This window comes from Tubulanus polymorphus, chromosome 12 (assembly GCF_964204645.1).
Source record: "Tubulanus polymorphus chromosome 12, tnTubPoly1.2, whole genome shotgun sequence".
NCBI lineage: Eukaryota > Metazoa > Nemertea > Palaeonemertea > Tubulaniformes > Tubulanidae > Tubulanus > Tubulanus polymorphus.
Window position 1 is genome coordinate 5,162,038 of NC_134036.1, and position 72,089 is coordinate 5,234,126.

Here is a 72,089-nt window from a genome sequence, read left to right on the forward strand (position 1 = left end):
CCACTGAATCAACTTCTTCTCCACATTCTATACCGGGCTTGAATGAGATATGACGATCTGTCGAGTTCGAGGTGTTGCACGTCAGATGTTGTAGTCGCAGTTTCACAGCTGTGTCCTGCCTGTATGCCGGTTGTATAGCCGAGGATAGATATGTACGTCGCGTGTGCATTCGTTATTCACATTACGTCTTAAAGTTCGCATAAGGAGGAGAGTGAATGAGCACGGAGGGGCCGGGCAGGGAACACCTGAGAAAAAAGCTAATTGGAATTGTTTCACGGATTGAATAAGACCTGATACTGATGTTGATGGTGACCTAATCATTCCCAATGGCTTCAATGATTTAGAAATAGTATTGATAAGATACTAATGACGACCACCTCATTCTCGATAGCGATTCATTAAATTATGATTAGTTACTAATGACGACCTTCTCATTCTCGATAACTTCAACGATTCGGTAAAATTATGATTAGTTACTAATGACGACCTTCTCATTATCGATAACTTCAACGATTCAGTAAAATTATGATTAGTTACTAATGGCGACCTTCTCATTCTCGATAACTTCAACGATTCGGTAAAATTATGATTAGTTACTAATGACGACCTTCTCATTATCGATAACTTCAACGATTCTGTAAAATTATGGTTAGTTACTAATGACGAACTTCTCATTCTCGATAACTTCAAAGATTCAGTAAAATCACGATTAGTTACCAATGACGTCCTTTTCGTTCTCAAAAACCTTCGACGATTCATTATGAAAGTTTAGTACTTACTAATAACGATGTTCTCATTTCGAATTCCTCGACATATTTAATTTTCAGCGCGCATTTAGCTTCGTTTAGTTTGGTGGCTTGACATTTTGTCTGCACCATGGAGGTAAGCCTTTTGAAATTTGGTATTTCGAACTGGTCGTTTCTTTATAAACGAACAGTGAGTGTGTGATGCGTGCGGACTGAAATAATGGCTTCAGACAGTGTATCGGGTGGCGTTCAGTTTCTCGACCTCAACGGATCGACTCCCTTTTCTAGTGTCGGTGATTAGATAGCGTTTATGAGCTACAGACACATAGATAGTTGTTTGTTAGCCTCTGAAAGCTAATAGAATTGTAACAATGAAAAAGAGTTGTATCTGCATCACTCTTGCGGTGATCATTTCAGTTCCTAGTGAGTCTAGTAAGAGTTTCGGTAAATATATTCTAATCTATTTCAATCTATTCTATTTTCGTTAAATATATACTAATCGTTCAATCAATCCGTACACTAGACGCAAGAGATGGCCTCGGAAGTTTTCCCTATTTGCTAGAAGCATTAATTTGAATTTCCATGTTTTTGTCCGCGCTCCTATATTTACTATACTCCCGACATTAATAGTGGTTCTAATAACTATCCGATTGATTTTCACGTTGAGACGCGCAGGAGCAGCGAGAAAAACCGTGTCTTCAAATCGTTTCGTTTTCATTATATTTCCATCTTCGGTCCTCTCGTAAATTTACCGGGCCACATTATTCTCAACAAATGACGTTCAATTCACGCCAGTTTAATCTAATTGAGAGAAATCGCAAAATAAATATGAGAAAAAAAACGAGAAACTTGAATAAGAGTAAATACATTTGCGCTAAAGCCTATATCAGCCATCAACAGGCACTGTTCTGAGAACAGGAGAATATAACAAGATATCTATACAAGAACAAAACAATAGAACAGAGTGAGTGATTTGAAAGTTGAAAGGGAATATTTTAAAGTAATGAAATAATGGTTGGAAAACAATAGTAAAGTAAGCAATAGCAATCAAGGGGCATAAACAGATTAAAGTAATTCATAAAAAAGACACATACTTGAACGATTCAAAAGTGAGGACAAACTTTAAACGAGATACTTGACTGTTGCGGACGTGTTTTAGTTGACGGTAATTACCTACACCAAGCTTAAAATGATTTAAAACAATTCTAAAGCGAGTCGTCAATTTATGACAGACGGAAAGGCGCACACAATATTCCGACGCTCGATCCAGACACAAATATCTAGATTTCGACCGACAGCTTTTAAACGACTGGTCGAGCGAGTTCGAATTATTTCCAATTCCGCGGTTAGTGATCCGATTTAGAGACGTTTGAAATCCCCCCCCCCCATCAGCCCGCCAGGTGCCACGCCAGGGCATTATTAGCGGTTTGGTGTTTCTTTTTCCCAATAGGGTAGAGACCAGGACCCAGTTCCACATTTTTGTCAGATCGAGTTTACTCTGAGTTAAAGTTAGTTCATTTTCAATGAGATTTAAAACTACGAGTCAAATCTTAACTCTGAACTGTGGAACTGGACCCAGAGAAGCAGCTTCGACCAGAAACTCGCCATCAGGGTTCAAACGTTTGGGTTGACCGGCGGCCCAGGGACCGCCCAGGGACCGGCGGCTTTAACCACCCAGCCACTGCGCCTCTCCATTTTCGATTCAACCCACAAGAAACCGCTCGATTTCGTGTGCGTCATTTTAGTGGCATCGTCGACCGAGTTGTTGATATCGCCTATACTAAATATTCTTTAGTAAATATATCTCACAGTAGCTTTATATATTGTTCTGCACTAGGCTACGTATTTGAGATTTTTTTTCAACTTTTCTCATTCAGATCTAGTTTCCAACTCGCCTATTATATAATGGTCGGGTATAGATAGAAATTTGCTGCAGCGAAATTACAGGTTTAAAACGGAACGATAGTTTCGCCGATGGTCGTCGACTCGATAATTGCGGTTATTCGATTTCTAGTCTCTCGGCGTCAGCGAGCGTTTGACTCCGGTGCGGTTTAGTGCATCATTTCGTATCGTAGTCAAACCGTGCGAGGAAGCCGCGATAAGTACGATATAACTCCGAAGAGTTATAAATTTGGAAGTTCAAACCGATTGTTTCGCTATCATCAACGACCAGTGTCTGCGCGCAGTGTGCAGGCTATATTGATGGCTTCAGAAAATGTATCGGTCGGCGCTCATCAGTTTATGATCGACGTCAACGGATCGGACCCGACAACAACCAGCACTGAGAAGGAGGAGGGGTTTAAACCGCGTTCGTGGTGTAAAGACATCGCGCATCACAACGATTACAAACCGTTTCACGCGAATCTGTATCTACAAATCACGACTTACCTTATCTTTAGCATTTCCATCTTCGGCTTGGGCACAAATCTACTGTCGTTTATCATCATCAGTAAAGACAGTTCAAACAACACCAGTATATTCTATTTGAGGTGTTTGGCTGTTGCGGACATGTTCATGTGTTTGTCTTGTATCGTATTCGACTTTCAGTATGGGCTTTACAAGCATACGCTGTTGCTGGACATGACTGTTGAAATAAACCACGCTATGAAGCGCATCGGTTCGTACACTAGAAAGATTCGAATCATTTTTTCAGATATCAGCGATATGATAACATTGTTGATAGCTATAGACAGATATATCGTTGTTTGTTGGCCTCTGAAAGCTGTTCGAATTATAAGTATGAAGAGATGTTATATCTACGTGACTGTCGTTGTGTTCATTTCAGTAAGCGATCAGTTCAAAATTTTTCTCAAGTATAATAATCGTCGTTACATTAATCTGTGCACTGGACACGATTTATGGGCACCGACATTGACTCCGTTTGGTCGAAGCAAGTATCTAAGATACTATGAGGTTTTAGTACGCGCTCCTATTATTACCATAATCCCGACAGTGATAGTGATTCTAATAACTATCCGATTGATTTTCACGTTGAGACGCGCAGGAGCAGCGAGAAAAGCCATGTCTACAAATAATCAAACTTCTAACAACAGCAGCAGCAGCAGCAGCAGCAGCAGCAGTACTGACCGTAGTTTAACTCTGACGTTAGTTCTCATTTCGTGTTTCTATTTACTGAAAAAAGCGTTTAGTCTCAGATCAGTAATAACTAACCTCATTCAAACTCTAAACGAACAACTTGGTTTAGTACGCACCGTGTATTCAGTCACCCAAATTCAAAATATAGTCAGAATGATCGTAGCGTCCAACAATTTCGTCATTTATTGCGCTTCGAGGCGTCGCTTTCGAAATCAACTGAAGGTGTTGTTTTCGATCAGGCCTAGTCGAAATCATGGCTCAAGAAACTAAAGAAACGATACAACGAGCTTCTAGATTCTAGAAGTTCATAACGCACTTCAAACTCGGATGTATAAATTTGCTCTAAATATGGAAAAAAATATAGTTAAAACTACAGATTTTTCGCCTCCACTGTAACAATCAATCCGAAGAGATCGTTTCCATGAACAGAGATGAAATCTATTTATCTGTCGCTGTGACTTGAAAAAAAAATATTTCGTTTGGTATCCGTACATGTTTTCACTCATCCTCGGTGAATATAGGAACGTTAAACGTACATTTTTTGAACATTAATGAATATCTATTTTCAAGTGAAACATTAAGTGTGAATTTAGAATAAAAATAGTAAAGATGTGCCATTTCAATTTTCTCATTCATGTAGATGTCAGATTGTTTGGTATTCTCTGTTGTAACTCTGATCTCACGTCAGGCTGGGTCGTGACCACATGCCGGGTGTATACACAAAATCCAAATTCAAATTCAAAACCTATTCAGCGCATAAACGTTAGGAAACATATCGTTCGCGAAACGATATGTTTAAATTGTAATTCGATCCACAAACCTATAACGGATAATGGTCAACATGAAATGGGAATACAGCCCTAAAACCATAAAACCGGATTCGATTAAGATTAAACATATCATATCTGACGTCTGGTCCGTTTCGTTCACGCACATTGAGAGCGACGAAAACGTTCAGATGTGTAGAAAATATTTCTCAATTTCTAAATAAAACTTCATATTTTACTATATTTCTCACTGTGGATAGATAGATACCATCTTTTTTTCCTTTCGATTCAGATCGTGTTTCCCAGTCTCTGAATGCGATGGTTAGATAGACGAAACTTTAGCGAAATTGCAGGTTTAAATGGTAAAGACAGTTTCACTGTTGGGCGTCAACAGAACTGCGGTATTTTTATTTCCATTCGCTCAGCGTCAGCGCGCGTTTGACTTTGTGCAGACAGTTTGATGGTGTCGGAAAATGTATCGGTTGTCGCTCAGCTTCTCGACCGCAACGGATCGGACCCGACAACGACCACCACTGAGAAGGCCGGGTTTAAACCTCATCCGGGTTGTAAATACGTCCATCATTCCGATTTGAGATCGTTTCACGTGAATCTGTATCTACAGATCACGATTCACGTTATTTTCAGCATAGCCATCTGGGGTTTCGGCACAAATATTCTGTCTTTTGTTATTCTCAGTAGAGAACGTTCAAACAACACCAGCATATTCTATTTGAGATGTTTGGCAGTTGCGGACATGTTTATTTGTGTGTCTTATATTGTATTCGACTTTCAGTCCTGGCTCTACAGTCACACATTGTTACTGGACATGACTGCTGAAATGAACCACCATATGAAACGCGCGTCTGCATACTCTAGAAACATTAAATCTATCTTCTCGGATATCAGCGACCATGTAACATTGTTGATAGCTATAGACAGATATATCGTCGTTTGTTGGCCTCTGAAAGCTGTTAGAATCATAAGCCTGAAGAGAAGTTATGTTTGCATCCCTTTCGTTGTGATATTTTCAGTTTGTGATCAGGCTATGAATTTTTTCGTATATCATACAATTCGTTTTATCAATCCGTGTACCGGACAAGACAGAATGACTGTGAGATTTACATCATTTGCCAACAATAAATATTTCAGATACTACGGTTTGTTTGTACGTGGCCCAGTAATTACAATAATCCCGACAGTGATAGTGGTTCTGATAACTATCCGATTGATTTTCACGTTGAGACGCGCAGGAGCAGCGAGAAAAACCATGTCTACAAATAATCAAACTTCTAACAGCAGCAGCAGCAGCAGCAGTGACCGTAGTTTAACACTGACGTTAGTTATCATTTCATGTTTCTATTTACTGATTAAAGCTTTTAGTCTTAACGGAATAATTAATAATCTCATATATGCATTGAACGCTGATATCAGCAAAGACACCTTATTGGCAAGGATAGTGATTCAAGTTCAAGACATAGTCAGAATGATCGTAGCGTCCAGTAATTTTGTCATTTATTGCGTTTCGAGGCGTCGCTTTCGAAACCAACTGAAAGCGACTTTTAGGACCCGTAATCGGCTGAAATAAATCATGACCATTTCGATTTATGTTTTTTTTTTTTTAAATTCCAATTTATTTCGTGAGAAAGCAAGTTACGAGAATATTTACAAACAGATCAAAAAATAAATTCAGAAGGCTTTCTCACGAGGGCCATGCAAAGGCCAAAAGGCCGTCCACGCAGTACCCTTGAAAAGAAAAAAGCGAATCGAAAAATGAGAGAAGATTAGAAAAGACCACGATAAAAAATGGGGTTAATATAAGCGAAGAGAGTGATTTAGGAACTATTATAACAGTTGGGCTTATCGCAGTGATGGGAGTTTGAGTAGCTGGAGGTGAGAATATATTCGCCCGTTGAAAATGGGCTTGGAAGGGGCCTGGAAGTTGTAGATTTTGCCAGATTTTCAAGACAATCTAATACATTGAACGCTAATATGGTATCGATTGTATCCTATTGCAAATATTACTGCTGAATAAACTCCTCTGAATACGGTCTGAATTCATTAAACACGCGTTAAACGGCGCTTCTTAAAGACTTCTTTACTACATTTATTTCAAGTCACAATACCCATCAACCCGAGCTTGGCCTTGTGTTCTACCCGAGAAAAGGGTACTAGCCCCTTAAAAATGAGGTGTTCAGGCAGTTTTCAATATACGTTATTCTGATACAACTCATGCACGGCTAGTATACTCTTTAGCCGTAATTCGCTTTCTGTACATACATGTGTATATGGCACGAAGCGTAATGTAGAAGAAAAATGAAATTGAATATACGAATATATCGATTCGCAACTATAACTCTCGTTAATGGCACAGGTTCGCGGCTTAATTAGTAAATCTAGCTTTCCATGAAATTTGATACTGTTTGCACGCGTGTTGTAGAGCGTCGGAATTCGAGAAACGTGGTTATTTCAGGTTTAAATCAGCGCGCATTTGACTTTGTGCAGTTTGGTGATCCGATGCCTGATGAGGTGATAGTCGTACCAGTTCTCGACGAAGACAGCATTGAACTAAATCTACTTTTAGCAGATTAACAGATTTGGGAGTTAAAACAAATCGTTTTAAAATTTGCAAACAGCGAATGTTTGCTGAAATAAGGATGGCTTCGGACAATGAATCGGTCGGCGCTCAGTTTCTCAACCTGAACGGATCGGACCTGACAACAACCACCACTGAGAAGGCAGAAGGGTTTAAACCTCATCCGCGGTGTAAATACATCCATCACGCTGATTACAAACCGTTTCACGTGAATCTGGTGTCGCAGATCGCGACTTACGTCATTTTCAGCATAGCCATCTTCGGTTTCGGAACGAATTTACTGTCATTCGTGGTTCTTAGCATGGAGCGTTCGAACAACACCAGTATATTCTATTTGAAATGTTTGGCCTTTGCGGACATGTTTATTTGTTTTTTCTACATCATTTTCGACTTTCAGTTTCAACTGTACAGTCACACATTGTTACTGGACATGACTGCTGAAATAAACCACGTCATGAAGCGTATGCGCCCGTACACAAGAAACACCCGACTTCTGTTTTCGGGTATCGGCGATTTGGTAACGTTACTAATAGCTATAGACAGATATATCGTTGTTTGCTGGCCTTTGAAAGCTGTCGGAATTATAAGCAAGAAGAAAAGTTACATTTACATCGCCGTTGTTTCGATTATTTCACTTGGGGACGTAGCGAAAAACGTGTTTAAATACACGACGAAATACGCACGGAATCCGTGCACCGGACACGTGAGATGGAATCAAAAGTTGACTCCATTCGCTAGAAACCGGTATTTCAGATACTACGAGGTGTTTATCCGCGCTCCTTTATTTACTGTAATCCCGACGGTGATCGTAGTTCTGATAACTATCCGATTAATTTTCACGTTGAGACGCGCAGGAGCAGCGAGAAAAACCATGTCTGCAAATAATCAAACAGCTAACAGCAGCAGCAGTGACCGTGGTTTAACTTTGGCGTTAATTCTAATTTCATGTTTCTATCTAGTGAAGAAGGCCTTCTTTTTCAATGGCGCCGTCACGAACTTGGTTCAAACTCTAGGCGGAACAATCGGCCCGGCGGTTTCGTCTTTTTACCTGAACATGGTTCAGGACATTATCAGAATGATCGTGGCGTCCACTAATTTCGTCATCTATTGCGTTTCGAGGCGTCGCTTTCGAAATCAACTGAAAGCGATGTTTTCGATTTCGTGAATAGAAATCGAGATTTTATTGAAATGTTTTATCGTTAAGAAGAGTTCATATTTAGTCCCAACACCAAAAACGATACCGTCAATCGCAATGAATGATAATTAAAAAAGGAATTTTCGATAAGCTTGAGCCAAATTCTAAGTGGATCCAGGCCCCGATTGGAAATGAATTTTGTCCGTACATCATCTTGTTTCTTATCAATTAAGCAATTTCTAGTACCCTGCTCACTCAATATGTATTTTCAGACTATTGTCACTATTCCTTTGAATTATCTTCATTTATCGCTGACTGATTACTTGTTTATTACACGGTCGAGCGATAGTATACACTGTAGCCACGATCACACGGAAACGATTGGCCCGGACCAAATTTTTGCACGGATCAGGCTCGAGCCAAATTTGAGTCGTGCCTAATTAGAGAGCGCGCTCACACGTTCACCACTCACTCGATACTAAACAATCATGTTTGTGTCCCGCGCTAAGATTTGGCTCGGGGGCCTGGTTCGACGTTTTCGATCGTGCAAAATTTTGCCCGGGCCAAACAGATTCAGATTCAAATATTATTGTCCACAATTTTCACAATTCGCATTGAACAAAAAATTTACATTAATACAAAATGACGGTATAACATATCTCTATTTTATACATGTGTACAATTTAATTTGAGCATATTCGAATAAATTTAGAAAGATTCATCAGAATTCCTTGGTTTTTTTTGTACAGAGAAGGAGTTAGTATTTTCAAGATTTGGAGTTGACCAAAATCTTCTCGGGATAAGCTCCGGGCCAAAGATGCTCGTCTTGATCGCAGCTTGAAGTACTACCGAAAGCTCGTACTACCAGATAATCTAACACGCTGTCTTAATGATAACATCAGTAATAGTGAAAATAATAATCTATTGCTATAAGTAGTATACTAATGACTAACTTCCATATGAAATATGATATTTGGCTTACAGAATAAGATGCATGAATCAGAACAAGAAAATTAATTTTAGAAAATTATTTGACGCCTGGGGAAAAAATGTAGAATTTCTGGGCTTAGTTAATGTGGAATTGCAAATTTGAAATCGAAGTTTTAAGAAATTTGGGGAATGATGAGATTTAGCGATTGGGTTAGATGATACAGGTCTTCGACTCTAGTAGTGGTTTAAATTTTTTTATTGAAAATTCTCAATAATAGATCGCGAACTTGCGACCGACTTCATTTACTTATGCCTCTAAGCTGGTTTGCAACTTCATTGCCTCCATGGATGAAGAAAGAGCTCTTCTGATGTCTGCTTCATCATGACTTCGAGCATATCGTGTGGCCTAGCCAGCCGGCCCGGGCCACGGGTTTGGCTGTCACTCGATATCCTAGAGTCTTGAGTAGTCTGGGTGGGTTGAAGTAGACATTGTCATTTAAAATAACATGCTTATGTTGTTCTGTATGAATTACCCATGTGTCATGTATGTTGTATTAATTTATTATAAAATTTGTATTTATTGAATTTGGGAATTTTATCCCGGAATTTCAATGTAATAAGGATCGATAAAGAATTGAATTGAATTGTCACCTAATACACATGCCATCGGAGGACACGGAGCCGTATATGACAGCTATGCTATTATAAAATGCTTATCTCACGAAACTTGCATACTCCTAATATCAAACATATTTTCTAAAACGTTTGAATATTGAAATTATATGTTTACACATTTTCATATTGACCGCTTGTAGCCGCTGATGAAATTCACGCTTGCCCTACACACATCGTAGATAGCTTTGTCATTCCACCGGCATGCCCACGTCAGGGTCTGACTTTTATATCAGACTTCCGCATCGTGTATACATCCGCCATTTAACCGAATAATCCGATTTACTTATCATTTCTATTTATGCCTGCCGCTTCTGATATAATCATACATCCTTTACTATTACAATACGTCTTCTAATGATATTCAATGCAATATAACATTTCGACGTTCAAATATAGGTCATTATATAATCACAGGAAGCCATTCTACATCTATGTCAATAATATTTTGCCAGATAGCTTGTTTGTGTACACATAAACCTGTGACGTTTTGCACATCGATTTACGGCTGTCGTTTGTAAAATGACGCTGAATGGTAAGCATTGTTTAGGTTTCATAATGGTAACGTTTTATAAGGCGTCAAAAAATGATAGAACGACAGTAATAGACATTAGATAGCACTTACGTAATTATGTAATCTCTTAGTTAACTTTCGAAGTACGATTTGCGCCGAAGTTTACTATAACAGCTCAACGCGGCAATAGCACAACTCATATCATCTTATCGTTCGTTAAAAAACACCGAAAGCACGAATTTCTCGATTTTCAATTCGATCACACTCGAATTCGAATTCCGGTTCGAATCTAATAAGAATATTACAAGTAAAACGTTGATAGAGATCATCGGCAGGGTGAGATCGAAAAGTCGTGTATTTTACATTTTAGATTTTTTTTTTTAGATAAATAAATTCTCGATTTCAAAATGCTTTTAATTTGTGCATAGTGGGTTTTTATCTAATTATCCGTTCACCACGTTTGAGTGTGGTTATTGCGCTAAAACGTTGGTCGATTCTGTGTCTGACTTTGTCATTTCTTATCGTGATTCTTTTTTTTTGATTAATCAATAATTTTCTGTTCGGATACAATTTGTTTTCTAATGCTGCTTTAGTAAGCGGCCGTCAATGATCGGAAATTTGAAAACGCTACCTCGCTTCATAGACAGTTCATTTTCGATGTGTGCTATCTCGTGTGAAACGTTATTTTTATGTGCAACATTTTGTGATAGCCCTTGTGGGTGTGTCTCGCTTATCAATACCGTATCTTGTATCGGGTTGTATTACTTTCTAAAACCCCTTGGTCTTGTGTCATTGATATCAGGGCAATCGTTACAATCAATGATAAAATGAAAGTGCGTAAGGCGCCCGGAAAACAATAGATGGGTCAAAACGGTATAATTGATAGAAAATCTTTCTCATTTCTAACGAGAGCTTCATATTTTACTATATGTATATATATATATAAATATATATATATATATATATATATATATATATATATATATATATATATATATATATATATATATATATATATATATATATATATATATATATATATTTATCTCACAGGAGCGATAGATGTTATTCAGTATCTCGAAATGTGAATCTGTTTTTTTTTTCGTTTCGATTCAGATCTTGCTCCCAAGTCTTTGAACATAATGGTCGGGTAGATGGAGCTTCGCCAAAATTGCAGGTGTTGAAATAGAAAGACAGTTCCTCTGTTGGGCGTCAACTCTAGAAGTGCGGTATCTTGATTTCCATTCGCTCGGCGTCGGCGCGCATTTGACTTAGTGCAGACAGTTTGATGGTGTCGGAAAATGTATCGTTCGGCGCTCAATTTCTCGACCGCAACGGATCGGACATGACAACGACGACCACAACGGAGAAGGCCGGGTTTAAGCCTCATCCGGGTTGTAAATACGTCCATCATTCCGATTTGAGATCGTTTCGAGTGAATCTGTTATTACAAGTCACGACTTACGTCGTTTTCGGCTTTGCCAACTTTGGTTTCGGCACAAATTTACTGTTTTTCATTGCTCTCAGTAAACAACGTTCGAACAACACCAGTATATTCTATCTGAGGTGTTAGGCCGTTGCGGACATGTTCATTTGCGTGTGTTACATCGTATTTGACTTTCAGGCCTGGCTCTACAGTCACACGCTGTTACTGGACATGACTGCTGAAATAAACCACGTTATGAAGCGCATGTATTCATACACGCAAAACATTAGACTTTTATAAGTAGTATATATAATGACTAAATTCCATATGAAATATGATATTTGGCTTACAGAATAAGATGCATGAATCAGAAAAATGATAGAACGACAGTAATAGACATTAGATAGTACTTACGTAATTATGTAATCTCTTAATTAACTTTCGAAGTACGATTTGCGCCGAAGTTTACTATAAAAGCTCAACGCGGCAATAGCACAACTCGTATCATCTTATCATCGTTAAAAAACACAGAAAACACGAATTTCTTGATTTTCAATTCGATCACACTCGAATTCGAATTCCGATTCGAATCTAATAGGAATATTACAAGTAAAACGTTGATAGAGATCATCGGCAGGGTGAGATCGAAAAGTCGTGTATTTTACATTTTAGATTTTTTTTTTTTAGATAAATAAATTCTCGATTTCAAAATGCTTTTAATTTGTGCATAGTGGGTTTTTATCTAATTATCCGTTCACCACGTTTGAGTGTGGTTATTGCGCTAAAACGTTGGTCGATTCTGTGTCTGACTTTGTCATTTCTTATCGTGATTCTTTTTTTTTGATTAATCAATAATTTTCTGTTCGGATACAATTTGTTTTCTAATGCTGCTTTAGTAAGCGGCCGTCAATGATCGGAAATTTGAAAACGCTGCCTCGCTTCATAGACAGTTCATTTTCGATGTGTGCTATCTCGTGTGAAACGTTATTTTTATGTGCAACATTTTGTGATAGCCCTTGTGGGTGTGTCTCGCTTATCAATACCGTATCTTGTATCGGGTTGTATTACTTTCTAAAACCCCTTGGTCTTGTGTCATTGATATCAGGGCAATCGTTACAATCAATGATAAAATGAAAGTGCGTAAGGCGCCCGGAAAACAATAGATGGGTCAAAACGGTATAATTGATAGAAAATCTTTCTCATTTCTAACGAGAGCTTCATATTTTACTATATGTATATATATATATATATATATATATCTCACAGGAGCGATAGATGTTATTCAGTATCTCGAAATGTGAATCTGTTTTTTTTTTCGTTTCGATTCAGATCTTGCTCCCAAATTTTGAACGTAATGGTCGGGTAGATGGAGCTTTGCCAAAATTGCAGGTTTTGAAATAGAAAGACAGTTCCTCTGTTGGGCGTCAACTCTAGAAGTGCGGTATCTTGATTTCCATTCGCTCAGCGTCGGCGCGCATTTGACTTTGTGCAGACAGTTTGATGGTGTCGGAAAATGTATCGTTCGGCGCTCAATTTCTCGACCGCAACGGATCGGACATGACAACGACGACCACAACGGAGAAGGCCGGGTTTAAGCCTCATCCGCGGTGTAAATACGTCCATCATTCCGATTTGAGATCGTTTCAAGTGAATCTGTTATTACAAGTCACGACTTACGTCGTTTTCGGCTTCGCCAACTTTGGTTTCGGCACAAATTTACTGTTTTTCATTGCTCTCAGCAAACAACGTTCGAACAACACCAGTATATTCTATCTGAGGTGTATGGCCGTTGCGGACATGTTCATTTGCGTGTGTTACATCGTATTTGACTTTCAGGACTGGCTCTACAGTCACACGCTGTTACTGGACACGACTGCCGAAATAATCCACGTTATGATGCGCATATTTTCATATACCGAAAACGTTTCACCGATTTTCTCGGAAATCAGTGACCATATCACGTTGTTAATAGCTATAGACAGATACATCGTCGTTTGTTGGCCTCTGAAAGCTATCAGAATTATAGGCCTTAATAAAAGTTATGTTAACATCCCTTTCGTTGTGTTGTTTTCACTTTGTGATCAGTCCCCGAATTTTTTCATGCTTTATACTATTCGGATTATCAATCCGTGTACTGGACATCACAGAATGACTAGGAGATTAGCTCCACTTGCCTACAATATAGATTTCAGAATGTACGGTGTGTTTGTCCGCGCTCCTATATTTACGATACTCCCGACAGTGATCGTGATTCTAATAACTATCCGATTGATTTTCACGTTGAGACGCGCAGGAGCAGCGAGAAAAACCATGTCTACAAATAATCAAACTTCTAACAGCAGCAGCAGCAGCAGTGACCGTAGTTTAACTCTGACGTTAATTCTCATTTCGTGTTTCTTTTTAGCGAAAAAAACGTTCAGCCTAAATGCGATAATTAATAATCTCTTATACACATTGAACGCTGATACAATCGAAGATACCTTAATGGCAACGATCATCAGCAATGTTCAAAGTATAGTCAGAATGATCGTTGCGTCTTGTAATTTCGTCATTTACTGCGCTTCGAGGCGTCGCTTTCGAAATCAACTGAAAGAGATGTTATTTAAGATTCTTTCTTGTAGCCAGATTCATTCGAGAAAGCGCTAGCTTTTTAGCTACAAAAGCTAGGACTACGTATAAAATTAGTCTGCACCTTGGTACAGTTGCAGTTTTTTTTGTAATTATTGATTCGAATCTTGTTTCTACGTCTTCGAATGCGGGGTTTTCACTTCACCAAAATCAGAAAGTTTTAAATACCGTCAAATCTTCCGTATTTGATTCTTAACGACAGTGATAGTGGTTCTGATAACTATCCGATTGATTTTCACGTTGAGACGCGCAGGAGCAGCGAAAAAAACCATGTCTACAAATAATCAAAGTTCTAACAGCAGCAGCAGCAGCAGCAGCAGCAGCAGTGACCGTAGTTTAACTCTGACGTTAATTCTCATTTCATGTTTCTATTTTCTGAAAAAAGCGTTCAGTCTTAACGCTATAATCAATAATCTCATATTAACATTGAACGCTGATATGGGCAAAGATTCCACGGTGGCAAAGTTTGTGAATCAAGCTCAACATATAGTCAAAAAGATCGTAGCGTCTTGTAATTTTGTCATTTATTGCGCTACAAAGCGCCGCTTTCGAATTCAGCCGAAATCCATATTATTTCGGATCCGTAATCGCCTAGGGTAAACGATATTCACAATGTCACTATCTAAATCGACCGACTTGGTCAGAGCTGCGATGGCAAAGAACTTGCGACCGGTCGAGAAGCTGTTAAACGATGCAACGATTTCAATCGGGCCGAACAGAAATCCCGACTTATGAAGCAACAGAAACCAGTAGATTGTTTACCGCTCTATTTTTAACACGGAGAGTCCTCATTACGCTTCGTTTATCTACATTTTCTAACGCTGATTTGTCAGTCGCACTTGAACACCCATTCGGTGGTGGATTATAAAGATAAATTTCTTCACGTCGTGGGGAATCTTTTGGCGATTTTTCGGGAAAAAAAATTCCCAAAAAGTCCCGCCGCCTATCAGTGTTTGGCCATTTCAACGACTGTAAGACAGGTCTAAAGCATGCGAGATGTGCAGTTGGAGCAGCCACCTTCGACAGGTTTTCTCTCAACCTGTGTACAAAGCCTGTCATGCTTTCTGTGAAATAAATTTGAACTTGAACTTGAACTAGTTCGCCCTCTAGCGGACAATTACGTCAGTAGGTCAGCCACGTCTCAGTTGGCCACAACCATATTCATCGTCAAGTGCCACGCCACATGATGGGCAGCTTTTCCTCGAAAAATGAAATCATTTATTTGACGTCAACAACTCGAGAATTAAGAGCGGTATATTCTTATTTATCTCCTCACCGCGTCAGTGCGCTTAACTCTTTGCTGCGACGTGGTCTTCTAACATTCGTTGATACGCTAATACTTGCAAAGCGAAGAATTACCATTTTGGAAGCTTGAAACATTGGCTGTTGCTGTATGCAAACTGGAATTGTGTATTTCGTTAGGGCGTCCCTTACATCTCGTACCACACCTGCCGGCAACGAAACAGGAGGTCTCCATGACCTAACGACGACAGAGACTAAATTACCAAAACGACGATGATCCACATATTTATATTTTCAAGACGTTTATTAGCATCGAACTAGGTTAGCGTAACGCAATAATTAACATCAAACTGAAACATTGTAAAAAACAATTTCACGAATCGAATAATAAGCTATCGTAACGACTATCGTTAATGGCATTCGTTATAGCATTTGTCGAGGGCCTCGCGGCAGGTCTGGCTGCAGGCGACGGCGTTCTGTCCGCCGTGGTGGCCGTTGACGCAGGCGGCTCCGCACTCGTAGCCGGTGTCCCAACACTTCTTCATGCACGTGATGAGCGACGCGTCCGTGGAGGCTCCCAACATCAACATAGCGATAAGTACGACGCAAATGACCTGCGAAATAGCACGAATAAAGTCGAAATGTTTCGATTGAATTACAATTAGTTACTGTAATGATGTCTACATTGCCAGTGAATTCAACGAATCCTTGAAATTATGATTAGTTACTAATGAGGACCTTCTCATTCTCATCAGTTCAGTGATTCAGTAAAATCATAATTCGCCTAATGACAAATTTTCATTTTCTCATTCTCGATGACTTCAGCAATTCAGCTAAATTGATTTGTTTTAAGGAATCAGTAGAATTATGATTAGTTACTAATGACGACCTTCTCATTCTCGATAACTTCAACGATTCAGTAAAATTATGATTAGTTACTAATAACGACCTTCTCATTCTCGATAACTTCAACGATTGAGAAAAAATTGTGATTAGTTACTAATAACGATCTCGTTTTAAATGAATCCAATAATTCAGTAAAATTGTGGTTAATTTCAACGATTCATTAGAATTATGATTAATTACTAATGACGACCTTCTCATTCTCAATAACTTCAACGAAACGTTGATTAATATATTACAAATCAACGAGTTCGAAAATCCAAGCATCGATGCAATAAACTCAATGTTGCGCCGGCAATGTCTGTGCGACAGGTTGCACTGCATCAAATGTACCGACCTCTTTGAAATACTAATACGCGTCCAATGTCCGCTTTGACCCTTGTCTGACTTTATAAACTTAGTATTCGTATAATTTCTGATTAGCATCCGAACGAGTTGCCAACCAAATAGGGTAAACTTCGATAATCGGAGTTAGTCGACTATAGTCGAACTAAGTGAAACAGAATGTCAGTTAGTCGGAACTATAGTCCGGCGATAGTTCGGAAATCAAGTTTATTCGGTTATTAGTTCGGACCACTAGTCGACTAGATACGAAAACCGAATTTGGCATAGGCTGATTGCTGGTCCCAGTCCAAAACTATAGTGACCAGACACATTGAGCGCCGTACAAACAAACAAACAAACAAAAAACGGAGCAATTACCTTCATTTTTGGGTGATTATGAGTGCGAATCTTCGACAGAAGTGGATAAGCTAAATACTCAGAAAAAAAAGAAATGTCATTATTATGAACACATAATCCAAGATAATTGCTAATGCGTAGTCAATCTAACGAACTAAAAAGCCCAACTATTTATACAGCTGGTCTCAAAACGTTACAGAAGTGATGGATCTATAGCCGATCTTACGATTTAGAGCTATCTGGTCATAGCTGCGCAACCTCGGCCTTGACAGTCGGAGTATCTTAACAAACCTGCATCGCGTCGCGCACTTACATGTGATTTGTGTGAATTCGGCTCTGTGTCCTGACTTTACGAGGTCCAGTCGGGTGTTTTTATAGCGCTATCCGGGCCGATAGCGACCCACTTATCGGCGTCCGCTAATAGGCTACGGTAATTAGCGATAACCGTAAAGTGACCGATTGATTGTAGCGAACGGGCTGCATTTGTTTCGTCAATAACAGTTTGCGCGTTTCCCATCACCCCGGGCGAACAGGGTACTTTGGCTTCGGTGGTTGTTGGAGAGACCACGCAGAAACCAGGGGCATTTTGCACAGTCGTGTATCAGGCGGGCTTCGATCGTAAGACCGGTCTTAAGTTCTTAGATTACCGTAGAACTGAGGTGGAATTCGACCGGTCTTAAATGTTAGCCATGACTTCGCAAGTGTGGGTAAAAACTAGTTTAGAGTTGCCACCGTTTCTGTCTGGGTGCACGGGAGGCTTTAAGCCTATATGTACGGCGACTTCCTATTTCCCCGGATTTGAATCTCGGCCCAAGTATAAGGTTCCATCAGTAGGCCGACTGTGATTTTTTCCGGGGTACTCGTGAAACTTTGATGAATGTTGTCTTGTCGAAAAGTTTTGGGTAATATAAGTACTAAACAAATAAGACTCCTAGGTGAAAAAAGACAACGAGGTCTCCGCTGTGATCTGGGATTCCACGTCAGGCAAGTGAGGATCCGCTTGGCGCGCTAGTGTGCAGTGGGACATTAGATTTTAAATTTTGTTGTGGAATCATTTTCCTATTTTGTTTTGTCTGTATGTATATATGTACATAATTCTGTTCACGTTTTGTAAATCTTTACATTTCGTATTCTGCTTTCAATCTTGCCTCCACTTACCATTCTTATGGTTGGAGTGAAATGAATATCTTATCTTATCTAATCTTACACCGACGCCGGACTTCTTCTCTCGGATTCGATCGAAATCTACCATCCATATGATATCTCAAATTCAAAGAATCAGGAATGGAAAGCGTGTCCTTCCGTATGCAGATTTGACTATGGTAACGTTATAATATGTATAGTTTTTAGATTTCATTTTAAAAGATGCATCAGTTGGTAGACGATGAAACGTTGGTTTCCAAATAAAACTAACTGCCACATTCGGATTGTAAAGAATATGTATGCCTATAAATACGTAGAGTACATAACGAATTACCTATAACAACAATTCAACATATTTATTATCTATAATATCCATGAACAATTTCGAGGCACTCCTCGTATTCAATAAATCGTCGTATCAATACAGTACTACTGTTTTGTGCGCCATCTGGTGACAAAGCCGGCGCGCGAGCGCCTGGCTTCTGTAATACGATATAATTTATGGGGGTGATCGAAAAATTAATCGTTACTAATCGAATCGTTTGTTCGAAAACCGTCATCAAACAGCGTCAAACCTAATACGCGACGTAATCGATACTTATACAGAGCGGTTATACGTAATTATGTTCATTTCGACGGTTTAAATTCTAGAAATATCGAGATTCTATTTCCTATATGCGACAATGTAGAGTTCTATTGATAATAATAGTCATAATAATAATCTAGAATTACGCCGTGTCGCGGTGACTATTAAACAGAAGTATATTTATATATGAGGACAACAGCTGCCGCAGCGCTACTGCATTAATACTGCTGAAAATACAGTTGAGTCGTTGAGCTTATAGACGGCTATAGAGACTGAACGAACGACAGGCTATATATGCATGCGCGTTGTGAATATTGAAATTTATGCCGCCATATTAACCGAACGCGACGCTCTCGTCACAACTCATAAAGCTAGCTGCTTCTGTCGTAGCTGCTGCGTCGGTTGAACGAATTCTGCATACACGCGACTTATACGCGGTTTTTCGATTTTGAACATTTGAAAATTATATATAGCCCGCGTTTAACTATTCTATATAATCGCCCGCTGATGAGTCGACCGGGTCCTACGGATTACTGATATAACCAGTTGTACCAGTTGGCGCGCGACGGTCGGAAGGATACGAGGTACATATTTGCATTTTGTTTGATAATCACTAGCTAGCGGTAAGTCGGCGACTGAAAACGCGCGCTATATATATACAGGTATAATAAAACATCTGATTTTGATAACGTTGGGTAATCGATTCCGTTTAATTATCGAATGCATTATCTCGTCGTGGTAAATTGTCTGTTCATTGTTCTGATAGGTAATCATGGTTTCAATTCAATTCTATGAGCCATTTTCAAAAACAGTTTTTGAAAATGGCTCATAGAATTGAGTTGAAACGTTAAGCTACCAGATAGTTTTTCTTTTTATTGTGGGTTTTTATCTACTATTGATATTGGACAACCACTTGTCTATGGAAACCAATCATAGAGATGATTATGCTAAAAACGTACTAACATGTATTGGCTTTTCGACTGAATTCTATGAGCAAATTTTAAAACTTACAGAATTGCGCCGAAGCGTCACTACTCACTTAGTTTTTTTTAGAATCGTTATTAGAACTCCTCTCTTAGTTTTTGAAAAAGGGTTTATACGTTTGGGTCGAAACGTGGCTAGACTGTTTTTTAAGTTTTCTCCATGATTGCGGGTTGTTTCTTTTAATCAATTTACAGACAGTCTATGAAATATGTCTTATATGTTTATGAAAAGCGACATTTTTTGTTCTCATTGCATATTGGGTTTTGACGCATCAATCACGTCTTGTCAATCATGATATGTATTGTAGACGGGATTGGTCTAATAATCGAACTTGATTTTATCAGTTTTATGGTAATCGCATGTTAAATTATTTAGTTTACTTTTTGACTGTTTACTGTTTATTACAATGGGAGTAACTGACTGGAAGATGTTTTGTGTTGCAGTCATTACGATAAGTTACTAATCATTCAGAATTTCTCATCCCCAATAACATCATCGATTTTAGTAATATTATGATTAGTTACCAATGAAGACCTTTTCGTTCTCAACATCTTCAACGATTCAGTAAAATTACGGTTAGTTACTAATGACGACCTTCTCATTCTCAATAACTTCAACAATTCAGTAAAATTGTGATAAGTTACTAATGACGACCTTCTCATTCTCAATAACTTCAACAATTCAGTAAAATTATGATTAGTTACTAATAACGATCTTCTCATTCTCAATAACTTCAACGATTCAGTCAAATTATGATTAGTTACTAATAACGACCTTCTCATTCTCAATAACTTCAACGATTCAGTCAAATTATGATTAGTTACTAATAACGACCTTTTCATTCTCAATATCTTCATCTATTCAGAAAAATCATGATTGGTTACTAATAACGACCTTCTCATGTTCAATAACTTCAACGATTGAGTGAAATTATACATAGTTACTTATGACGACCTTCTCATTCTAAAATGAATTGATCGATTCAGCAAAATTACGATTCGTTGCTAACAATTCAGAAAAATGTGATTAGCCACTAATTACAAAACCTTTCTCATATGGGGTGATTAATTAGACGATCGATTCTGAATTATGCCGATTATAAAGCTTTCGAAAAAAACTGGGCCTTGTCGCGCGCATTGAGAAGTATTGTCGGGCCGCTTGAAAGCGCGAGTTCACTACATGCAGCAATTGAATCGTCACGTGGCGCACCTGCGCGTATTATATAGGCATATGCCACTGCTACAGTCGTCAAAACACTGCGCGACCACTGCTGTTTCATTTCGAACAAAAACACTCTCGTCGACAACGAAACGTGAGAAGTACCGATCAACTGAAATAGAAAATAAAATAACGCGATCGTATTTCATGATTTCGATCGCCTAAGATAACAGTATATTTATGTATACGTCATATCGTAGTTGAAATTGAGATTATTTGATTTTTATTTTTGTTTAGAAATCTATCGGAGCGATACGAATTCGCAAAAAGGCTCGCTCATAACGATCTGGATAAAAACGATCTCAGATTGTTCACACCAAGCAAAAAACCGCCGATGTAGTGCATATATAGATTTCGTGAGTAGATCCTTAGAATAGTATAGGATATTGAATATGTTTCAGTTGTCGACTAAAATACTGGGGTCGGTTGCATAGTCATGGCTTTGACTTAAGACCAGTCTAAGATCAACTTGTTCTATAGCCACTCTAACAATTTTAGACCAGTTTTAAGATTTAAGACCGCTTTTGGACTTAAGTCACGACTCTGCAACTGGCCCCAGTTGCCTAGAGCACAAAAACAAAATCACTTAGATTTAAGAATATCATTCAGATGCTAGGAAAGAATATCCAATTTCTTGAACGGACAGGCTCCGCTCAGCGGCTACCAGTCTATGTTTTTGGGCGAATCAGATGCGTTACATACATAGAGCAAATTTGCCGGCGAAGGACACAGCATTTCCGAGGGCGTAATATGTAGACGGGTGGCCACCGAGCGGCAACCTGTCCACCCAGAAGTCTTGAGCTATGTAATATAGACCAATGAAGGATCCGCGGTTAGGGTTTGTGTTGGCGTGAGCTTAGGCGGTAGGCAATCAAGCCCTGGCAAGCGAAGGTGAACTAGACTGGTCCCAAATCTAAGCAGCAGCTAACCCCTGGGGCTGGTTGCATAGTCATGGCTTATACTTAAGACCAGTCTAGGACCAACTTAGTTCTATAGCCAATCTAACAACTTAAGACCAGTCTAAAGATTTAAGACCACTTTTGGACTCAAGTCACGACTGTGCAACTGGCCTGAACGCTAAATGAAATCATATGAATCGGATGAATATGCGTGAAATCCCGTAGTGACGACGGAATGAAGGGTCGGAATTTTGAAAGGGGATTGACCCCTATATTGGAATAATGCTGAAACGAACGTTTCAATCTCGAATTGTATCAAATTATGTATTTAGTTGAGGGATAACACATTCATTCGAATTGAAAGATAGGTTATGCCGTTAATTAAGCGGCTAATCGTATCACATTTGAAATTTGAATCAGGTTATGAGTAATTAACAAACCTGCGAACAACTAATTAGATCGTGAATAATTGGACGTTTTAGCTCGACACATGCTGAAATCAATTATTCATTAATCAAATAGTAATACTAGAGGGGCGCGCAATTAGAATTTCAAATTATTTCATTCGATTTTTGTATTTTGAATCGAAAATCAAGTAACCGGTATAATCAATATGATCATGGTAGCTAGGCCTAGTCCCTGCGTTTGATATTTCGGATGAACTTACGCAGAACTTGCTAGTCCTAATGCCTATGGTTGTTTTTCAAAAACTTCCACATTTCGATTATAATGGTAGAATAATTCTAGGTAGTGTGAATAATTCTTTCCATTGAGATGTATATCAAATTGCCAGGGACTGTTTGTGGATACAGTTAAGTTAAGCGAAGGTTTGGGAATTCATTTCGTGGCTTCGATCGAGAAAGAGCGCGTTTTCGTCTGATATAAAATTACGCCGAAAAAAAAACAGGGAAATCGACCTCGACCTATTCTTGTCACAGAGGCTTCTAAAACTGTAACTAATTTTTCCAAACCAACAAGGAAGGTACAGGCACGCTTTCAGAAACGCGTGACTGCCGATTCATTTGGAATAGTGTAAAGTTGATTTCGATAATTTACTATCATTAGTCGATGGCGACAACACTGTCGAAATGGGTCCAGCTTGCGTCCGAAACCGAGCGCATCGAAGCGCAATGAGCGCGATTAACGACTGTGAAACCATATAAAACCGCCACATGCATGGTCATCCTATAATCTAACATCCTCGTCAGCAAACCCCGTGATAGTTCGGTTCGATTTTAATTGAAATATTGAAAGCACGATATACTGTTTTATTGATTTGACGATTGATTAACGTTGTTAGGTCCCATTTTAGAATAGAAGGAATTGAAGCGGTGCCAATTTCCGGGTAACTACTAGCGCGCCTGGTGGGTCCTCGCTTGCCACAAGCGGAATCCTCGCTTCCAACAGGGGCGTTGTCAGGTCCTCGCATCATAAACAAATTTCGTACTCATTTTTCCGCCTTAGCGGATTTTACTAGTTTGCGAGTTCACGAGTAAGCCCAACGCACGCGACGCGTGGAAACATGAAAACATGTTTCCTTGCGTTTCCTTGTGCGCTTACGAGGAACGAGAAACATGGCTTCGGAAACAATGTTTCTGGGATCCTGAGTTTCTATGTTTCCGTGTTTCCTGCATTGTGTGCTTTGGGCTTAATAAGACGTTATTAGGGCCATACACATGTTCAGCCGTTAGCGGCACGAATTTTCGTTTATAATTAAATCGGGTTTTTAACGATCATTTATGGCGGACTCGGCGCGATCGTATATATTATTATACCCCGATGAGCGATCCGGGCAGAATCTAATTAGGAAAAACTACGAACAGCGCGATTAAAATGTGGCCGGTATTCATTTTAAGCGCCGGCGTTTATGCGACGGATAATGATACGATAATATACTGGCAGATAGGCCGAGCGCCGCCGCTTCGCTGTGATAATGAACTATATGTAGGGATAATTAACTATTGCGAATCAAGCGCTCGAATTCTATTCGAATCTTATTGCAATTCTTTTGGAAAAACCTTCTATTATCGTGATAATGAACACGATGAAATATTCACAGTAGTCTCGACGATACCGACCTACGCTAGCGAGTTCCCTGATTCTCTACTCGGTGAAATATAAACAACAGTCCCGACGCTACCGAGTTCCCTGATTCTCAACTCGGTTGAATATCTGCAGCAGTCCCAACGCTACCGAGTTTCTCTATTGTCAACTAATTGCAATATCTACAGCAGTCCCGGGACTACGAAATTCCCCGATTCCTAACTCTGTGGAATATTTCCTGCACTCCCGACGCTACCGAGTACCAGTCCCGAAGCAGCCGAGTTCCCTGATTTTCAACTCGGTGAAATATTAACAACAGTCCCGACGCTAAAAATATTAGCCACACTAAACTATTACAAGTAGAAAACGACCAAAAAAATATAAAAATGGACAAAATGATCTTGTAATATAGCTATTTCCAGAATCTCATTGTATTAAATTAGGCAGCCAGAAAAATTCATCCCAATCAGTCGCTTGCCGGTTCAGACTGAATGGAAGATTGTTTGGATGAACCGGAACCGAATTTCCAATTATGTACTTCGATTTTAAAATATTCTGTTTACTCGACCGCCGATCACACATCTATATCTGTACTTCGATTTCCGATTTCAAAATCAAACCCCCTGTTTCGCTCCCGGCAGGTGTGGTGGGTCTGTAAGGGACACTCAATCGAAAAATCAAACAAAATTTACCAGCCAAATAAATAAATAATGGGGACAATCCCTATTTTAAGATCGAAAAATAGTAGCCGCACTTTACCGCGCATCCATTTAAACACTTAACATCTATCTATATTTGCCCGTTGGTGGAAACCACTACGAGCGCAGAATACGACTCGAAAAATAAACAACGTTCGCAACTGATCAAACCAAACATTTCAAAAACGAATATATAGGCCTGTATACGCGTGCAATGTGAAGGAGAAACATCTCCAGTACATTGATGACTACTAGGAAAAAATCAATGACCTCTTCATATTTTTCCGATGCCGACAGCTGCTGCGTCGTTTTTATTTTTGTACAGTCACGGGAATTGAAGTAAAATGTACAAGTAGTATCGAATATAGTATCGATTTAAGTCGACAGATGGCGTTTTGCCACCCCACGCCGTTTCGTCCGCGGACTGTTATGGCGATAGGTTTGACTCGGGATAGTGCGATTGTGTGGCAGTTCGGGGATACGTCTAGAGGCAGGCGATGGTCTAGCGGAGTCGACAGTCCACATATTTCATCTCTTGCTAAATATTAACGAGGCTAGCGGAGACTCCTGGGAGATCCACGCGTCGCGTCTCCAGTTCGTTTTTGACCTCACAACGCTACTCCGGCGATTCAACTTGTGGCAAGTGAGGATCCACCAGGTGTCGCTAGTGTGCAGTAGCGAGTCACGATTATCATTTCATATAATCATCTTTATTTTTACTTTACAATTTCAGTTACATATAACGATTTAACAGTATTTTCTTTAAAAATTATACCTCGATTTTGACCAGGGCCGAAAAAATTGCATTTGATTGATGGGGCAGTTAACTGAAGTCGAAAACCAATTTCACGATTCTACCTTAAAAAAGAAAACTCAGTTTATCCCTCGTATAGAAATACTTGTCAGTCTCAAGTGAAGGATTCTACATAAGATTGCTATTGCATATGACAAATGATTTTTGTTTTTCAAAAAGGGCGCTTTACCAAAATTCGAATCATATACGAACGGTCGTTACCAGGTATTTCCTTTTGTCTTACAGGCGAAAACAACCGCGCGCATATAGTCCTGGAAATATCGTTTCGCAAACGTCGACCAGTATCAAAAAAGAAGAATACAAGCGTTAGACGAAGTAAGGGCTGAAAAAAAGAACACCTAAAAGAAAAGAAAGACACGGTGAAATTCATCAAAATATCCATCACGTCCTTCGATCCTAACCATGGGCAACAGCGAGTCGACGTTGAGCTGTTTTCGGCGCGAAAAGTTGATTCACGAATTCAAAATATTTTACGGTAAGTTTCTGATTATACCGAGTGAAAAAAAAAAACACTGAGGTCAATTTCGGAAATGGGTGGATTGCATGAATTCAACTCCAGGACTGGTAAAAGTAGATCTCCAGGCTGACTACACAGCACGTATTCTTCCGCGAGTAGGGAGAATCGTTGATGAGCGAGGTAGAATGTAAAATAGGTCGGCAATTCCCAAATCGTCGGAATTGTCGACAAGTAGTATAGGTCGACAGTTTGAAACCGGAAGACTCACTTCATTTAAAAGAAAACCCTCCACGATGGAACTATGTTGACCCATTATGGCCACCACACGTAGACGTAGTAATGATGATAATGATGTTATTATAAATATTGTGGTAAATACAATCAGGCCTATACGCGCGGTCGGCCGATATATCTTACTCATTACGATATAAATAGTATGCATACATATTATGTAGGCCTAAACGAAACTGAATCGTCCATTTTACAGACACTCAGCGCGGCTATAGGCATTGCATCTCGCCTGCAAGATCGGGCTCATTTTCAGGCCCGCGTGCACGGTATTGTCTCGTTTAAATACACGCGTTTGGGACAGCGTACGACGCTTTCAAAACTCAACACCTTCGATTGACGCTTAGTCCAGTCGTATTCGACCCTTCGATGTTTGTTCGTTCGCGAACTATAAGGATAAGGATACAAATACCCGGCGATTGTTAAGTCGGACTACAGTTCGTGTATTTGGTAACTGTTATATTTCAAAATCAGAAAATCCGTTCATTAACGGTAGCCCTACGTATTTGTATCTTAGTGTATGCTCGCGCGTCGCGATTTGCGTACGAACGAAGCGAAATTTAAAAATTCGAAAATTAACGGTTATCTTAACGGGTGTGAGCTCGACGAATCGATCTCATACGAATCAATCGGGAAAAAAAACGAATACCAACATTTGAAGAAATAAAGAAAAAAAAACAGGATAAATAAGGCGACATTAATTATAGTTTCTGTTATCGCGGACGGTGTCATCGAGATATCGAGCATGGGCAATAGCAAATCGACGTTGGGTGTTTTTCGGCGCGATAAGTTGATCCACGAATTCAGAACATTTTACGGTAAGTTTTTGAGATCCCTATAATGGAAGCGAATGATAGGAACTCCGAAACGGATAACAGCTCGCCGCCTAAATGTCTTACAGTCGCGTGGATATGGATTGCACGCCGACTATTGCGCAACCATGACTCGACCGCACGATAGAATGATTTTGAGTGAATTGATTCATTTTAGTTATATTTCTTAATTTATGCACAAAGTAATATTGCACCGAATAATTATGAATACATTCAAATATGATCGTAAGGATGCTTGACGGAGATGCTCTGTCACGCACGTTACCAATTGTACCCCTAGTGGCCAGCGTAAAACCTTTCCTCTACGTGGATTCGAATCCTTAATGGCACATTCCTAACAGGGATTCCAATCCGATGGCATCGCGAGACTCAGCCACGTTCCTCCCTCGCAGGGACTTTGACCAGTCGGTATATCATAGCACGGTGGCGCAGTTTTTAAATCCTTACCCCAGTAGATCCATCTTCTAATAGCAGGGATCTGAAAACAAAGGATACTTTTAAACCGCTATAGCGTTCAAACAACCTGATGGTACATGTGCAATTCGGACCGTTCATTATTCGTCTTTCCAAACGTACTATCTATTTCTAAACCCGATAAACCATTATTCGGGATATATGTCGAATCATCAAATTACTTTGCGATTAAGCACGTACACGACGTATCGACGCACTTTTGCGAAACTACATTAACCGCATTAGAACGACTCGTATCTCGAAATTAAACCGGTTAATCGCGCAGGGTCTAGACGCATTTAAACGCGAATCGTTATAACGGAATCTCTAGAAAAAGCGACATCTCGCAAACAAAGCGCAATTTCCTTTAAAAGCTCAAGGAAACATTCGCGCTTTTCTCTTGCGGTATCGTTGGATTTCGTATCTTATATAATTCAACGTATATAGCTTACGAGTACTCTTCTCCGAGATAGTACGAGCGTATTTTTATACGTCCGTTTTGACAACATGTCATCGTCGTAATACGCGCGCCGGTACAAAAACAAACCGCGCATATATCCGCGGCACAGGTTCGGCTCTCGAACAGGTGGCTAAAATCGCACGCAGGTTTCGACGCGCGCGGCCAACGAATCAAACCGTTGTTTATACGATAGCAAAATTGAAATCTTTCATATAAGCAGCGTTATGCGATAGTATATCGCGATAAAGGATTGTTAATTTTCACATATAGGCTTTGTTATCCGCGCCGAGTTGCCGCCTAAATACACGATCGGGCCTATTTCGGACCTGTCGGTTGTTTTGTTTACATCGCGTGCTGTCGGGACAGGGCTCGACGCGGCCTGGACTCGATATTTTGACTGAATGACTGACTGACCGACCGACACATTGTCAGATCACTAGCACCGAGTGTATTAGCTTGTTTACTATACAAACGCTATAGCTTGTAAGAAATATATTTGGCCGTCCTGGTTACACTTGGATTAACCCGGCTATCAAGGGATAAAAGTACTTTACGGTAAAGTCGGACTATATTGAGATTGTGGATGTTTTAGTAACCGTTTACAGGTGAAAATTCCAATTCGGATTCGCGTGGATTTGTGCGTGTGTTAGAAATTTCGATATTCGAAAATTCAAAATATAACCGTTATTCAACGTGCGCGTGATTGGATTTTTGAAAAAATATAGTCGACGCGCTATAGTGAAGTTTCGAGAGAAGAGAGGATATCCGAAATTAGAATAGTAATCGATATCCTCGATAGCGATGGGCGCTAAGTTAGCCAAGGCGTTCGAATCCGGCTCGGGACCGCAGCCGCTGAGCGCTTTCAGAAAACATAAACTAACGCACGATTACCATACGTTTTTCGGTAAGTATTCCTATTGACCTCAGTTGAAAGCTGGTTGATTCGCGGTAGATATGGGTATGCGAGGGGACGGTTTTAAAGGTTTGGGTCGTTGATGAAATCGTCGTCTTATTTTTTTCGGGTTAGGGCAGGTAGGAGCAATCCCAGACTGAAACGCTTATCACTGTATTACTGTTCGTTTATGCTAAACAGGATATGAACTACAAACACCAGAAATCAGACATTTTATCAGCGCGCTTTCGCAAAATGGTCTCGCAAACATCACAAAATGGTCTCTTGAAGGGTGTTTTCAGCATTCTTAATCGAAGAGATCAACTACTAACACTGGACATTAGATATTTTATCGGCGCACTTTACTACCTGCAGACATTTGGCTTGCTTTAGGCACGCTTTCAAAAAACTTATCGTCCACACATAACATGTCGTTCAGCATTTTTGAATGAAAATTGATTACTAATTTCAGACATTAGACATTTTTATCAGTGCATTTTCAAAAACTGATCGTCCATGTCTTCATTTCATTTTCATTGTCCCACAAAAACATGTTTTGCACAGAATATTCATTCATTCAATTCTAACAGTAGATGGCGTCGTGCCTTCACGCGTGTTTTGCATTTTTGCATTTAAATTTGTACTTACAAACACCGGACATCAGACATTTTATCGGCAAACTTTCAAAAACTGGTCGTCCACGCTACACGTGCTTTCAGTGTGTCAACCGACACACTTTTGATTGAAATTCAAATTGAGACACCATAAATTAGACATTTATCAGTCTTTATACATCCAAGCGATCATGAACCATTGATTAATCTCCGAATGGTTTTGCGCTGCGGATTGACGCATGTATCACACACAGAAATAGAGACAAATACCGTGAAATGGTAACGATTTATTTCGGAGAGCTTCCGAATTTATAAATCATCTCAACTTGTTTATTTTCTAGATCTGAATAAAGATGGCGTTCTTGAATGGAAAGACTTCGAAACAGCTAGAACGGTATTATAACTAAAACTGTATCTTTACTGAGGTCGCCTCATTCTCGACTACTGCAACTTACTTTATGATTAGTAACTAACGACGACCTTCTCATTCTAAATAATTTCAACGATTCACTAGAATTATGATTAGTTACTAATGACGACCTTCTCATTCTAAATAATTTCAACGATTCAGTATAATTATGATTAGTTACTAATGACGACCTTTTCATTCTCAATAACTTCAACGATTCGCTAAAATTATGATTAGTTACAAATGACGAAATTCTTATTCTCAATAATTTCAACTATTCAGTAAAATTATGATTATTTACTGATGACGACCTTCTCATTCTAAATAATTTCAACTATTCAGTAAAATTATGATTAGTTACTAATGACGACCTTCTCTTTCTCAATAATTTCAACTATTCAGTAAAATTATGATTAGTTACTAATGACGACCTTGTCATTCTCAATAATTTCAACGATTCACTAGAATTATGATTAGTTACTAATGACGACCTTCTCATTCTAAATAATTTCAACGATTCAGTATAATTATGATTAGTTACTAATGACGACCTTTTCATTCTCAATAACTTCAACGATTCGCTAAAATTATGATTAGTTACAAATGACGAAATTCTTATTCTCAATAATTTCAACTATTCAGTAAAATTATGATTATTTACTGATGACGACCTTCTCATTCTAAATATTTTCAACTATTCAGTAAAATTATGATTAGTTACTAATGACGACCTTCTCTTTCTCAATAATTTCAACTATTCAGTAAAATTATGATTAGTTACTAATGACGACCTTCTCATTCTCAATAATTTCAACGATTCACTAAAATTATGATTAGTTACTAATGACGACCTTCTCATTCTCGATAACTTCAACGATTTAGTAAGATTAAGATTAGTAACTAATGACGACCTTCTCATTCTCAATAATTTCAACGATTCACTATTTTATGATTTGTTACTAATGATGAGTTTTATTTTCTGTGCAGCATATTTGTCAATTGAGTAAATGGAAAGCGTGCGATGAACGTTACGATCGTACTCAAAAACTGTTCATAAAAATCTGGGAGGCCCTGTCGACAATCGCCGACAAGAACTTCGACGGAAAAATATCCGAGGAGGAATGGGTAAGCGCTGGCCATAATATAAGATCAGATTGAAATTTGAAATACAGTTAACTCTGTCTGTTACTGCGGTTAAATTGAGACATTCTACCCCGAGTTGGCGTCAAAAACTGAGCAAGAGTTTGCGAAATACAGTAGACTCAGTCTCTTACTGCGGTTAAGTTGAGACTGGTAAAATATTATACCGCAAGTTGGTGTCAAATACTGAGTTTGTGAAATACAGTAGATCTTACTGCCGGTGAAGTTGGGACAGATTCTAACCCGAGTTGGCGTCAAATACGGATCATGAGTTTGACGAATATAAGGCCTTACAGTCGACTCCTTCTTTTACCTGGCGGAGTTTGAAGTGAAACGATGGCGGGGTCGGTGCCAATAAACAGTTAACATTTGCTTGTTTTGCAGGTTGAAATGTGGGAGACGTACAACAGGAAAATGTACGAAGAACAAGAGAAGGCGAAAGCCGAAAAGCGGCAACCTGAAAACGTGCTACCAAAATGGCTCGACATGTACGTGGAGTACAAGTTCAGCCTGTACGATCGAACGGGTAAGAAGTGTTCGTCGTTTTGAGGTCGCTTCTAATCAGTCGGTGGCTACAGCGGCAAACGACGATTCCGTCCGTGGCATGCGAGGATCCGCCAGGCGCGCTAGCGGTTGTACTCGCCAATTCATACAGCCTCTGACGTAAATCGATAATCCTATGTAGACTCTCACCATACAATGAGTGGAAAATTTCTATGATATATTTATTTGATTTGATCGAAGATATGCGTACTCTTGAGTCTATTAAGTCTAAGAATTAAATGGTGGCTGATTCGGGCCATGTTTAAAAAATAGAAATATGAAACGCGGTCTTCACTGATTCGGGTCACATGAAGTCTATCTTCAGGAATGCTGAAGTATGAATACTGAGTATATTCCTGAAGCTGACTTTTAGTTTATAGTCGAAACGTTGAGTAAACTACCAGTTCAAGTGAACATTTTCGGATTCTATTTTCTCGTCTTCATTGTGGGATTCTCGTTAAACTGCCCTAAAGGTTTTTGGCCAGTCAGCGGGACTCGCAGAACCCGCTTATCACGCCTCATCCCGCTGGCGGTGCCGCTTTCATGTCGCGGATACGTACCTATTTTCCGTCTTCTGATTTCTTGTTATTTCTTTCTTTCTTTCGAAGGCGACGGCAAAATCGACATCGAGGAATTCGAATACGTGCTCGGCGATTTCGGAGTGAAGAAACAAGAAGCGCGCACGGCGTTCACCATGTTTTCACAGGCAGGTTTACACGACGTATGTATCTCTGGTGTTAGTTTCTCTCTATATCCATTCGTATATCGATCGATCTCATCCAGAAACAAAATGGCCGCCTCCATAAATTTGCAAAAATCAATACTCGATCACCGTTGAAAGTCGAATCCGCGTTCGAATCTGAAACTATTGGACGGTTTTCGACCGACTGGTCAACGGTACCCGTAAAGGAGCCATTTATTTCTGGCGGAGACTTGACGCGAGTGTTTACCCGCAGCTCACGGCCACCGCTTCAAAGATTCGATGCGAAAGATATTATTAATTCGTTTGATTTTTTATAAATGTACGTTTATAGTTCAATTTCAAATGAAAATGTCTCCGCCGAACACGTGTGAAGTGTGGACGATCAGTTTTTGATAGTGCGCTGGTAAAACGTCTGATGTCAGGTGTTTATAGTTTTTATTTTCAACTGAAAATGTCTCGGACGAAGTACGGAACATTCAAGTCCGGACGATCACTTTTTGAAAGTATGCTGGAAAGAATGTTTACTGTTATTTTCAATATACTGTCAGACTGAGTGTGGCGAACGAGTTTTTTTCATACTTTTTCATCTTTTATGCAATACACGATATAGCATGCTTGACTGCACTGCACGGAAACGTCCGGGGACATACATGTAATATACAGTAATTTCATTAGAAATAACGATCCCAAATCGAAAATGAACACTGATTAAAAAAAAGGGAAAAATGCAAATCGACGATTCCACTTATGGCAAGCGAGGATCCGTCAGGTTCGCTAGTAGTTACCTCGCTCAATTTCTACTACATTCCACTGAAATCGGGCTAAACTTCTCACTTAAATGAGTCGATCAATAACGAGATCTATACCAATCACTAAGTTAATCAAATTAATTTGAAAAAAAAATGAATTTAAAGTTTATTCGGTGGGCCCTGTGTGATGAATTATCAAATAAGATATTTCACGAAAATCAAGATCAAATAATTTTAGCTTCGGTTTTAGCCTAGCACATACAGCATGATTATCTACATGTTCATATTACTTTTTAATAGCTTTTTTTCTAGCTTCAAATATCTATCTATACTTTCACCATTCTATAATTAATGCATCTTTTTCGGTGATCCGCGTTTATTATCATTTTCTAAGTACGAATTTATTTATTCATCATTTTTCATTTAAAAAAAAAATCGAAAATTCTAAGATTCGACATAGATTCTAGCGTCTTCTTTTATGATCTCGTTTCTTGAAATGTAATCGTTTGAGAATGATTAATTCGCAATTGATAATTGGCGATGTAATGTGCCTCGAAAATACTGCCATCATTGATTTTTCTTGAACGAACGTCAATTTCAAATGCGCACCAGGTTGAGGTAGGACGATCAATATAACAATTAGTTTTAAAAGAGTCCGTTCGCTCACGCTCGGAGAAAGAGTGATACGATTAGAACGCACTTTATACAAATTTAAAACATTTAAAACAAAATCTATTAATCAAGAATTAAAATCATAATCCATATCTATTTGATAATGATAATGATAATATATTTTCTTGATATAGCCGCATTTTCTACATAGTAATCTATGAACTTTACATAAAAAAAGAAAATTAAAAAATCGAAAATATATTTCTCAGTAAAATGCAAATCATCGAGATTACTAAAGATATTCATCCAGATTAAAGTATTTATTAAGATTAAAATACACGATGCGTTTCGGACAAAGTTATAATTTGCATATGATTCTTTTTCAATTTTCAGAATAACGAACGCGTCATCGACTTCCCCACGTTCCGCAAACTGTGCGAAGAGTACTATACGTCGGACGATCCGAACGCCTTGGGTAACTTCATAACGGGGAAGCTGGACTTCAAAGTGGACGAAGACGGTGACGACGAAAAGGGAAAGAAAAAATAGAAACGATTTTTTTTTATCGTTCAGCGATATCTTCGCCGAGTTATTGTATACTAGAAAAAAAAGAATGTAAATCTCTTAGGTCACTGTTATTGTAAACAAGGATTTATTCGGTGGCTGGAACCGGCAACAAGTCGGGTATAGATTTCTTATGAAAATTTCTAAATTTTTCTAAAAGTTTTTTTTTGTGTCTAAGAATGGGATTCGATTCCCTAATTGCGCCTGTGTTGATTTTCGAAAAGCCGGTTCGTAAAACGCAGGGCAAATTACTCTGTGCATAACCAGGGTAGTTTTGAATACACGCATGAATAGCGTTTCTGTCCCCTTCCCATCGAAAAGGGTCAGGCGCTTGTACCGTTTGTTTTCAGGGGATTAGAGCCTGAAATAGAGCATGGAAGGGCAGACACTTCCTTAACCATTCAAAATAGTAGTGGTTAGATGCCCCTGATTGTCAAGAATAGTCTCTGAAATACGGTAAATAACTGCCCGCTGATTGCCGGGTACAATTCCTGAAAATGGTCTACTGTCTCTGATTGTCAGGAACAGTCTCTGAAAATGGTAATTGTTTTGTGATTGTCAGGAACAGTCTCTGAAATGATTTACTGTCTCCTGATTGTCAGGAACAGTCTCTGAAAATGGTTTGCAGTCCCCTGATTGTCAGGGACAGTCTCCGAAAATGGTCTAGTGACTTATGATTGTCAGGAGTCATTTGTTTATCTTGTTCTAGTCACGCATCGTACTATATCTACCGGTGTTGATGATGAAGCCAAAAAATAAACGCGCCATTATACTAACCATCGAAGTACCGGTAATAGTTTTTCGTCAAATTGTCCTATTTTCTTCTGTCCATAAGTTAACGGTTTCTTAGAACCCCATCGAATTTCGAAACGAAACTAAACGTAACATCCGTCGAGCTTCCACCCGTAAAATCAAAATTTCTACGTCCCCCAGCGTAAATCGAATAACGATAATCTATTAGAGAAAATAGTTCATAAATAGTCGATCAACTTTTGTATACAAAAATGTTAAATCGTTCTTGATAAATCGATTACAATTCACAAATCACTTAGTAATTCAGAAAATCTTCGCGAATACGATAATTAATTGATTTATGAATATTACATGTTCCATAAGCCCTAAATTTTTATCGTAATCTTATAAATCATTATTATCATAATTTTAATGTTGTACGTTACGTTTTCATAACCATTCCGAATATGAATTATTTCGTCTTCATCTATACGTGTATAAGTAAATCGTTGTTGTAAACGTGTCATTCGAAAAAGAATCGATACTAAGCGTGGTATGTGTACATGTATTTAATGAGTGTAAAATCATAACGATATCGTGTACAAATATATGAATAAGTATACATACAAATCTAGTTTTTTTTGGTGTTCTCCCGATGCGCTATTATTACGAACAGAAAATATACAAATATACCCAGCTTTACTCGGACAAACTGAGGCCGGCGCAGTCCGAATTAAGGATATGAACATTCTGATTCGGAGTCGGAAACTCGCCTTTCTTGTACGTAATTTTTTCCTGGCTTGAAATCGACGATACAAGTCATCAGTCGCGTTATTCTATCGCGTTTTTCTTTAAATCGTTATCTCGTAGCCGTTGATTTAATTTTCGAGTCTTAGTTTTCGGAAAAGTGTCGGAACTCCGACTTATTCAAAATCGGACTTTTTCTAAGTAGTGGGTTTTTTTTCTCACTGCCCACAGATCCGACTTACGCAAAGTTTGCATATTATATTCGTATAGGCCTTCTAGCGATTCAGAGTACGAATCAGGATATCAGACGTATATTTCGTACCATCTTATTACATTCCGAAATGGGCTGGGGTGTCATTGATTGGTCGAGATAAGGGTATATAAATGTATCTGTGCTTGGAGATGCCGTGCGCGTGTGAAAAGATTTGGTAATCTTTTCCATTGTAAGATACAGCGAAATTCGCAGAAGTTGATGTAATATCCAAACGATGACTAACACTTAGTCAGACATTGAATCAGAAATAGCGTCTAAAAATAGAGAAACGACTAAACTAATGCGACGAATTAATTTGAATAAATGTATTCTTCATAATTAAAAGAAAATAAACAACTATCATTAGAACTGTTATCACCACACATGTATGTTGTGTAGACAGATACATATATTTCACAATTTAGTTTTTAAAGTGCATACTTTCATTAGGCTAAACGATTTGATACCTTGTTTCTCCTTTTAGCTGAGATTAATGCAGCTGTCAATTTGAGTGCCTGTACCAACCCTCTCAGAGACGATCACCTTTTCAACGACGAAGTCTGGGACAAACGCGTTTATTTCATAAATGGCATGTTTTGGGAAATGGCGAATGCCTGACGAACGTCTGAGCAGGGGTGTGTACAGACAGCAGGTTTGATAGCTGCATTGATGTTGACCCAGCCGGCCCCTTATCTACATTACTTTATTTCAATCATCATCAGGCAAACCATAACAGACCCAGCTGCTATACGTATATAAACTGAGTAAAAACCTTATTGCAGTTTACAAAAGTGACCCGGCCGATTAGGAGCATAACAAGGTATCCTTTCTTTGCCTCATAACCGGGTTTTCAAAGTTTGTTTTCGGCGACCAAGAGTTTAAAACGTTTTCTCATTTCGACGACGAATGATCGCAGGCTGTTCGTCGTGTTCAGCTTGTCGACCAGTTCCTCCAGACCTACGACCTCGGGACAGCAATCCGATACTATAAGCGAATAGAGAATGAAATATTGTAGCGTTAAAAATAGAGCCTTATATAATAAACGGATGAACGAGCCGAACACTTTCGACCGAAATAAAATATCTCGGTCTGAAACCTAAAAACCCCTATTCATATAGCGGCTAACAGTGTGAGAGCCTGGATTAAATTTTTGAACGTATGCTGTTAAAATGTTTCTGTAGTTAATTTTCAATTAAAGTATTCGACCCATGCGAAGTGTGGTAGATCGGCTTTTGAAAAGACCGCTAATAAATTGTCTAATGTCTGGTGTTTGTAGTTTATTTTCGTTCAAAAATGTCTGGCCACGAGAAGTCCATTACAGAAGTGTGTACGGTCAGTTTTTGAAGGTGTGCTGATAAAATGTCTAATTTCTGATGTTTGTAATTCGGTTTCAATTAAAACTGGTATGAGCATGCTGAAGAAAAACGTCGAAGATCAAAACTGTAAGCGTGGTAATGTATGCGCCGAATATCACGCGGAGGGAGTTCAGCAGGGTTCAACTGGCAACGGATTGATATTCGCGTGAACATGAAATTAAAGTTTTATTTCTCATTAGAAATAATATCCGACCGCATACCTTCGTAACTGTTTTCACCGGTCAGACGCACGGAGAAGCAGAATCGTTTGTCGGGCGCCTTCTCGTCGACGTTCACGAACGCGAACTGAAGTTTTTCCCCTGAAAGGAGAACGTAAACGATTACTACATCTGTAATCATTAGCATCGCGCTGCAGTATCCGATAACGGCATCTAATACAACGGGAAGAGGACAGCGCAATAATCGTCAATAGAATTACCGCGGACCACAGGCTGCGCGCCGAATAACCAGCTGCAGGTCAAAGGGCAAACGTTTTTAGAAGACCCCGAAGTTCACGCGGCCAGGCAATTAGAACCCGTATCAAAACGATGGTTCTTCGCAAAATCTTTTAACAGGGTTTTTGCAAGAACCTACTTGAGCAGGCTCTTCAAAAAGAAAAACCGTAAAAGCCTTCCTCCGCAGGGGCAAGGCGGAAGAACCATTTTGTTGTCGGAGTGCGTATGCGCTCAAAAACTGGGTTGAGTACCGTCCCTAGATAATGATAACACTCGTAGTTGATATTTTCGTCTGTCCCCTATAATTAGCGAAAGAAAGGAAACGCTTACCCGCTGTTTTCTGGATATCTAAGCCGAGATATTCGCGGTAGCATTGAACGCCGATTTGCAGCTCTTTCAGTATGGCTTCCGTACAATCGAGCTGAGTCGAACAAACTGTCGTTTGCAAATATTCGAAAAAAGAGAGAAAAAGAGTACAAAATCGAAATGAACGCATATATTCGGCGCGGGACAATTCCCTAATCTGAGATAAGTATCATTCAAGTAGAATGACCACGCTCAAACGTGGAGGATAGATGATATAATAAAAACCAACTATATATGTACAGATTTTAAAGCTCACACTAGAGGTCTTATCATAGTAATGTCATCATAAATCTTTCGATTAGGCCTAAATGAATTATTGGTGTTAGAACTTTTGAATCTGTATACGAAGCGGGTTTTTATCATACCATAAGGATCACCCTTAAGGATCATGATGGCTGTTAGTCAACAGCCGAACCGTTGTGGTTTTGTTTTAGTGAATTACACTGTGTCCAGTGTACACGGATTAGAATGTCTCATTCGACTACTAGAAGAATGATCCTTATAAATGAAGAAATCCCACACTTCGAATTAAATTATAGGATGGAATTTATTATTTTGAAACCACAACGAGTGTTTATAACACAACCACCAATAGTGTTGATTCGACAACTAATCATCCTTATGTATCACTGTAACTTACGTTGCGTTTGCGCGCTGGTCTCCTGTTCGGTGTCGATCAGTTCGTTGGCGAGCTGTTCTTTTTTCATCAACAACTGATCGGTCTCGCGTCGCACGGCGTCGATGCCCGACTTCAGATCCTCCAGACACTTCGACTTCGCCGTCAAGACTGCACAGCAGCGTCGAAAAATACCAGAGAACTATCTCAAGTTTTGTGATGCAAATCGTATGGTAAGGTAAAGCATTTACAATTTTTCACCACTTTCGCTCGGGAAAGACTAGAAATCTTTCCCGGACATCCCGGCACCCGCCAGGGTTCTTACAGATAAGAGATTTCAAGATTTCCTGATATTTCCGTGATTTTCACTGACCCTTGGACAACAAAAATTCCCTGTTTAAGTAATACAAATTGTATTAAACATATACCCTCAGTCCTGGACTGTTTCTTAATACATGTATTAAGACTAGAGTTTCAAATTCCAAAAGTGTCGGAAAAATGAATCCGGAATTCCTCCAAATTTTCCAGAGCCCTGATATGTTGAACATTTTCCGACATTTGCCTCCGACAAAGATGCATTTGGCCCGTGAGATATGAGGCCAGGGAAGCTGCCGTAGCCATATACACAGCTATTAGCGGAACCGGCTTAATACATCGAACTTCAAACCCGAAAATACATAGGCTTATTGTTCTTTTTAACCGATATTCCATCATTAGAATTGACTTTTTTGAAGAAATTATCAATTTGTTACAACCGATAAATTGTTATTTAACTGAGGTTGTATCAACAAGGTTCCACTGTATTGCCTTGGAGATTCAAATGATTACTCCAAAGTATTGTACGCTAACAATCGGTAGGCCTTAATGCATGAAATAATACACACTGTACCTTCTTTATGTTGCGTGGCTTTCTCCGAATACTGATTCAGACTGGCCTGTAGCGCGGCAAGATCCTCTGAAAATTTAAATGCACAGTCACAAATCAGGGACAGGTCCTATCACCAAACCCACCCCCCCCCCCTTATTTTTTGGCCAAGATAACTTTTCCACATTCTGGCTGGAGAAAGTTACACACTTGGATAATTATTGCCGGTCATTTTGTCCTCAACACAGTAGATCGCTCATAAAACACCCGATTTCTCAAAGGCCCAAAAAATCGAATATCCCGATTACAATAGACTCCTCCTGAATTGGTGGTTTTGAAAGCTAACTTTTATCCTTCACGCATAAACTCGGTTTCTAGTTCGGTAACCGCCTGATCGGGTGAAAACAAATCCCAACCGTACTGATTTAGGCATAGTCTACTGGACCCAGTTCCACAGTTGTTAGTTAAGATTTGACTCTGAGGTTAAAACATTGAAAATGAACAAGTTTTTCAACTCAGAGTTAACTCTAACTCGGAACTGCGGAACTGGATCCCGTACAACTACAAACTAGGCAACTGTTTCTCAAAACTGAAGGAGTTCCGCCGTTTAGAAAGAGTTTTCGAGGAATCGAGCTGTCGTCGTTAGCGAGCCCGGCGAAACGAACCTTTATTGCGGCGCATTCTCTCTTCGTGAGCTTGTTTCTCTTGTTCAAGTTGTCTAACGAATTCGGCTCCCTGCGTTTTTATGACGATCTCTCGAATATTCTGTAAATTCGTCGACATTTCCGCCGCCTCGCTCTCCAGGTCGACGACGCGATGAGTCTGTAGCTGCTGCAGCAGCTGCTGCGGGTCGCGCGCGTCGCCTTGCGCTAGTAACTGATCTGCAAGATCTTGGTCGCCCATATCTAGTTGTTTTTCACCGACGGTTCTGAATATAACAATTGGGAGAATCAGTACGTTTATTTGAAATTCATCGAAGTCACTCGTCGTAGCGGTTTAACTCGTTCAGAGCGTCTACACCGCAATGCGATGTATATTTCAATGATAGACATTGCTAAACACACTGCATTGCGATATATCAATGTAATCATTAATAATTTTTTAACCGTTTGAAATATGAATGGCAGCACCTGTCATGACATAGAGCAGGCCTAAAACTAAGGCTAAGTGAAACATTAGTAACTAACAATACACCGCACTGCAGTGTAGATGCACAGTAGGTCGACTACAGGCTACACTAGGATTGTGGAGTGATGGAGATCTCTGCGGAAACAACCACTGCTAGGTAGGACTGGGACTGGGTGAATAACTAACATGATGATGAAATTAAAATTATAAATAACCATTTGGGGGTCGATAATATTAATAGTCGGTTCGGTGGCCTCTGAGCCTCGAATCTCTGGGTAAACAACCTTTTCCGATACGAACTATATAACCTTCCAACAATGCATAATGACATTAATTACCTGTCAATTCCGAAACGAGCCGTGATCGCTGGGAAAACGATCGAAACAATGTCAAAATTCCGGCCAAAATTTCGAAAATCTCCGCCGCTCGACGACCTTGAATCGATCGCGCTGTTCTATTCGTTGCGTCACGTCATAACCGCGTAATTAGTAAATCAGCATAATCAATAAAAATTTCCTTTCATGTTACCTTTTTATTAAACTTATTCTTCAGTATTCATTCTTAATCGAAATATATTTGTTCCGTTGATCAATAAACAATTCAATTAACTTGATTGTGACTCTGCTGACTGGCGTTGAATAACCAGGGACGCTGTGTATTTTACTTCCGGGTTACGTCGTTCGAAAAAACCTGAAAAATGACGGAAAATTGACGCTTTTTCCGGTAGAAATACGTCAGAGATCGCGATAATAAAGATTACTGGATTCTCAGTGGATAGAGCTTTTATTTGATAGGTAATTAGGCCTGTTTTGAGGAGCCCTTTGCCACTGACATCCAGTTGGATCGGTGAAAAAACTGCCGACAAAATGTCACAAAATCTCGACTCGATCGACGATACGAACGAGCATCCGAGCCTAGCCCAAAAAGCCTGATGTCTATTTCAACTTGATTTGAGAGCACATCAGGTGGTTTAGCTCGGTCAGTTTTGATGGTATATACCTGATAAAAGTCGGCCTAAAAGTCTTATTAGGACCATAAATATAAAACACTTCTTTTTAGTTAGGTGTTAGGCCTTCTTAGAACCAGTTACTGTCTACTCTAGTGTCTGTCACACCTACCTGCTCTTCGTGCGACGTTTTGGTCCGTAATTTCGTTAATAATCAGTTGATCTGTAAATATTATGCATCAATTTGTTCAGTAAGGAATTTGCATTCAGAAATAAATCATGAACTGGCATAAATTTGTGTTACCATCTAGGCCCTATCAGCGATAGTTAACCTAGCATACGCTCGCGTAATGCTGAAAAACGGTTTTTATGGCCCGTCACGTGGCGCCACCTACTGTATTTTGATATGCTAATGAGCAGGTGATGACGTCACTGTAACGTTTCCGAGCGTCCGCGGAGCGGATTTTTCAGCATTACACGAGCGTATGCTGAGTAAACTATCGCTCATAAATAAAAACGAAGACAACGTTAGTAAAAATTATTGTTTATTTCTGAATGAAAATTCCTCACCGAACAAATTGATGCGTAATAAAGGTAGATAAACCGATTATTAACGAATTTACGGACCAAAACATCGCACGGAGAGCAGGTGTGACAGACAGTAGTTAAATTAGTGCCGATCTCTAGAAGTGTATCCATGCACTTATAATAATAATGATGCCTCAGGCGTATACCCACCATTGGGTTTATGAAAAAAGTCTCGGCCCACTTGATCGTGAAAGTGTAACATAAGGTAAAAGGTAAAAGTAAACATAAGGTCTTTGCATCATAAATGAAGAAAAAGTAAACATAAGGTCTTTGCGTCATGAATGAAGAAAAAGAAAACATAAGGTCTTTGCATCATAAATGAAAAAAAAGTAAACATAAGGTCTTTGCATCATAAATGAAGAAAAAGTAAACATAAGGTCTTTGCATCATAAATGAAGAAAAAGTAAACATAAGGACTTTGCATCATAAATGAAGAAAAAGTAAACATAAGGTCTTAGCGTCATAAATGAGGAAAAAGTAAACATAAGGTCTTTGCATCATAAATGAAGAAAAAGTAAACATAAGGTCTTTGCATCATAAATGAAGAAAAAGTAAACATAAGGTCTTTGCATCATAAATGAAGAAAAAGTAAACATAAGGTCTTTGCATCATAAATGAAGAAAAAGTAAACATAAGGTCTTTGCATCATAAATGAAGAAAAAGTAAACATAAGGTCTTAGCGTCATAAATGAGGAAAAAGTAAACATAAGGTCTTTGCATCATAAATGAAGAAAAAGTAAACATAAGGTCTTTGCATCATAAATGAAGAAAAAGTAAACATAAGGTCTTTGCATCATAAATGAAGAAAAAGTAAACATAAGGTCTTTGCGTCATGAATGAAGAAAAAGAAAACATAAGGTCTTTGCATCATAAATGAAGAAAAAGTAAACATAAGGTCTTTGCATCATAAATGTAGAAAAAGTAAACATAAGGTCTTTGCATCATAAATGAAGAAAAAGTAAACATAAGGTCTTTGCATCATAAATGTAGAAAAAGTAAACATAAGGTCTTTGCATCATAAATGAAGAAAAAGTAAACATAAGGTCTTTGCATCATAAATGAAGAAAAATTAAATATAAGGTCTTTGCGTCATAAATGAAGAAACATCTTTTCTGATTTCTATAGGCTTAGCGTATTTTTCAGGCGTTGTATTCGAAGCGAAAGAAAGTGATCGAGATCATGGGTGTTAACAGCAGCAGCATCAGCGAACTACAGGACAACGAATACCTGAAACGTTTGTGCGGCGTAGAATCGATTTGTCCAAACGACCCGTTCTGGAATCAGTTGCTGTCGTTCCAGTTTCAACCGCCGAATGATGTGTAAGTTTGAACACCGTGTCCCCTGTAACCTACCCTTGGTCACCTGCTTAAAATCAGTGTCAAGGTTATACCTAGAGCTATTCAAGGGTGGGGTCTACCCATCTTCACCCCCGTCAAGAGATTCGAACCCGCACAAGTAATGAAATCACGCGTCGTGAGGCCCGGGGGCTGGTGGAAGCGAGTTTGGGGAGCGATACCAGACCCCTGGCGAGGGAGGTTGGGGTATTCCGTATAAGATACGCATTATTTTTCATAGAAATCCATGATTTTCTGTTAGGTATTCAGATTTTAATAGTACCGTGACTACATACTACGATAGGCCTAATTATTGCTGAGACTAATTTTCGAATTGTTTTATCTGGATCAGATCCAAGATACTAGTTCACTAATTACAGCTCTCAAAGTCTACTGATTATGAGAATGCCTGGAAAATGGAGATTTCAGGATTTGTGGCTTAAACATGACGATTACCGGGTATAAGTCCCGGAATGTCATGACACTACATGAGATTGGTGATAGACACTATCAACCTTGAAATAGCCCCTTCCCCCGCCCCCACTATTCGAAAAGAGCTACCTCAGCGAATGGGCTATTGAGCACCCATCTATGTAACTCCATTCAAATATTGCCGAAAAATTCCTCAAAAACTGATTAAATTTGTGACTGGTGTTTTGTTTATTCGTTTTCACCCTTAGATCCGACATGCGTTTGCTGGAAGAGTCGACAATGGGAATTTGCAAGAATTTCGCGATCAACAACTGTCGCACGGGTAACTTCGGCTCGCTGGTGCGAGTGTTCCTGCGTCGCGCCGCCGAACTGAAAGCTTCCGCGCAAACTGAAGAGTAAGTCTTAAAAAAACCCGATCAAACCTTGCGGCAATCGATGTTCGACGCGGTAGGCCTATATGTTCCAAAGAATGGGGAAATTCGAACAAACTTTGGAATCTTGAAATAATAATTCCTAGTATGGAAATATTTGGGAATTCGTGAAATTTTTCTCATATGAGGGAAATGTTTGGGAAATTCATTCATAAATTTTGCGTATTGCATTTGTAGAGCTGCCAACTGTTTAGAAGTTGTTTTAGAAGTTGGCAGCGCTGCATTTGCCGGGTACAACTTTCTTCAGCGGTTTCCCTTGAAAATCACTGTCATCGACCACTCACCATTGAAATGTTGACTGTAGTGTGATGATATATGTCCATTTTTATGAAGGCCCCATTTTCCATTTGAGAAAATGGAGAAGTCATCCGTGAAATACTTTGGAAAAACTTTGAAATTTTTAAAACTCATCTAACTGTGGGAACCATCCACCCGGGGTTCATATTTCGTTTTCTCTTTCTCGTTTAGTAACGTGTTCGTCTGGCAAACGTACAACGCTTTGTTCATCATTCGCAACATTTGCAAATATTTCATCGAGAACCTGTCGGAGGAGGTGATACTCGACGAGTTCGAAACTAGACCCAGTCAATTAGCGGCGCCTGCTAGTAATACGTCAGCTAACGCCGATGGTACGTGTATAATCCGCATATATAGAACTGTATATATCTGTGTATTAATACGAAACTACTACGTACCAAATAGTGTCGCCGTGGAGAAGAATTGGGCGTTGAAATTCGGCATGGTAGTCGATCATTGCATTTCATCTTATTTGTCGAATTAAACACTCTAATCTTTGTATACAGTAGATGATACTGAAGAAAAACCACAATTCGAATTTTATATGAAATAGTTTATTGAAACGAAACTAGATAGTTTCGTTTCAATGGATTATTTCATGTTAAATTCGAATTACGGGACTTCTTCGATTATCAATAGTATGACCTGATGCAACAGCTGTAACCAGGTGTGAAAATATTCGTAGGCGGGCCAAGCGGCGGCGGCAGAATTTCAGCCAATCAGTGATCAGTGATTCTGATTATAGACTTTCACTGCATCGATACAGTTTTACAGTGCTACACTACCCATGCAGTCACAATGGCCCGGTTAGTAGAGCACAAGACTTGTGCACCTGATGGATCAGAAGTTAGCGAGGAGCGAGGTCGATGGATCAAGTCCGGCTTAGCTATGTACATCGCGGGACTTTGCTATACATTCCTCTCTCTCTCATCGATTCAAACCTAATGGCATCGCGAGACTCTGCTTCTTCCCTTCCTCGCAGGGATTCGAACCTGATGGCATCGCGAGACTCTGCCACGTTCCTCCCTCGGAGGGATTCGAACCTGATGGCATCACGGATCTGGTCTATAGTTTCTAATCTTTGATTTTCTATTCTGATTGCTTAAACAGGCGCTGGCTCGGTGAAGTTGGTCGCAGATTCAGCCGAAGGTGACGAGGAAACTCTCGCCGACGAGTTCATGAGTTGTTTAATCGAATTATTGGTCGACGTTCCCGTCGTGTAAGTAGATCGTACCTTTAAAAAACTTCATCCTTAACCGGTTCGGTGTATATACACCTGCCTTGACGGCTAAAGAAACCCAAAACAGAGCAGTAACCGATAGTCAAAACTGATTCTTCTTATAGGCCTATTATGCTGTAACGAAAACTTCGTGAGGCATTAACAAAATGCTTGTCAGTCCCGCAGGGCTGCCAACTGTCCCTGATTGTCAAGAGCAGTCCCTGAAAATGCCTCACTGCTATGCTGTTGAAACTTGCTGTCCCTGAAAATATTTTCAACGGTCCCGCTGCAAATGTGGCTATTTTCCTCACAGTATTCCTGAAAAATCATATTTCTGTCTGATGTTGCAGTAGTTGAAAAGTTTTCGGTCTCAAGTGAAAAATTCTACATTGAATTTATATCGGATATAACAATGACATTTTCCTGAAATGACACTTTCCCAAACTTTCTCGGGGGCTAACTGTCGCCTGTACCCCGCTATGTATGGCTCTGTTCACAACGGTGACGTGTGTCGCCATCTTTCAATAGAGATAATAACTGTTCGATATTTACAGGGATACATGACAGTTTACTGTGTATTGAATTCTATCACCGCACTGCGAATAGGCGATCGATTATTTAGATTGTTTACGCTCGTGTCGACGATATTTTTATTTTTAGGGGGTTTACGTACAGTCTACACCTGGAATCGTTGAACACGTTGTTCGTGTTGTTGTCGCTGCAGATGTTCACCACTCAGCCGGCGTGCACGTCGACGCTATATCGGTTCATCATGCAGGGAAAGTGGTAAGTGTAAGATCGACGCTGAGAAAAGTACTCGTCCCGTTTGTACGCGATAACCTTCCTTGGCAAAAATTTGAATCCTATAGGCCACAGTACGAAACCCCGCCTGAGTAGCCCATGTTCGCGATCAGATCGCCTGTTGTATAATCGCTGAAGCAAATTTCAGTTCTAAGTCCTATTTGCGTAAAGTAAAGTGGCCAATTTAGACCTCCTCACTCAATGATATACATGAACAGCGATGGATCCTGTAGTTTTCAAAGTGCGGAGTTCAGATGAAGATAGAAGGCGCTTTCTATGTACATCAAACGGGGTATTTAGAAAATTGACAGCTGACCTAAGAATCTCGTTAACGGTACAAAATCGACGATAATGAATTACCGATGATTTCATCCGATTTCAATAACGGTTTAAATAAAAACTATGATGATGTTATACAAAATTTGATTATAGCAACCTACTGAACCAACTCTCGCAATTCTCTCTCTCTCTTTACAGTTCGATTCACGCGTGTTTGTTGATGAAGACTTTGCTGCAGAATTACATCAAACAAGAGAAATGCCCCGAGCAATTGAGTAAACCCGGCGGTTCGAGCATGCTGTATAACGCTACAGTGGCCGTCGCCTGTAAGTACATTCCTTCATAAATCAGCGCAATGAATATAGCATATATGGGTAGGTCAAGGCTGGTGGTAGGAGCATTTGATACTTGATGCCAGGTTAGGGATCATTCATTTATTGGAATTTTTTTAGATTTTCCCTATACGTTTAGCATCGGATTACGCAATTGGGCCCAATCTTGCCCTCCCCTAATGCATGTGTAATAGATGAATGACCCCTTAAGACTTTGGTCGATAAAGAATTGAATAGAGCCTTCGTAACCCTTTCAGTACAGTGCTGGCCATTCCCCCTCCCCCTGTATTAGTGAACTGGAAATTTTGAGTAATTTAACTAAAACTCCTAAAAATAAACAGGAGGTAGCTGAAATACTGAGGACATAAATTTTTTGGGTGTTGGGATAAATGGCGTATCTGTATTATGAAATACAAAAAAAAAAATGAAAAGAAATGTGACTTCACCAAATCATTTGAACTCTGGGGGTAGCCGCTTGAACAGTTAAGTGCATCTACACTGCAGTGCGGTGTATAAATCGGTGTTCTGCGGCCAATTGCCAATTATTGACAGGTTCTTCTGATATGCGGCGAATTTACTTCAATTTCTTCAAAAACACGGTGTTCAAAAAAAAGTCTAAGTTTATAAGCTTAAAAGTTACTAATTATCAAAATTATTAAACCTTTCACTTCCAACGCCACTGGTGTTTGACTTTGCTAGTACACTGCATGACAGTGTATCGATGATATCAGTAATTATAGTTTTCATCTCTATTGAAAGATGGAAGCACCTGTCAAACGGTGAAATATTAGTAACAAACGATATACTGCACCGCGTTGTAGACACACTATAGCAGGAAGGTGTTCCTTATAATAAGGATGTCGCTACTGAGGGAGTTTAAACCGTATTACGTTCAGTGCTTTCAAGAATTGTATTCGATTTATTTCCTGCAGCCGGTCTGTGGACGGTGGTGACGTTAGGTCTGGCAAAAGGCCAAGAAGCGCCAAGCGAGGAGACGCCGGCGGCAGACGCGCCGCTGTTAGCCAATCAGAGCTTGTTATTGATGTTGATATTGACGAATCACTGCACGAGCGGACAGTCGGTTCACAATCCGTACAGACAGGCGCTGTTCTCATTCACTAACTCACAAGGTAAGTTTTCTTTTTAAGTCAAACTAAAATTCTTTTGAAATTGTTACCCTGGGTTGACTCTGAAGTTTTTTGGATGCGGGCAATCTGAATTGCGGGAGCCACCCCTTTCTCCGGTGGGTGGCTATGGGTGAAGTTTTTCGATTATGGCATGAATGAATCCTAAATCATGACTATTGGAGCCAACTCCTCATGAAGTGGATTACCTTGTATTGACTTAGCCGTTTTGGATCTGGGCAATCAGAAAAAATCAGAGTTGCCCTTTCTCTAGTGGGTGACTCGGCGTGCACTTATTTTTTGCATGATTTGAACCGAAATCGTGGAATTTGGAGCCATCCCTTTATGAATTGGATAACTCATTTGGTGCATCCCCATATCGAGGGATGACTCCTGGTGGACTTAGTTTTTAGCAGCCTATATTCCTGTCGTACAAACACTTTGAGATCGTCTACACTGCAGTGCGGTGTATAAATCGATGATAGACTTAGCTGGTACACCGCAGTGTGGTTTTACGTTTAAACTTTTCTACTTATTATCCTTATGGAAAGATGGCAGCACTGTCTGTTGTTAAACATTTGAAATATTAGTGACTAACGATGATACACCTTTAGGCGTATGCTCATTATACTTTCAAAATTTTCAAATCATCTCCGTCACTTGGTTAGCGTCGGAAATGGTCAGCGCTGAAGCAGTTAACCCTTTCAGTGCTGTTGTAATTAATACACTCACTCGAAAGTGCTTGAGATGAGTTGAAAATGTGAAAAAAAATTCCACACCAGTCGTTGAATAATGGGCATACCACTATAATGCCACGGTGTATTGTTATTCCACTATGTTTAACAGGTGCTGCCATCTTTGAAAATTGATAAGAACTTATTACCTTGAACACCAATGCACCGCCACAGGTGAACTAGCAAAGTCCATCACTGATTCATCATACTGTGCGGTGTAGACGCGCTGAACGGGTTTCGATCGCGTTTCACGTTTCCTGATTTTTCAGAGCAAGACAGTCAGACGTCGTCGGACCCGACGGAAGCGGTGGCCACGTTTAAAATCGACTACTCGCAGCTGTACGACGCGATGTGCCAAACGCTGAAAGACGACCAGACGACGTTGCTGCTTTATACTCTGTTACACCGCAACGCGCACGTCAAAGCGTTCATACTGTCGCGTACTAACGTCGACCAGCTGGTAAGTGAGAATTAGATTGCGCTAGACTCGAGTTAGATCTTTGAAAAAAAAATTTTGCTGGCTTGACAGGACGGAGTTCGGCGTTACTGTAGACTCGGCTCGAGTCTGATATTTTGATTTGAGAGTGATATCTGAGTTGTATCGTACAGTAGACTCTCAACAAGTCTGATCTTTTGACTCGAAAGCGATGTCTGTGAGTTGTATGGTACTGTATACTCCCAAGTCTGATCTATTTACTTGAAAGTGATATCTGAGTTTGCTGGTACAGACCACTCTGTTCAAGTCGAATTTTTTGACTTCAGAGTGATATCTGAGCTGGATGATATCTGTTAGTTGGATAGTAGACTCCGCTCAAATCAGACTTTGTTTATCAGATCAAGTTTTGACTTGAAAGAGATGTCAGTGAGTTGGATAGTAAAGAAGACTTTGCTCATGTTGGGCCTTTTTAGCCTGAATTCCTTTCAACTGACCAGTCCACCGATTGGAAATTCGGGTCTTATCATTTAGTGTTCTTAAGAAAACAGATTTCTATTTTCTATTGTTATTCCCCGGTAGGTGATGCCCGTTTTGAAGATCTTATATCACGCGCAGGAAAAGAATTCTCACCACATTTACATGGCGTTGATTATCATACTAGTCCTTAGCGAAGACGAAGTTTTCAACAAAAGCATTCACGAAATGGTAAGTCGCGCGTCCCACACATATGCGAAATAGGTTTTAGTTTATAATCCTAAAGCATCGATGTATACAAGATCCAGTTCCGCAGTGGTGAGTTAACTCCGAATTACAATTCGGTGATTTTCGATGAGTTGACTATAAGTCTATGGAAATGGGTCCTTGCCGTCATCATTGTGCCCCGAGGAAAAGATTGTTTGCTTCCTCCGTGGATATACAGGTCTCCAGCCTGGATACAGCATCCCCTTAGATGTTTGTCATTCTTTATTCTTCTAATTTTTGATCGTCCACATTTACATGTGTTCAGGAATTCACCTTAATTGAAGAAATTTCTAATTGAAAATGTACTACAAACACCCGACCTTAGATGTTTTATCAGCGCACTTTCAAAAACTGATTGTCCACACTTGACATGTGTTCAGTGCTTCACCTGAGACATTTTTAATCGAGAATGAACTACAGACATTTGAATTTTATCCGTTTATTTTCAAAAACTGATCGTCCACACTCAAATGTGTTCAGGACTTCACCTGTGACATTTTTGATTGAACATGAACTACAAACACCGGAAGTTAGACTTCACCATGGCACTCGTTTTCAAGATGTCGATTTCGTTTTTTTTCAGCGTTTGAAGAATATAACGTGGTTTAAAGAGCGTCAGATTACGGAGATTACACTCGGAGGATTACTGATTCTCGTCGTAATACGTACTATACAATTCAACATGACCAGAATGAGGGTACGCAGCACGAATCATATCTATCTCTTTGAAAATTTCACGCACTCATATCTATTGCAATCCATTGATGGAATCAACTTACTTCGAAAAGTTTCTAACACGCTTTGACATATTGTGTTGATATTGGGTTTGTGCATGTAATTGTGATTGACAAAAAATGTCATCCTAAAGTATATGCAATCGGGATTAAGATTATATTGTTTATATCTAATGGTCTTCTTTTATCTGTATTTTCTCTTTTCTAGGACAAGTACTTACACACGAATTGTTTGGCAGCGCTCGCGAACATGTCCAGTCAGTTCAAAGCTCTGCATCCGTATGTCAGCCAAAGATTAATCAGGTATGACCGGAGCAATAAAAACAAAATTAAGTTTAGTTTGATATTCAATTGAAGAAAATCTACTGGATTCTGTCATGTACTGCGGTTAAGTATGAACTGGTAAAATTCTACCACGAGTTGGTGTCAAATACTGAGTAAGAGTTTGTGAAATACAGTAGACTCTGTCTCTTACTGCGGTTAAGTTGAGGCCGGTAAAATTCTACCCCGAGTTGGTGTCGAATACTGAGTAAGAGTTTGTGAAATACAGTAGACTCTGTCTCTTACTGCGGTTTAGTTGAAGCCGGTAAAATTCTAGCGCAAATTAGTGCCCAATAATACTAAGTAAGAGTTTGGGAAATACAGTAGACTCTGTCTCTTACTGCGGTTAAGTTGAGGCCGGTAAAATTCTAGCGCAAATTAGTGCCCAATAATACTGAGTAAGAGTTTGTGAAATACAGTAGACTCTGTCTCTTACTGCGGTAAAGTTGAGGCCGGTAAAATTCTACCTCGAGTTGGTATATGTTGAAATACAGCAAACTTCAACTGACCGAGACTCGATACTTCCTTTAGTAATAATCATCATTGTCGATTTTTCGATGGTTCGTAATTTTCGCTACGCATCTTCTCGATTTGCAGCCTATTTTCACAGCTGTGCAAGAAGCACACAAAACTGATCGAACAGATACAACACGCGGCGTCGCAGGAAACGCGCAGTGTCGAAAGCGGCTCCGAGACCGACCTCGAACAGGAACACGTAAGTGACACGCATGTTTATCGAACGACATTCGGTTCATGATCGTCTACACTTCGCATGTGTTCAGTATTTAACCTCAGACATTTTTGATTTGAAATGAACTACAAACACTATATATAGATTTCATTTGCACACTTTCGGAAACTGGTTGTTCACACTTCACATGTATTCAGAATTTCGCATTGAGATATTTTAACCCTTTCAATGCTGACTAATCAATACCCTATAGTGCTGGAGATAATTTGAAAATTTTGAAAAATTCCACCCTAGTGTGTTGAATAACGGGAATACCGCTATAGTGCGTCTACACCGAGGTGCGGTGTATCATTAGTTACTAACATTTCACTAAGTTTGACAGGTGCTGCCATCTTTCAATAGAGATAAAAACTATTTACTAATTACATCAATACACCGCAATGCGGTGTGCTAGCAAAATCCATCACCGATTCATACACCGCACTGCAGTGTAGATGCACTGAAAGGGTTAATCGGAAATGAACTACGGACACCAGATATTAGACATTTATCGGCGCGCTTTCAAGAACTGATCGTCCACAATTCACGCGTGTTCAGCGCATCATACGAGTTTTTAATTGAATTGAAAATGATTAATTAGCTCATCGTCAAAATTAGTGACTGTTTTACCCATTTCAACGGATGATACTTCATTTTTAATCGGTTTTTAATTCGGGCGGCTGCTGTTTTTTTTTCGTCCTCAGCTGCAGGATTTATCCGTGCTGGAAGAGGTGATTCGTATGGTGTTGGAGATCGTCAACTCGTGTTTAACTCATGCCCTGCATCACAATCCGAACCTCGTCTACACGCTGCTCTACAAGCGAGAGCTGTTCGCGTACTTCCGCACGCATCCGACCTTTCAAGACATCATCCAGAACATCGATACGGTGAGTTCCAGTTTTTAGCCCACTATATACATTCGCGGTGGAATAGCACAGTCTCTCTAGTCACCGTAACTTAAGTCGTAAGCACCCGAAATGTTTCTAATATTTTAGTAAACGTTTAAGACATTTCTTCATTTATTGTGGGATTTTGTTTTATCACGGATGTTGTGAGCTACAGCCGATTATTCAGCACAGGGTTCTTTCGAGTTTTGGAAAGTGTTGGAAAGTTTTGAAAAATTAGAATTTTTTATAAGGCCCTCGGAAAGCTATGGAAATTTTGTGGTGACAGTTTGTTAGGGGGTATAGAGAATTTATAACCTGGGTGTGGACAATCAAATTGCTCAACCCGTAAGAACCCGATAGCACGAATAATAGAATAGCATATACCGGCAACGGTATATTAGTAGCTATGCACATTTCGTAGCCATGATCAATTGCGAATTTGAAGCTCATGACATGCTTCATAATTATGGTCAGTTTCAAGTCATTGGTTTCTGTACATGTTCACTTGGGGGCGTTGAACGGGGGAATAATATGGTATTTTTGTATATATTAGTACTTTTGCATATTCTGTAACAACAATCCGTATGGGACCCAGGCATATTTTGTAACCACGGTGAATTGCAAAATTATAGCTCATCGCTCGTGAATAATCATTGGGAAAAAAATACATGCGAAAATTCATGGAAATGTATGAATAATTGCGAGAAAAATGTCTCGAAATGTTTTGATTCCATCGTATGCCTTATACCGTTGAGCTCAGAATTTATGCGCAATCTGTGAGAAAATTTCGTAAGAAATTTTATTCGATAATACGTCCAGATTTTGAGCAGTATTGTTATTTTACCTAAGGCAGATAACTGTTGGAAAAATATGGAAAATCATGTGAAACCATATTTTATCTGGTGAACGATGCAATTGTTGAAAGAAGATTTTTAATTGTTCGTGGCTTTTTTCAGGTGCTCGCCTATTTCTCAAGTCGTTTAGAACAAACCGATTCGAATTTGTCCGTCGAACAGGTGCGCGACGTCATCGAACAGGGAATCCGTCAATTCAGCAAAACGAAACTAAAGGTACGATGTTTTAAAAAATGGATGTTAGCGCCCGAAACGAAAATGTACTCATAGAACGATAACCACACTCAAACGTGGTGAACGGATAATAAGATAAAATCCCACTATTTACAGATTAAAAGAATTTAAAAACAAGAATTTATTTATTAAATCTAAAATATTTAAAAGACACGACGTTTCGATCTCACCCTAGAGATCATCGTCAGGTGAAAATGTACTGGACACGTGTTCCTTTTTACGTTTTATTTCTACGCGATTATATCATTTTTCAGAAATTCCCCGAGTTGAAGTTCAAGTACGTCGAAGAGGAGTCGCCCGAGGAGTTCTTCATACCGTACGTGTGGTCGTTGGTCTATCACTCGTCGCACCTTTACTTCAATTCTTCGCGTATTCAACTGTTCACGCTGTCGACGACGACAGTCACTTGATGTCGACCGTATTAACGGATTCCGGCCGCCGCAACGGAAATTAATTTCTTTAGAAAAAATCCGAAAAAAAATCTAAAAAAAACGAACTCTCGGACGAACAAATCTTTGTGACTATATATACATATATATGTGGCGAATGGCTATGTTCCCTATTCACCTGTATTTATGGGGAGGGTATTTCCCCGTGGACTATATTCTGGTAACAACTTCATTCCGATTTGGCAGGTTTTAAAGTCAAAGCTATTACGGAGTGTTTCTCGATTGGCGTAGAGACCTATCGGTATGATAGGAAATGCGTTCTTGTTATCGGTGACGAGTTACCTCGTGGATTAGCCGATAGCCTTTAGCTGAATATCGAACCTGCACAGACTTACTGACTTGAGTTTGTTAGTTGTATTAGATATGAAGACTTAGTCTCAAAAGTTGTTAAATTCCCGTTAGATTGTCTAAGACTAGTCTTCAAATCGTATGAGCATGGTCGTTTTTAAGTGGTTAAGTTGGTGGTTAAGTTGGCTTTTCGACTTATATGGGCTTAGACTAGCCTTAAATTATTAAAATGGTTGGTCTTATGTTGTTCAATTGGCCGAAGAGTTAAGATGATCTTAAAGACTTGCCTTAAATCATAGGACTGGTCTTAAGTCGTTGGATGAGGCTTGTGAACTAAGAACATCTGAGACTGGTCTTTAATCTGAGCTGTGTGCAGCTGACCCATATGTTTATGAAAAGCTACTCGAGGTATAAAGGAAAAGATTAATATCGTTTTAAAGAGATTCCAAGACAGGAGTGTCACAATCTGTTGTCGGTTTCGGTGCGTGCTTGCCTGAACGAATAACTATTCTTAAACTAGAACAAAAAAACGATATCGGCTAAAATTCTTAAGGGATATTCTGAAAATAGGTTTTCTTTAGGTACAAAGTGTCCAATGCGAAGCTATGCTAATGTAAATAGATGACTATTCTCGATGAAGGGGTATTATAGACATTCAGTGTCTAAAAAGGTACAACGTTTCGCATTTTGGGCGTCGACAGGGGTAATCGATTACTTTAAAAACGGTGAACCTCTCCTAATTCGGACGAACTAACACCGGCGAAATCGGTCCTAGGTAGACGAAAGACCAGTTTAGAAAAGAGATCGGAAGAAAAGGTTGAATTTAAGTCGAAGAAAAAATTCATTTCAGCCCGAACTACTCCGCGTCGACCATATCTGAGTTAGGTCAGGTTTACCTTTAAGGCTAAACAAAAATGATACCTTGTTTCTCCGCAGCGGCCGGGTTATTTTTGTAAAATATGATAAAATTTGTAAACAGTTCATTTCTATAGCGGCCGAGTCTGTTACGGTAAACTTGATCACGATTTTAAAAAAAGTTATGTATAGGGTAGATAGGCGGCCGGCCGGGTCAACTTTCAAGCTCAGCAGAGCGGAGAAACAAGGTATCAAATTTTTTTTAGCCTTACTTTAGCAGCATATGAATATAATACTTAAAAGGTTTGTGTTTACTTGCGTAGTAGAGGCTCGTATTAGATACTAGTCTAATAGGGTGCTTCCGCTCGGGCCATTTTGAGGCAGTACCACATTGTTGGACAGATTTTAATGTTCCTTATCCTAAAACCATTAGCGCGATTTATTGTCCATCTCCCATTTGCCGGAAAAATTAATGTTATATATTGTTAAAAAGGTGGCACACAGACAAACACAGTGTTACAGTTCAAGAAAATACGTCACTTTTAGGACACTTTTTATGCTGCCTTGAAAAATTGGACCTGCAGGACTGCGCCTCAAGTTGGCGCCTGGTATCTGGAAACATCCTTATTTGCCGGATAATGGTCTAATCTCGGAGTAGTCCGCAACCATTACTCCAAGGTCTAATATCGATTCTCACACTAGCCGCTTGAACGTGTGTGGTCTTCACCCGTGGCTGTGCGTAGTTGGGTGGTATCGAAAAAGGTACACAGATTCTTCCTCGCGCGACGCCTCAGAAATTTCTTTCGGTTTCGAGCACAGCTGGGATCATTCGCGGGCGCGACCGAGGAACCTTCGGCTTTCGGCGGGGAATTCGTACGCGTAGATAGTAGTCAAGGGCCTCTATTTAACGTAAAGCCCGTATAGAATATTTCCCCCCAATGTTAAAAGAACAAAACCGAACATCTTTAATTGTTAAGAATGCTTTCTTCGAATGACCTGGTGTTGTATACGATTCTATATGTTCGTGTATTTTTAATCGCCGTACATTATCATTTCCTATACACGTGTGATTATTCCAAAACTATCTATGTCGGTGTGTAAATATAATGATAATTTATGCTAAATATATCGATCTATACGTGTAACGTTACTATAACTCGATACGAGGACCTATTTGTAAAAAGGTGGAAAATATAACTCGGAATAATCGTCATTATCCGTTATATGTTTATTAGTCGATTCTTTTTTTAGGATCAACTGCGTTGACCCTTATAGAATGGTCCTGAGAGTAAGTTTCTGTTAGCTCTTGGTGGCACAAATTGTAACCACTGGATGTACACAGCTGATATTTTGTCAATAGGTGGAAAATAGATCGTGGAATTGAACTGACAGGTTTCGTCCATCAGCTCTAAGCCGTTTGGAAGTACTGGGAGAAAATGTGCAAAATTTCTATGTATTTTTTTCCAATTCTGCTAATCGATGCTTGACCTAGTTTTATGACATCACAGGGAAAGCCCTTTAGAAGGGCATCACTTGGAAATCCCTTTCGAAGAGCTTTCCCAGTGACATCATTAAGGAGAACTGTTCTACCATGTACTTGTGACTCATGGGGAAAACCCATTACCTTGTACATCAACCAAGTTGAACATTACATGCTTACTACACAGAGCACAATCTGATGATTTCATCAGCTGTTTATAAGTAATTGCAAATCCAAGAACAAATCGATTTTGTGCTCAAAACTATGTACTCAGTTCGACCCATGGTCCTTCATTTTCTTATTTTACCGAATTCTATGGGTATATATATGTTGCAAGGGCAACGCTGTATATGCGAGGAATTAGTTTGAAATTGAAATGGAATGAAATGAAATGGTCAACGAGCGCTTTTGATAATAGTCCTGTAATTTACAAGGTGCTATATTTACAATCCTATCCTACAATCCTATCCTATCATAGCCGCATCGAGTGGTATACTGACGGACATCACGAAATATTAAAATTGACAATTAAAAAAACATCACAAAGTGGGTATAAATACATTAAACAATATTTGACAGGGACAATTAAGATATATGTTATATTCAAAGAAAATGTCAAATTACAGCTATTTATACATATTCGCAATGAACCTCTGAAAGATAAAGTCAGTTTTTTAAAACCTAAACCGTCGCCTAGGTCTGTTTAGTTTCGCTTCGTTTTACAAAACATTCCTAATTTCAGGTTCGTAGAAAGTGAAAACGTTACAACGAAGAAATGAGTAAGACAATTTGGTGATTTTGATTATCAAAATTGATGAATTCGATGATCAATTTCGTACCGGATATAACAAACTATCGGTTATAACGAACATATTTTCTGGTGACGTGTAGTTCGCTGTAACGAGGTTCCACGCTGGGTATAGAAAAAACAAATAACGATACTGTATATTAATACACTATATAAGAACCAAACTATTCACTGAAAATTTCAACATATTCATTGTTAATTTCCTTCGTGTTCAATATCTTGTAATATTTTAGCTCGGATGGATTTTCGTTATAGTAACTTGTAAGGTTTCTTTAGTTAAGGTTCCAGTAGGATTAGGATTAGGATTAGGATTTTATTTACACTCCAACCATTTCTATGGTACATGGAGGGAGACTTATACAAAGTATACAATATTTACAATTAACGGAAAGTATAAACTTGTTTTGATAAAATATAACAAAGTTATTAACAATATATACATACACTATTTACAACATACTAATTATTGGAGGGATCTATATACATCTTAGCCTTTTTTAATGAATTATGCAAGGTGGATTGTAGGATTTTTTAGAATACCAGTTGTGCGAATTTGTGGTGACATCTATCGGTTGAAATAGGAAGCTCGCTTCGTTAGCGCGCTCGCGTATGGCGGGTCGTTAGGCTTACGCGAGGTAACGGGCGATTGTCGGTAGATGAAACAAATGCTACGCAATTCATTTCCGATGAAATATAATCTCGTTATTTCTAGTCGACCTCGCTAGCGTTTTATAAGGCATGAACATAAGAACACCTGTTAGGTTTGATTTCACGTAGGATTTATATAGATCAGGCTCCTTCTAATTAGCATTTCTAATCTTGACTAATAAGTGTAATTTTTGGCCCGCGATCTGGATGGCGATAACACGCTACCGGTGATGCGGGTACAGTCAGTACGGGTTATACGTGAAGAACTGGTTTTAATGGGTACGGTTATAGTTACGTGTTGCCCCCTTTTCCAATGTGATTCGTGGTGTTGTGACAGTTGATCGGCGCTCTCTAGTATAGGCTGGCTCATGCTCACGAGATAAGATAACTTCACTTGTCTCCACGACTGAAAACGATAGTATAAGTAGGCAATAACAATAGTAATAATAATTCTTAATTAATGTATATAAATTACCACCGTTCAATGCGCAGACGTGATTAAATCTTTAATTGTAACGAGAGAAACCCCTCAATGAATTCAGCCAAAACGAGAAACTTGAATAGAAGAGTATAATATTTGCGCAACGTTTCGGCTAAGGACTATTAGCCATCATCAGGCGTACTGAACTACTATCACTTAGTACGCCTGATGATGGCTAATAGTTTTTAGCCGAAACGTGGGATTTCTCTCGTTATCATCTTACACGGATATTGTGTATCTTCTCGTCTCATCTTTAATTACATATTGAATTAAATACACATTTTGAGAGAAAATTAGTTAGTCTTTTCAGGGTATTCAAGTTATTGGTACTTAAAAGTTCACTATATTTGAGTACATTGGGGTGTTTCCTATATCTTTCAGGTAGTAATTCTTGTCCGTTACGTTTATACTTTTGACACACAAAAATACAATGGAACTCGTCACCAATTTCGTCCAGGTCACAGCTACACAGTATCCGGTCCCGACAAGCGAATACGAATACGAATATTTATTACACTCCAACCAATCCCATTGTATATGGAGGAAAAAACAGTTTTTGCAATTATTTACAAAAACAGTAGATAAAAGCACTTTGAAACATAACAAACGTTATTTACAAAATACAATTTACACACACTACCGGAGGGATCTATATACATCTAGACTTAATTTGATAAATTTAGCACGTTTTTTAAGTTGGATTCGACGTATAGATGCGTGGTGCCATCTATTCGTTGAAATAGGAAGCTCGCTTCGTTAGCGCTCTCGCGTATGGCGGGTCGCGAGGCTTACGCGAGGTAACGGGCGATTGTCGTTAGATGAAACCAATGCGACGCAATTCTTTTCGAAATGAAATATAATCTCGTTATTTTTAGTCGACCTCGCTAGTTTTTTATAATGCAAACATAAGAATACCGGTTAGGTTCGATTTCACGTAGGATTTATATAGATCAGGCTCGTGGAAATCTGCAGTCTCATCTTGGAAATAAGTCATTTTTTGGCCCGCGACCCAGACGGCGATAACGCGCTGCTGGTGATGCGGGTACAATCGTCAAGGTCCACCGTCTGTAAAGAAAATCGTAAGCGACTTACGTCGTCCGGTAACGATTCTAAAAATACTGTAGCGGCCTTTCTACTTTGACGCGATGTTAATAAAACATTCTTCTGAATTCACGGACGGTATGCTTGGAAAGCCGGGCCCGGGTTCCGAAGGGCACAATGATAATCGCGAACGGGCACTAAACTAAATACGAAGGGCAGCCCAACGTACGCGGCGTGCGCTCCATGAAAAGGGGTCCAAGGAAATATTGGTGTTCTCAAAGGCGAGAATATTCGTTGGCTGTCATGCGGGAATAACTCCTATTTCTTAACAAAATGAAAAGAAGAAATCTTAAAAAATAATTGAGGCACCTTGAAGAATTTATGGGGAGGGGGTGATTAGTTTCCCTGCATCCGCCCTTGAAATTCATTTTAGATCTTGATACAATTTGGCCATTTGAATGGTGAATTTATCAGCTCAATACTAACCACACGAGCTACCCGCCGGCGACAACCTCAACCGTAGATAAAAGTAAGTCTTCGGTGACCTCGTTACGCGCGCCTATTTGTTCGGCGTATAGCCGCAAAATAATTCGTTTAATCCAGTCCTTATAACGCAATCGTCGTATATTCGACGCAGAAAATCTACGGACATATTATACGGGTCAATCTTCTTCATCTCTCCGACAAAATGGACATACACCTAAGCTCGACACGTGGGAATTATTTAAGGAGCAAAAATATGACTGTAGACAGTACGATATACTGGGGATATTTCGTCGTGAAAAAGGAGCAGCGCAAATAATGAACGTAGTCTAACGTCTCGGGGTGAGTTCAAATAGTTTTATTATAGACTTTCCTTATCTCTTCGTGTACCATCCGCGGAGTCTCATACCATTGTTAAAACTTGCTAAGTATCGCTTGGAAAATAGACATCTATAAGTACGAAGTCAGATATGTATTTCATGAACACGATATCGGGCGTATATGTTTGCACGTACTGCGTGTCTGTTATTATATTTCTTAAATTTTGGAAATATCCATATCTAGGATTTTGATTCGTTTGAACTGATGATAGGGTAGGAATCTTTAGCCGGCGCAATTAGAAATATCTCAAGCATATCGGGTACATGCCGAATAAAAGTCTGAGGCCTCTGCGGTGAATTTTAGACTGGTAAAATTCTACTCCGAGCTGGTGTCAAATACGGAGTAAGAGTTTGTGAAAGGCAGTAGACTGTGTCTCTTCTTGCGTGAAAGTTGAGATTAGTAAAATTCTAACCCGAGTTAGTGTAAAATACCGAGTAAAGAGAGTTTGCGATACAGTACACGCAGTGTCTTAATCGGTGAACTAGATCTCCATCTATCTCAACATTCACGAACTTGAATAAATTGCTTAATTGAATAGTTTGCATCAAATATCCGTCGCATACCTCGACACGTTACGCGGGTGTCTTAGATCACTTTGGGGATTCTATGTGACTTGATATTGGACGCATATAAGCATAATATTATTCTACTGTAGTTCATTTATGTTTTTCAATATCTGGAAATAATCGAAAACGTAGCTACAGTTATAATCATAGATATATGAAATTGCAGGAAAATATTGCAATCAAAAATAGTAATCAAAAATAATTCTTTCCAGTCAATCAATATAGACGTTTTTTGTCAAGTATGATTCATAAATCATAATTGTTTCGATGAACAATTAAATCCGTCGCTCAAATTTCCCCCAAGGAATTGGACGAGATAATAATTTCTTTCCGGCAATTTTTCGTAAACACGGAAGCGTCCTGAGGACGCGAGAATTTCTTTTCTGATTTATGAAGAAAGATTCAGGCATTTCTCGATGATATTCATCTCGTCGATAAATTAATGGGAAAAATAATTTCAATTACTAAATCTAATTCTGACAAGTTATATCTTATTAAAAAGTACATGAATCCTTTTTCTTAATTCATAAATAAGAAAAACAAATTCTCTCATGTCCCCAGGACTTTATTGACGACTTACAATAAGTCGATATAAAGATGGCGACTTTTTTGAAATAGTGAAAGGGAAAAAATAATTTTGATAGTTAAATCGATTTTCTGACGAGTCATATCTTACCAAAATGACCTGAATCTATTTTTCTTAATTCATAAATCGGTAAAAAAACAATTTTCCTCATTTCCCAGGACGCTTCCGTACAATACAATATAGACAATAATGCTCAATATAAACGCAGTGCCCATTTACGCGAATACGAAGAACTCGAAATTTCTTGTTTGAGAAAGCGAGAACTTCTTATATTCTTTGTTTATATTTAGCAATTACTGCAACTAATTTTACTTATACTTCTACGAAATGATTCATGAAAAGGATATTAACCATTGTTTGTAAATAACAGAAATATTAGATATCCGATCAAACACAAATTATATTCAGAATATTTAAAGAAAACCTTAAGATAGAAGTTGAGCAAAGGTCGCCATTTCGTTTCTTTCCTTATTTCAAACAGAATTGATCGTACTCCCTGGGCTATTATCCTGCAGTTTATATTGTTAATTGCTAGGCCGCCCTGTCGCAAGGGTTTACAGATAATTTCTGCCCTAACATGGTGTTTTCCATATGACCAAAGAAAATCATTAATTTGGTTCTGTATCTTTTCCATGTAGGTGTTAGGTATTGGATATATCTCTGACACATACCATAGTAGGAAGAATAGAATTTATAACTACGCGCTTTCCTTTGTAGGAAAGTTTTGTCTGACGCCATTGGTTTAATATGATTGATACTATGCTGGCTTTTCGTTTCCAGTTCAGCTTAGCTATGTCATCATGTCCAAAATACATGCCGTATATTTTTATATGTTTGTTCGGCCATGTAAGATTGTAAGGACTGTCAGTTCTATTTTTGGAGGCACCTATCGATAAACATGCCGTTTATTGGTGGTCCACTTTAGCACCGGAAGCTTTTTCATAATCAGATAAAAAACATTGAATAATTCCTCAATTGATTTCATGCTGGTTAAAGTTAAGGTATTGCCATCAGCAAACTGTTTCATTTTACAAATACTGCCATCCGGTAACTTAATTCCTTTAATCTCAGCGTTACGTCTGATTTTTATTGATTAAGTTTCAGCGATGATGACGTATAGCAACGCGCTCATCGGGCATCCCTGTCTAACTCCCCGTTCGAGGGAAAAAGGGGCTGTTAGGAATCAGTTACTTTTGATTTGCGATTTAGGGTCAATATAGCACATTTTAATGTATTTGATCATATTTTCACCGAATCCGAATGCTTCAAGGGATTTAAACATAAAGGACCAGTCGACCCGATCAAAGGCCTTCATCTGGTCGATGGCTTTTAAAAATGCCTCAATATTTTCATCTTCTGTGTATTGAATTATATATCGAATTATATGCAATTATCATGGATCCGCCTGCCATTTACGTTGCATGTTTGATCAGGGTCAATTATATCTGTCATTACCTTGATTAACCTGTTTGTTAGAGTTTTAGTTATTATTTTATAATCATAACATAGTAAGTTGATTGGTCTCCAGTTTTCTAGGCACGTATTTTGGTTTATACATTCACACACTACTTGATGAAAGTCATATTGTAGGACATTCCAGAATTTCCTATAAAAGTTAATCGATATTCCGTCAATACCGGGCGACTAATCTAATTTAAACGATTTTAGAGAGTCAGTTAGTTCTTTAAGCGTAATAGGTCCATCAATCATTCCTGGGTTTTGAACTTGAGGTAGGTTTTCTAAAAAAAACGTCTGTTTGAAGTGGTCTGTTTGTTCTTTGGTGTACAATTTCTTATAGAAGTTAACTTTGACATCCATTATCTTTAAGTTCATTTTTTTCATTATACAGCGCATTTACATAGATAATCTTTCTTTTCCTTTTCTATAAGTTGGCGAATAATTTCGATGTTTTTTTCTCCTTCCTCTCTGCACTCAATTTTGGATCGTATTATTTTCCCTTTTGTTTTATTATCATCAATTTGTTTAAATATGGTTTTAATATTCTTCAATCTATTTAAGTCGTAGTCCTGACCCTTACTTGCCCGACTCTCTAAAACATATAATTCGTTTTCGAGTTTACGCTTTAGTTCGTTCCTAGATCTAGAAGTGTCGCATGCAAATTTAATAGTTTTAGATTTAATAAGCTTTTATCATAATTATTATCATAAACTCCTTTGTGCCTTTGCCACTTATTCCAAGTGTCCGAAATCATGTCACCATTATTTTCATTATTAAGCAAATCATTGTTCAAATGCCAGAACCCCTTGCCGCGTTGAGGTTGGTTTGTGTGTTATGTCATTGACTTGTGGTCTGAGTGTATCGAGTTCAGGTGTTTTAATGTTTCTACATCATTTGTGACAGATTGAAAAACGTAAAATCTACCAATTCGTGTTATGGTTATCGTATTGTTGACCTTTGTTATTCTAGTAAACCCTTGTTTCAGGCGATTTAGTGACCCGAATGGATCTTCCAACCAATACGAATTGCACAATTGTCCGATCTGTTCGGTGCCAATAGTTATTCTAGGGTTTGAATGAACCGATTGTCGATCTAGGGAATAGTTTTCGATGCAATTGAAATCTCCCCGACAATTAATTTTGCGTTCTCGGATTTTTTGATAATCTTTGGTAAAGATTGAAAGAATTCCTTTCTTTTTTTCCTTATTCGGGGCATATATATTCAAGATTTTAAATTTTTCATTTCCAATGAATAAATTTGCTGAAATAGCGCGTGCTTGTGTATCTTTAGTATAGCTCGTCAGTTTAAAATCGATTTTCGCCTATAGCGACTCCGTTAACACGATTGGCATTATTATTCGTTATGATTTCAAAGTCGTTCATCAGAATTTAAAACAAACCTATTTGCCTCTTCGTCACTCTTAATATGCGTTTCTTGTAACAAAAAAAAACTGTTAATTAGACCTGATAGTTGATAGTTGTAGCCCGGCTCTTATTTCTAGACATATCGGCCCCACTCCGCGCGGTTGCGCCACCGCGCGGGTTTTACGCGAAGCAGCAGAACACAAACATGGCCACTCTCTCAATTTTCAATGATAGAAATCGTGTGTGCATTTCAATTATTTCGGCTGTTAGGGTTTTAAGGCACAATATCAGTTGATGATGTGATATGGCGATGTTAATTAATGATAATTCCGCAATGAAGCTAGTCACGAACGGTGCCGATTGAGTGTACAGCTGCCAAAAACACTGAAATGTGCGTAGTTGCGTAACTATTTGCAGTGAATTGCAGACGAAACATGAAGCCTTAACGGCCGTTTAAAAGAAAATTATACCAATCGCAATTGTAAAATAAAAATGAGATAGAACCTAAGTTAAAATTCTGGCCATTTCTAAAATGTTATTACTAATTTTTAGTCAGTGCCGAACGTTTAGTTTTCCAACAATAATGAGGGGTGGTAGGTAGTCATGCAATTCAAGTCTTCATTTATTACACGTTACTTCCGTGTTGTTGAAAATCTCGCGAGTCCTGGACCAAACCCTGGCCACAAATGCACACAGATCACACTACACTACCCATTACACACTCCAGTACCCACAGCTTTCATATATCCATCCAAATATTTAGAGTGTCTTTCTTCCTGGATACATGTATATACATTTTAGATATTGACTCTAAATCGGTGTTTCAAATAATATTGAATCCAAATTCAATATTGAAAAATTGAAGTTGACACCTCGTGCTGCTGCACTATTTATCTTTATGATTTTGGCTGCGTTTAATTTTTGCTCGTATGGATTTCATATCGATAGTCAGTATTGTGTAAAGAAGGGGATTGAGGGACGAGTTGATCGGTAAGAAAAGAACCGCCAGCCAAGCCGCCACTTGATTCGGTATTTCTACCCGCAATACCGCGCAAAACTGAACGGTTATTATCGGCAGCCAGCAAAATAAATTACAAAGATTTATTACCAAACTCCTGCGTGCTAAAATCAGTTCTGTAGGGTCGATTCTTCCCGAACCGGACCTGCTTCCAGATACGAGTCTGTACATTTGAACATAAGTCGCCATTATCGTAGCGAGTACAAAGGAGTTGGATAATGAAAAAATAGCGAATGAATATTGCCAGGCGTTGACATCGATTGAAATTAAATTCATCGGTAAACAAACTCCGGTCGTACCGTAAAAATTGCTTCCGAAGTATTGAAATGGTGTAAGAGGTAGTAATACAATAACACACAAGACAATCCAACATGTGCAACAAATAATGCACACATATCTTAGAGATGTAATCGGGCTTCCAGAAAATGGATTCACGATATTTGAGAACCTATGACGCGTCATGATGAGCAAAAATAATAATGAACCTTCACAAGAAATAGTTACCACTACTCCAGCAAGTCGACAGAATCCACTGTTCGTCCATGATTCCGAATTCAGAAAGTAGATACCTTTATAAGTATGATCGGCTCCAGCGATCAGAAACAAATACATAGACATCATAAAATCACACACAGCAATATTAATGATGATGATGTCTGAAGATTGATTTGAGGAGGAAAATCGAATTCCTCTAACGCGAAGAGAAATGACAATTCCGTTAGCCAGGAAACTGAATGAAGCGATGACCCAAATGATAGCTCTGAGGGCTGTGTTACCCATCAGATCAGAACAGGAGGAAAATTGATCAGCTTCGGGGAGGCACCGGTCAACGTTCGGAGCCATGCAGCAAAATTTGTAAGCGTCAGACATTAAAGAGACTAACGATGTCAGATTGTCGAAAACATTTCTGTCGACAGAAATAACTTTGTAGTTGTTGGTTATATCAAGAATTTCAAGTGAAGTTAATCCAGAAAATGCGTATCGTGAAATATGATGAATTCTGTTGCCGCTGATATTCAGCGATTGTAATGTAGATAAACCCCTAAACACATTCCTACCAAGTGTGAGCAACATAAGTTCGCGAAGGTCAAGAACGTTTAGTGACTTCAAATCTGAGAATGTATCGCCATCTAAATCACGTAATGGATTTTCAGTAATCAATAGCACTTTCAAACTATACAGACCAGTGAATGTATTTGGTGATAATGATGTTATGTTGTTATATCTCAGGTCTAATGTATGTAGATTATGCAGGTTTGTGAACGAGTTTGGTAATATATAAGACAATTCATTAGAGGAGATATTGAGCATGCGCAAATAGACATATGGAAACAATGTCGATATGTCCAAGATAATTTTGTTATTTGACAAAATTAAAACTCTAGTTGATGCCGAGAAAAGACCAGTAATATTTGTTAAACCAGTATTGATACAATCAACCAAATGACCTTGACACTTACAAGCTCGAGGACACGTGACGTTACAGAAAGCCTCGTCATCAATTGTGTGCTTACAATTTATGACACCATCGCAAACTTCAGTTTGTGGAATACAACGATTTTCCTGACCACATTTAAACATTCCTGGACATAATAATGTCTCGCAGTTTTGTTCATCTTCTGAATTAGGACAATCTGATTGACCATCGCACACCTGTCTGATTGGTATACAGTACGATGCTGGACATTTTGCAGTACCAGCTGGACATTCAAATTCTTCACATCTCAATACGTGTTCAAGATTTCTACAAACTGGGAAACCATTTGTCATTCTTTCTAGAATACATATGTGACGTCTTGAATAACAATGAGGAGAATTGAAAGAACATCTTTGTTTATCAGGTTTTGCACAGAGATTTGTGAAGTTAGTTGTACAGTAGTTTTCATCATTGCAATGAACCTCGGGATTCACTGTAATATTAGTAGTTGTTACTAATTCATCTTCTTCAAGGCTTCCACTACAATCCACGACACCATCCTGATACAACTGCCAACTGACACACTCTCCACTATTACACAGGAACCCCTGACACAGTTCAGTAGTGCATCCCATTTCATCAGAGCCGTCGTTACAATTCGTGAATCCATCACATTTGTTAGACCTACTGATACATTGACCACTTTTACAGCGAAATTGTTCGGACAAACACGGGGGATGAATACACGAGTTCTCATCAGAAATATCCTCACAATCCTGTATGAAATCACAGAAACCACTTATTGATATCAACTGACCATCATCGCATTGAAACTGACTGTGTAAATATATACCCGTACAATTAAATTCATCTTCACCGTGTCGACAGTCGTGTCTGGAATCACATACGCGATGGTCGCTGATACATCTTTGATCGTTACATTTAAACTGCCACGATTTACAACCGCTTATGGAAGATAACTCTTCATCAGTTACATTATATGAACACAAAACAGAATGCACTCTATCTGTTTGATTATTCCAGGGTATCAATACCCAATTAACCGTATGATTATAAGTGATCTCATTCCTGGTAACAAATGGTTTTATTATCTTCCATTGGTTCTCGGAACCATTCGTTAATATGGTGCCATATTGATGCTGATAATGAATTCCGGAAATCAACGTTTCAGCGTGTATCTTTTCCTGCATTATACCTATTTCACCACGGATTCCTTGACACATTTTTCTTGCTTTCCCAATATCTAAACTGCGGTTTTCGTTCCATTCTGTCAGTATCTGGTAACAATGCCCATCTATACTAAGCCAACCTATTGTACAAGTTGCATTTATTGCATTACCTTTAAGGATGGGTTGTTTACTAGTTTGAGATGTAGCAGTTTTTGTTGAATTTCTCTCTCTTCCAGTAATATTTTTAGTGAAATCGATTCTTTCTGTTTCACAAATGAATCTCGTGTGAACCTCTTTGAGTTCGCAAGGGAATCGAACCCAGTTCGCCGATCCTCGTGGATTATTCAGTAACATCGCCGTACACAGCATATTGACATCATTTATCGGTTGGTTTCTGAGAGGAGATATCAATCCTTGAATAACTTCTGGTATCGTATCGTTATTTGTAGTTTTATACCACTCTGTGTAGCTCAATGGTTTTCCATCAGTCCACGTGTAATGACCAGTCCCAGGCTGAAAAGGTAAGTAAGCTCAGTCATTTATCAATGCGTCCAATGCACAGTTACTGTTGTGACCTTTAATATACAGTACTCTACCTGCAGTTTTAATCCAATCATCATTATGAGCGCTTTCTGTGAATACGCCTCATTGACCAGGGGATATGTAGCGAATAATGTTTTTATAGAGATCATTTCCTGTTTCGAGTTGATACTGAGTAGATGTCCCGCGTACTTCTGTCTACAGTACAATTCAGCATTCTCCCAATTCAGACGTTTATCTCCGATATATTTTACGCATGAAATTCTTGAATCTAGAAATCCTGATTTACAGACATTTTCAAACTGTTTTATCGGTTGCTGCTCCTCTAAAATGTATTGTATCTTGAATGTGGGTACTTGGTTTATCATCTCAAACCAGATCCGTGGTATCGCCATTAAAGTGTAAAATGTGATTCCCGGTTCAGCAAACCTATCGCATAGTTTGAATACGTGTCGGCCTGGTACTTGAGACCAATATATCGTTTGGATGAACGTGATGGAATCCAGTGCGAATGAGGGTCCTTTGATGCACGACGTCTTGTCTATAGTTTTGACAACGATTCGGTAAAACAGAATTCGGGTTTTTTCCAAACGAAACTGGATATGGTATTTCAATAAAATATACGAATTTCCAGCGGATGCAGGGTAATTCGGCGACTGAATGATTCCACAGTCACCTTCAACTTCCTTCCTCAAAATTGGATTGTTAGGGTGTGTTATTGTTTGGCACATACGCCGCAATTCAACTATGAACGGGGCACTCCCGAAAGAATTAGCGCTTCTAGAAGTTACGGTGTGCAGTAAGAAACTGTTATTGAGACGCTGAATACTGAGACGCATTCGGGCTCTACACTGTCTGACAATAAATCTGTTATCACGCGTGCATCCGCCGATCTCAAATTCGCGCCGTGATAATATCTGAATGCTATGTAACGGTACTCCGCGATTTTCGGGTGTAATCCAGAAACAGTGTGACGTCTGCACTGTCACCTGGCGTTCCCCTTCCCGTAGTATGTAACCGTCACAGTCAGTCGGGCGTAATTTTAGAATTCCGCTGCCCGTTTGCCTCTTTCGGCTGTTATAAACATAGGCTACTACGATGACCGGTCCTCCTGATGTAATCATACCGATGGTTCTACGTCTATAACTCCATGAATCGGGACAATACGGACCGTATCGTCTAGCGGTGAAATTACCACCGTCGTATATGTAATATCCTGTATTGTCACAATTCACAGACACCAACAATAATTTCACCTCGCTGTCATCGACTTCAACTTTCCATTTGAATGCAAACAGGCGAACACGATAATCCAACAGTCCCGAGTACATCATCGAGAAGAACAGCGTGGACATATCAATCGGTCTGTCCTTCTAAATATACAAAATACATGGATCAAGATAAATTTATCTAATCAATTAAGATGTCGGCTGAACGCTTCTTTCGCTGACTTTGAATCGCAGAGCATCCATGATTTGATACTTACTAAGGGTTTCTCGATGCGTATTTTCGACATCAAATGTTGCCTCATTCTATAGTTTATTCTTACGTCCAATGTTGTGATGTTCGGTCTCGTTAGGACGCACAGTACGACGAGAAATCCGTCAGATTTGACACTCAGTGATTTCAGGAAGTTGTTCCCGAGTAAAATATCAGTTCCTACAACGCGCAACGCTTCAAGTTTATATACACCGATGACGTCACCGGATATGACGAGATTATATGTCCAGTTGAAGAGGACGTACTGTAACACCTGCACTGTGATAGACCAGCAGTGTAAGTGTTTTGATCGAGTTATTACGTGTAAACTGTTGTCATCGGGAATGAGCACTCCCGACTCGTTATTAGAGATCTGAATCAACGGATTAGAGACGTTCCAATCTGATATTTGGTACCTCTGAATTAGAAGTGTAGTTGTTGTCTGGCGCGTACTTGGTGCAGAAATCAATGCCTTGTTTGTTTTGGTATAAAACGATGACGGCTGTTGTCCACTTTGTTCACCTAGAAGCGCTATCGGTTCACTGCTGGTGTTCCAGCCGTCATAGATTCGAAAACTCGTCGCTGCAACAGCGCCATAAATGAGCCTGAGATCTAAGTCTACGAATGTGAAATTCATCCCGAAACCATCTCGGATGCCTTTCCATTCAAAGAACAATTGACATCGGTAATAAAGCGACATCGCGAATTTGTATCCGGTGGATGCCTTTATTTCATTCACTCGAGCTCTCGATCTCCAGCATTTGCGACTAGTATTCAGTTGCCCTCGTTCATAACGATACATGATATAAGCCCGACTACCGCGCGCACCATCGACGTTACTCCTAAACATCAACGAGATCGAATCGTCACGGCGGATTTCATGTTTTCCATCACCGCAGAATCTGTTATCGGACTCGTAGACGAGAAGGTAGTTATCACTACAGAATATTGACGGCTCGATATCGTGGTACATTTGGACGTGAAAAGTTCCCGGTAAAGAACTGTTGATGAACCAACGACATTCAACACCGCGCGTTAACGAAGGGTAATTCGGTGAAACGATGTAGCCGGACGTAGAATCTAGCGGGTACCACGTGTTGTTACAAGACGAACTTACCGTCACAGACGATTCCTCGATAGAGTCTGCGCGA

General features: G+C 39.2%; 4 protein-coding genes across 11 annotated transcripts; 3 read left to right on the plus strand and 1 right to left on the minus strand.

Moving 5' to 3' along the window:
* The first annotated feature begins 7,263 nt into the window (after window positions 1-7,263).
* On the plus strand, window positions 7,264-8,367 carry LOC141914210 (uncharacterized). Its single transcript, XM_074805477.1, has one exon. The coding sequence runs from the start codon at window positions 7,264-7,266 to the stop codon at window positions 8,365-8,367; it is 1,104 nt and encodes a 367-aa protein (XP_074661578.1).
* A 10,967-nt stretch (window positions 8,368-19,334) lies between these two features.
* Window positions 19,335-35,764, plus strand: LOC141913927 (calexcitin-2-like). 8 transcript variants are annotated; one of them, XM_074805152.1, is made up of 8 exons: window positions 19,335-19,685; window positions 21,502-21,620; window positions 25,944-26,193; window positions 30,057-30,109; window positions 31,112-31,249; window positions 31,649-31,790; window positions 32,416-32,528; window positions 34,265-35,764. In XM_074805152.1, exons 3-8 carry the CDS (start codon window positions 26,121-26,123, stop codon window positions 34,418-34,420), a joined length of 675 nt encoding a protein of 224 aa, XP_074661253.1. In that variant the 5' UTR covers window positions 19,335-19,685; window positions 21,502-21,620; window positions 25,944-26,120; the 3' UTR covers window positions 34,421-35,764. The 8 variants fall into 8 exon arrangements, with proteins under 8 accessions (XP_074661253.1, XP_074661252.1, XP_074661257.1 ...); XM_074805154.1 differs by lacking the exon at window positions 19,335-19,685 and adding an exon at window positions 19,706-19,724; XM_074805153.1 differs by lacking the exon at window positions 19,335-19,685 and adding an exon at window positions 21,322-21,358.
* An 846-nt stretch (window positions 35,765-36,610) lies between these two features.
* LOC141913925 (kinetochore protein Spc25-like) lies at window positions 36,611-41,387 on the minus strand. Its single transcript, XM_074805146.1, has 7 exons — window positions 41,291-41,387; window positions 40,490-40,752; window positions 39,849-39,914; window positions 38,984-39,130; window positions 38,308-38,412; window positions 37,744-37,842; window positions 36,611-37,151 (listed from the first exon to the last, which is right to left on the minus strand). The coding sequence occupies exons 2-7, from the start codon at window positions 40,725-40,727 to the stop codon at window positions 37,018-37,020; spliced, it is 789 nt and encodes a 262-aa protein (XP_074661247.1). The 5' UTR covers window positions 40,728-40,752; window positions 41,291-41,387; the 3' UTR covers window positions 36,611-37,017.
* A 238-nt stretch (window positions 41,388-41,625) lies between these two features.
* Window positions 41,626-57,196, plus strand: LOC141913913 (dymeclin-like). The gene is made up of 16 exons (XM_074805127.1): window positions 41,626-41,746; window positions 43,630-43,805; window positions 44,501-44,647; window positions 45,152-45,312; window positions 46,091-46,199; window positions 46,860-46,985; window positions 47,478-47,605; window positions 48,544-48,741; window positions 49,739-49,929; window positions 50,485-50,610; window positions 51,230-51,343; window positions 51,589-51,683; window positions 52,299-52,416; window positions 53,136-53,318; window positions 54,275-54,388; window positions 54,661-57,196. Exons 2-16 carry the CDS (start codon window positions 43,666-43,668, stop codon window positions 54,814-54,816), a joined length of 2,106 nt encoding a protein of 701 aa, XP_074661228.1. The 5' UTR covers window positions 41,626-41,746; window positions 43,630-43,665; the 3' UTR covers window positions 54,817-57,196.
* Window positions 57,197-72,089: the final 14,893 nt, after the last annotated feature.

Excerpts from the sequence above, each read along its gene's own strand:
- LOC141914210 (XM_074805477.1), top strand. The coding sequence starts at position 7,264 with ATGGCTTCGGACAATGAATCGGTCGGCGCTCAGTTTCTCAACCTGAAC.
- LOC141913927 (XM_074805149.1), top strand. The coding sequence starts at position 29,011 with ATGGGCGCTAAGTTAGCCAAGGCGTTCGAATCCGGCTCGGGACCGCAG. Across the intron at positions 29,114-30,056 it reads CGATTACCATACGTTTTTCG|ATCTGAATAAAGATGGCGTT; the intron begins GTAAGTATTCCT and ends TTTATTTTCTAG. Across the intron at positions 30,110-31,111 it reads ACTTCGAAACAGCTAGAACG|CATATTTGTCAATTGAGTAA; the intron begins GTATTATAACTA and ends TTTTCTGTGCAG.
- LOC141913925 (XM_074805146.1), bottom strand. The coding sequence starts at position 40,727 with ATGGGCGACCAAGATCTTGCAGATCAGTTACTAGCGCAAGGCGACGCG. Across the intron at positions 39,131-39,848 it reads AGCCACGCAACATAAAGAAG|TCTTGACGGCGAAGTCGAAG; the intron begins GTACAGTGTGTA and ends GCTGCTGTGCAG. Across the intron at positions 38,413-38,983 it reads GACCAGCGCGCAAACGCAAC|TTTGTTCGACTCAGCTCGAT; the intron begins GTAAGTTACAGT and ends TGCAAACGACAG.
- LOC141913913 (XM_074805127.1), top strand. The coding sequence starts at position 43,666 with ATGGGTGTTAACAGCAGCAGCATCAGCGAACTACAGGACAACGAATAC. Across the intron at positions 43,806-44,500 it reads TTTCAACCGCCGAATGATGT|ATCCGACATGCGTTTGCTGG; the intron begins GTAAGTTTGAAC and ends TTTCACCCTTAG. Across the intron at positions 51,684-52,298 it reads GTCAGCCAAAGATTAATCAG|CCTATTTTCACAGCTGTGCA; the intron begins GTATGACCGGAG and ends CTCGATTTGCAG.